The following is a 72,089-nucleotide window of genomic DNA, read 5'->3' on the forward strand; positions in this document are numbered from 1 at the left end:
GCATACAATTATCACCCACCTGAGTTGGTCTTGCCCAGAGTCGAACCTGAGACCTTCAGATCACACACTGATCATAGCAGCAAGCGCTCAACCCACTCAGCTATCATACAAGCTTAAAACTTAAGGATGCTGTTGTGTACGTGGTACACGAAGCGCGCATGCGCGGCCCAGCGGGCCGGCGCATGCGCGCTAGTTAATAAAGGCGGTGCCTCGGCAGTTCGCGCCGGAGCGCCGGAACAAGCAGACGTCTCCGGCGTGTGTTCTTGCGCGCCGCCTACGCGCGCTGGTGTCCCGACCCAGGGAGGCCCGCACACCACCACAGGGCTTCCCCCAGGGCACAACACTGGCGACGAGGAGGTACAGTCTGCTTCCGTGCCCCGACAACCTCGGAGAGACGGAAAGTCTTCCGTATTACGGACCCGCGGAGCGCCGGCGGCCATCTTCTTTTCACTCGCTCCCCCCTTCACACGTGGCGGCAGTGGTTGCGGCCCGAAAGGGTGCTCGTGCGCCACTCGCCAGCTGTGTTGAAGGACACAGACAATTTTTGGAAAGCCCACAGTCCTGCAGGCGCAGGGCTGTGGCAATTAAGAAGAAAGAAGTGGGTTTTTACACCCCAACACTGCCACGAGACCAGGACAAGCCGCCCTTCTCTCAAGACAGACAACTGTGAGTACGTGGCGCAGAAATGGGTGAAGAGGCTGACGATGAGGGTGCCGCCGCCCCAATCCCCCGCAGAGCTCGCAACTCCCTAGCCCCCATGCCGGAATTCGATACTACTGGCCCCCCTTCCAAGCTGGGCCCGAAGTGGCTATTGTGGGTCAAAAGAATAGATATGTTCTTCAGGGCATCTGGAGTGGACGATGATGACACCAAAATTGCGACCATGATCTACTCGGCAGGCGCAGAAGTCCACAAGATCTACGACTTCCTCGTCATCCCCGTGGTCACGTATGACGCAGTCAAGCAGGCACTCATAGACCATTTTCTCCCCATGGCTAACGTGGATTTTGATAGGTTTGTCATGGGCGCTGAAAGACAACTGGACGACGAGCCCCTAGACAAATTTTGCGCCCGCCTGAGACACCTGGCGACCTCCTGCAGATGGGTCAATGAGGAAGAAATGGTCCGCAACCAATTACTGCAGGGGTGCAGCTCCGGAAAACTTCGAAGGCAGGTATTGAGAGAACCTGGCCTGACCCTCCAGCAAATTTTGGACCTGGGTAGAGCACATGAGCTGGCGGAAGCCAGAGGTGCGAAAATGGACGCTGCCACGCGACCAAGGAATGACGAGGATGCATTTGCAGTGGGACGGTCAGCAGCGGGAAGGTCAAGATGGGCGCCGAGAAGGCCCGATACCACGCCCACGCCAGGCAACGCCCCATCATGCTCATACTGTGGGTATGACCTCCCCCACAGTGGTGACTGCCCGGCAAAGTCGAGAACATGCGCCCGGTGTGGCACACCGGGGCACTATGCCAGGATGTGCCGAGCCGCCTCCCCCGTTGCAGCAGGAAGGGGACCGGAGAGAGTTGGACGAGGAGGCGCTCGCAGAGTGAGAGGCATCTCTTCGATCGATCAGGGCCTGCAGGACCTGGACATCGCGGAAGAAGAAGAGGAGGAGGAAGATGTTTTCTTCATCTCCAGCATCGCAAAAGGTCCTGGCACGAGGCGCCAACCCACATGCACTGTCAACATTGATGACGTTCCCACCCCCATTCTCATCGACACTGGGGCTTCGGTCTGCGTGCTAGCCACCAAACATTATGAAGCCCTGCCTGGCCCACCGGAACTGTCAGCGTCCATGGCACGAATATATGCATTCGGGGGGGAAACACCCCTACCCATCCAAGGTGTGTTCGTTGCCCCGGTTTCTCATGGACAAAACACCATCAAAGCAAGGTTCTTTGTCACCAGCGTCAGCCCACATTCCCTGTTGAGCTGTGCGGCGTCGGAAGCACTCGACATTGTCCATTTCACGTTTGGGGTATACCACGCCGATCTGAAAAGCATGCTACACAGGTTTGAAACTCTCTTCAAGGGCATTGGTAAACTGAACGCAGAGCCCATTCGCCTACACATCGACAAGTCCGTGAGGCCGACAGCCCTCAAACACCGCCGGATTCCTTTTCACTTAAGAGCCCAAGTGGAGGAGGAGCTGCAACAGCTAGTCGACCGGGACATCATTGAAAGAGTGGAAGGCCCCACCCCTTGGGTTTCGCCCATCGTAGTAGCCCCAAAGCCGAAACAGCCGGGGGCAGTACGCATCTGCGTGGACATGAGGCTCCCAAATGCCGCCATCAAAAGGGAGCGTCACCTCACACCCACTCTAGACGACATCGTCGGAGAACTTCAAGGCGCCAAAGTCTTCTCCAAACTGGACCTCAGGTCTGGGTACCACCAGTTGGAACTGCACCCCGAGTCGAGGTACATTACGACATTCACTACTCACGAGGGGTTGTACCAGTACAAGAGACTTAACTTTGGAATCTCGTCCGCGGCAGAGGTCTTCCAGAATGCCATCAGAGGAGCCCTGTCCGGACTGAAGGGTGTCATTAACATGTCCGACGACATCTTAGTCTCCGCCAGGTCGGAAAGTGAACACCTTAAACGGCTAGAGAACACGTTTGAGAGACTACAGGCGGTAGGCCTAACCCTGCACCAAGAAAAGTGCGAATTCCTCAAAGACCGGCTAGAATTCTTTGGGTTCACCTTCCATGCGGGGGGCATATCCCCGGACCCTGGAAAAGTGAAGGACATAAGGGATGCGCCTCCACCCACATCACCGGCGGAGGTTCGGAGCTTCTTGGGGATGGTCAACTACTGTGGCCGCTTCATCAAAGACCTGGCCTCTCTGTCCGAACCACTGAGGGCACTTACGAGAAATGACGTGGCTTGGCAGTGGACTGAGATTGAACAACGATCCTTCAATGCCATCAAGGAAGCCCTGTCAGAGCAGGAGACAATGGCCTACTTCAACCCCAGCCGGGAATCGGAGGTTGTGGTCGATGCCAGCCCGGTGGGACTGGGGGCAGTCCTCATGCAAGCAGACGAACTAGGGGTCATGAGGCCCATAGCATATGCCAGCAAAGCCCTCACCGACACCTAAAGGCGGTACTCCCAGATAGAAAGGGAAGCCCTTGCCATCCTGTGGGGGTGCAAACACTTTAGAATTTACATCCTCGGCAAACCCGTCGTCGTGGTTACGGACCATAAACCCCTGATTCCTATCCTGTCCGGAACGTCTTCCAGGCCGCCTCCCCGCATCGAAAGATGGATGCTGTCCCTCATTGAATACGGCGTCAAGCTAGTATACCGACCAGGCACTCATAACCCCGCCGACTACCTTTCTCGCCACCCAGGCACGGGGAACGCCCAGAGTCCCGTAGAGATGACAGACGCTGGGGACGCCGTGCATCTCGTCATCGAATCAGCCCTGCCAGTAGCCTTGTCGAGGGAGGACATTGCGGACGACTCGAACTCTGACGAGGCGTTCCTAAGAGTGAAAAGGGCGGTGGCCACAGGAGAGTGGCGGGACATCCTCCTAAACAATGCCAGGAGGAACCCGGAGGTACCAAGGGACCTACAACTGCTGTGGAAAGTTCGACACGAGCTCTCGGTGTCCATGGACGGCCTGTTGCTGCGAGGGAACCAGATTGTGATCCCCAGGTCGTTGGTCATGAGAGTCCTCCAGTTGGCCCACACAGGGCACCAAGGCATGGCGAGGATGAAGGCGCGCCTCAGGCTGAAGGTCTGGTTCCCCGATCTGGAACACAGGGTAGCCGAATTTGTGAGGACCTGCATCCCCTGCCAGGCCACGAGTCCTGGGGAGAGGGGTCCACCCATTCAGGCCATGGAACGGAGCGACGTGCCATGGGGAACAGTGCACGCAGATTTCGGCTCGACCGGAAGAGGTCTATATTTCTTGGTGGTCACAGACCAGTGGTCGAGGTACCCGGAAGTGGAACTCGTGGAATCCACCGCCAGTGATCACACCATCCTGGCCATGGACAAAATCTTCACCACCCATGGGTTCCCACTTGAGATCTGCTCAGATAATGGAGCGCCGTTCCAATGGCAGCGGTTTGCCAGATACTGCGCGGAACGAGGTATCAAGCACCGGAAGGTGACCCCGCTGTGGCCAAGGGCCAATGGAGAGGTTGAGCGTTTCATGCGGACGCTTAACAAAATTTTTTGTATTTCTGTCAATGGAGGGGAGGACCTGCGACACAACCTAATCGACTTTCTCCGTGAGTACCGGTCCACCCCACATCGGTCCAGCGGAATCGCACCCGCCGAGGCGCTGTTCAGGCGAATACCCAGAGGGCTGATACCCGAAGCGGGAGACCGACGCCCAGGAGTGATCGATAGCGCACAGGTGACAGCAGACAGAGCCGCGGGAAACGAGAGCGAAACAACAAGGCGGAGGCTGCCGGGAAAAGAGATAGCAGTAGGAGACACCGTCCTAGTCCGGAACAGGAAACCGGAAGGAAAACTCTCGATGACTTACGAAACCCAACCAATGGGAGTAACTCATGTCAAAGGTTCAATGGTCACAGCTGCGAACGCGCGAGGAACGGTGACCAGAAACGTGTCCTTCTTCAAGCGCATAGGACCCGTGGCAGCGGAGGAAGAAACCGATCCTGACCAAGGACAAGCAGCAGAGGCGCCGCAGGAAGGCGGTGAACCGCCAGAAGACCCTGGGGGACCAGAGAACCTCGAGAGAGGCTCGCCCAGGTACCCGCGCAGAGAAGGGCGCCGCCCTCCGCAAAGGTTCCAAGACTTCATCATGGACTCGGCAGCCTGAGTAACGAAGTCTGTTAAGTACCATTTGTTTTGAGCCATGTTGGCTCCCCATGTTTAATGTGTTTGTTGTTTGAGGGGGAAAAGGAGGGATGTTGTGTACATGGTACATGAAGCGCGCATGCGCGGCCCAGCGGGCCGGCGCATGCGCGCTAGTTAATAAAGGCGGTGCCTCGGCAGTTCGCGCCGGAGCGCCGGAACAAGCAGACGTCTCCGGCGTGTGTTCTTGCGCGCCGCCTACGCGCGCTGGTGTCCCGACCCAGGGAGGCCCGCACACCACCACAGGGCTTCCCCCAGGGCACAACAGATGCCACAACTGAATTTCTTCTTTTCTGACTTGAGAAACACTCTGCTTAGGTATGGTTCTGGCTGCCAACTTTGGCTATAAACAGCAGCACTGGACCCACCCTAGCGCAGTCAGCACGTTTGCTAGGGTGCAATCGCGGTTCAATCTTTCGTTGGGTGCGCATGTTGCCAAGTAGGACCAGTTGGCGCAGCTTCACGTTTCATTACTTTGCCGGGTCAAGCCCTTTCTCGCAGGCGATATGTTTAGATGCACTGTTCCGGAACGTGCGTCGCCGCACGTGGAAGAACGTAGCGCATTGCTTGCTGGAATTTCACGAGCTTCTCCCAGGCCTCTGAAATCAGATCATCATGTTGCAGCCAAACTCGTATTAGCGGCCAGAAAATCCAACAATGCAAGACCTATCTTGGAGACCCTGGCTCCCTCCTGGAATCACAGGTTTGTTTTAACTTGGGTGCCTTGCTTAGAAGGCGGTTTACCGTTATTGGCCATCCAAGCATACACTTTTGGTGGGAGGTAGTAGACAACCAAAGGTTTTGAAGAACAAGACCCGTAAGCAGAGCTCATCCTGTTCCAACACTCGTCTATAGAAGAGCTTGGGTGTTTCCTTTCCTGTGTAGCATATCATTTTCTCCTTTGTGTTTGTATTGTTTTAATTATACTTTGTCTCTGTTGTGCATTTGCACTTTCATAGGATGTTGCAGGTGATGAATGGTTGTGTTCCCTGGCTTACTCTCAATGACTTTTCATGCTTTTGTACATAATTTAATATTAAAAGTCAAAAGGCAGCTGATCTGAATGTGGTGGTCGATGTTATTGAACAGGCAGGTATGTGTACATACCCACATCTTGTTGTCTGCCTTACTACCCAGAGTGCTTTGTCGCTACCCGTGGCTCTATAAATACCCTAAGTATGTTTTGAATGCACCTGGTGTATATAACCTAATGGAGAGAACACTCGCATCTGTTCTGTGAAGAGAAAAAAAATAGAATAAGCCATCACCCAAAATGAAGGTGTGCGTGTGCACGTGGGCTAGGGGGATTCACTGGGGGAGGTAAAATGTAGGGAATGCGTATTCTGGGGGAATTAATGTGCACTATGACACATGCAGATCTTTTCAGAGGTGAGGAGCACATTGGCAAACTGGTATTTAAAGAACTTGCAAGAACAATTAATAGGGAAATAAAAATTGCAAGCTGACCTATATCGAAAAATGTTTGCCAAATACAAAGAGTTACCTAAGAAAAAAATCATAATATTTGAAAGGCTGGAAAAACTAGAAGCAGATCATCTCCTTCGCTCTTTATCTTGCCGGCAGTTTTGATTGGTCACTGGTGTTTTTGTATACTGAGGCTGAGCCTCATTACTCCAATTCTTTTTCTTGAAAGTGCAATCACGGCTTGGGTTGCTTCTTGATCTGTGTTATCTTGCCACACTAGAGCTGGTATCACAGAATCAGTGATGTTACAGTCCGCAGGTAGCGCTCAAAAGGATTTGCAGTAATCATAGGTTCTTGATCAGTGGGTTTGCATTCTTATCCAGTCCTTGGCAGAAATTCCTGTTTAGCTGTGCTAGATGTTCATCCAACATCTCGATGCCCAGCGTCATTTGAAGGTCTGCGGTTCTTGTAAAAATTCCGTTTGTTTCTGCACAGGTGCTCCATGCCACGGAGTGTATTTAAGAGCGGGTCTGATAATCGCCTTGTAGACGTTGACTTTATTACAGAAAGGCATGGACCTTGTCCTCAATGGTGGTACAGTGGTCCCAACTTGCTCAAAGCTTTCTGTGGAGTATTTTCAATGTGGCTCCTCTAGCTGAGCTTGTTGTCCAGGGTACTCCTAGGTAGCGGCAGCTGCTCTCCCACTTGATGGTCCCTCAGTTGAGGCTTATGTGTGGGTGCACCTTAATGTTCTTTTTGCTGAACAATGTAGCAGAAGTCTTGCTGGAGTTCAGTGCAATATGCCAGTCACCGTACCATGTCGACAGGTTGTCCAAAGATGCTTGAAGGTTTTTTGCCACATCATTTTCTCAGAAAGATTTTGAGATGACTTCTACATCATCTGCATACAGTGCAGGGTCTGTTTTGTGGAGATTTTGTGGAGATCCGTGTGAATGTCGTTAGTAAAGATTTTGAAATAGAATATCCAAGGATTGATCCCTGTTGCACGCCTGCTCAGAGAGGGTGTATTTTTGAGAGCTCTGCCTGCATGGCCACGTCGAAAGAGTGGTTGTCAAGTAGCTTGCGATCAAGTTCACCAAATAGCTTGGAAATCCTAGATTAATAGTTTTCTGCAGTAGTCCTTTATGCCATACTTGATCTAATTATCGCCCAATTTCCATTACTCCCTTTCTTGGCAAACTCCTGGAAAAGTTGGCCATCTCTCAGCTTAACCTTCATTCCAATTCTGTTTGCTGTCTCCATGACCACCAGTCTGGCTTCAGAGCTGCCAGAAGCACGGAAACTGCTCTCCTGAACACCCGTGAAGATCTGCTCTCCAACATTGACTCTAACATTCCCTCTGTCCTCATCCTCCTCGATCTCTCTTCTGCCTTCGACACGGTCAACCATACCATCCTGCTTAACCGTCTCTGTGAAAACCTGGGTATCACTGATCAGGCTCTGGCCTGGCTGTCCTCTTTCCTCTCATATCGACCCTCCCAGGTCCAACTTGGGTCCTTCCTTTCATCTATCTTCCTCTCTACCTGTGGTGTTCCCCAGGGGTCTAACCTCTCGCCCTGGCTTTTCAACCAATACCTGGCAACTCTCGCCCACTGCATTGCCACTTTCTGCTCAAATTTCCAGTGCTACGCTGAAGATACTCAACTCATTTTCAGGCTGCCCTCTGCCACCTCCTCTCCCTCTCTCATCTCTGATTGCCTAACTGCCATTCAAGATTGGTGTGCCGCAAATGATCTTTGTCTGAATGCCAGCAAGACGGAGATCCTCCTCATCGGCACACCTTCACCATCCTTTCCCCTCACTCTCTGGCCGGCCTACCTTGGCCCTCCTCCTACCCCCACCTGCGAGGCTAAGAACCTCGGGGTCATCTTTGACTCCACCCTTTCCTTCTCTGCCCACATCTCTGAGGTCTCTAAAAAGTCAAATTTCTGACTGCACCTCCTCAGAGGTACTCTGCCTTTCCTCTCCTTCCCCCAGAAGCTCATGGTATCCCAAGCTCTGGTTCTCTCTAGCTTGGACTATTGTAACAGCCTCTTTCTAAATCTACCTGCCTCTACTCTCCGCCCTCTGCAACTAATCCAGAACAGGACTGCAAGACTTGTCCTTGGCCTCAAGCCCTGGGATCGTATCTCTCCAGCTCTGAAATCTCTCCACTGTCTCCCAGTGGATGCAAGGATTACATTCAAAACCCTCTGCATTGTCCATAAGGCTTTCTGGGGCCTGTGTCCAAAATACCTTCAGCTATCCCGCCACAAATACCTCCCCTCTCGGGCTCTTCGCTCCTCTACCTCCAACTCCCTCAGGGTCAGTCGTTTTTCAAAGAAACAAGCTGGGGGTAGATCTCTCTCTTCGGCTGGGGCCTCCCTGTGGAACAGCCTCCCTGCCACTCTAAAACTTGAGGAGAACCATCTCCGGTTCTGGAAGCACCTCAAGACCTTCCTCTTTTCTTCTGCCTTCGCTCCCCCTCTCCCCTGCTGATCTGTTCTCTCTTGGCACCATGCACCTGGTCACCCTCTGTCCTTCGGGCCCAGGTACCTGCTCACCCTGCCACCCTCCTGCACTGCCTCCGGGCCACCCCTTGCACTGGGGTCTGTATCTGTACCCATAGAGCCCCCCCTTTTTCTTCCTGTACTTATGAGACCTACCCTGTCTGCTGCCTTAAACCTAACACTTGCAAATTGCTGACTGCATTACCACTGTTTGTTGCCTTTATTATTTATTTATTGTTATTTATCTGTTTTCTCCTCTGCTTCGCACTTTCCACTTCTCCCCCCTTCAATGCACTTTTCCCCTCCCCCCTCGCCCATGCGCGTTCTCAATGTCTCTGGGCCTAGTAAGATCACTGTTTTGTTCTCCCCTGTTCCCCTCCCTTGCCTTGTCGTGCTCTGAAACACTTGTGTATGAGCGCGATAGAAATAAACTATCAATCATTCAATCAAAGGGATTGACCACGCCCAAGAAGACAATTCTCGTACATTTGTGGATGTTGAATCCATGGATGATTTTGTCCACCACTTTCAGTAGTTGTTTGATTGCATGCTCTTTACGAAATCCAAACTGTTTTTTTCGAAGATGATTTCTTTCAGAGGCAAAGTTGCTATGGCGGGCGAGAATGGCCCTTTCCAAGAGCTTAGACAGTGTGGAGAGCAGGCCAATGAGGTGGCAGTTTTTAGGGACTCTCAGCGGTTTTCCAGGCTTTGGGAACACAATGACTTTGGCTTCTTTTCACGATTTAGAGAAGTGCTGAAGTCCCTTGCAAGCATTGAAGATTACTGCAAGCAGGGCTGGACTGGGAACTAAAAGAGGCCCTGGAAATAATTACTGGGGACCAAAAGAGGCCCTGGAAATAAAGCTCAAAGTGGCCCCATATGATGCATTTTCAGCAAGCCCAATGCTTTTCCTATGAGACATTTTGAAAATACCACAGAAAAGAGGCCCAGGGTGCAGAGGCCCACCGGAAATCTCCAGAGTTCCCTATAGGCCAGTCCACCCCTGACTGCAAGGCATTCCATTGCTGCAGGCAAAAGCGACTTGATGGGCAGGTTGGGTATTCCAGCGCCCCCTGTTGCTTTGTCATTTGGCACTTTCTGTGCAAGTCCTGTTAACTCAGAGCATGTGCATTCCTCAATGCTCTCAATGCCCATCTTGAGCGTTCTGCTGGTTTTGTTTGGCATAAAGGAAGCCTTGAGTGTATCCATTAGCACCCCCACCTTGCCTTTGTTGCTGCATGCAAGGTATGTCCAGCCCTGAATAGATTGCTTTGGTGCCTTCTTTCCTGTCACACGTCCAGTCATCCTCCACACAGTTGTTAGATTCTTTCAGGTTGGTTGTTGCAGCCTCACATTTCTCAGCATTGTGCTGCCTGATTTAGAAGCCTTGTGAGCAGGTTGTATTTCTGTAGGAAAGCAGGTGTGCAGTGCTTCAGACACTGGCATTGAGCCCGATTCTTCTTAGCTAACAATTGACTGCTTGACTCTCGGTAAGTCATATATGGTGCAGCGTTTCTGCTTTGGGACACTGTGTTTAATTGTCTCTTGGACTATAGCCTTAATTCCTCTACAGCTTTGGCAATGTCTCCCTTGGTGCTCAAGGGGCCCGAGATTGTGATGTTGTTGAGCACTTCTTTATATAGGCTCCAGTCTGACCTACAAAAGTCATACCTCACAGCCTGTTTGTAGTTTACCATCTCGTCACCCACAGTGATCATTACTGGGTGGTTTTCAGAGGTCAGCTCGGCCAGCGTGTCCAGTTCTAGAGATTGTTAATGGTTTTTCAGTAGTACAATATCCAGCACAACAGGGTTGTGGCTGGATGTGGTTAGGTAGTGTGTGGGGTATGTAGAACCCTCTACTATGCAGTCGTCATCCCTGGGGTGTACCAGTAGATTTTGTCCCCTGGAGTTGGCTTTCCTTGACTTTCAGCAACAGTGCTTAGTGTTCAGGCCCCTGCAATAATGGTTGGTACTGCTGAGTCAAGCAAAGCATCCAAGTCTCCCATATGCATCGTTGGTTTAGGAGGGCAGTACATTGCAGTAAATCAGGGTAGTCCCCATGCAGTCTTGACCTGTACTCCAGTGGCTTTGATGGTCGTAAGGAGTGCCAGTGCTAGCTTGTGATGGTGATCTCCATACTCAGTATTACAGTAGTCTCTCTTCCTCTGGTTCCTGTTGGTTGGTCAGTCCGGTTCACCATGTGGTTTGCCTGCTCCAGCTAGTGGCATTCTTTCAGATGGGTCTCAAATAGTAGAGCCACACACATGTTCCTTGATTCAATGAGAAGTTTGTCCATTTTCTTTTAAATACCATTTGCATTCCACTTCACGATTGAGCAACTGCGTTTAAATACTACCATGTCGGTTGGTTTCCGCTCCCTTGAATAGGCTCGGGATGGGCCTTGCCATCCCTGTATCTATGGGGTGAATATCCATCTCTGCAATAGCATTTGCAATCTTTACAATGATGTCCTGCGAGTTGCTCTGCCTAGTGTTTCCATGTATGGGCATCCGGTTGGTTGCCAGAAGGGTGCCCATGGTCAGTAACCTCAGGACATCTACGTAGATTTGTCTGTGATTCTTATCATTGGGGTCCTTACTGGATCCATAGACGGGTGTGGTGCAGTTGTCCTCTGGGTCACCTCAGTAGGGTCCTGGTACAGGGCAGTCGGTGACCTCTTCTGTGTTGGTTGTGGATGCTGAGGTTTCTGTTTTTGCTGCTGCTCATTCTTCACCTTAGCAAGATATGGGCATCCACAGTAAGTAGCTGGTTGTGGGTCCTTGCTGTTTGCACCAGTTGCCTGGTTCTTCATTTTGCCACAAGGGCTGTCCTTTGAGGTGTGGCTCTCCCCACAATGCACACAGAGTGCCTTATGGTGGCAGAAGGCTGAGGTGTGTCCAACGCATTGGCATTAAAAAACATAGAAAGTCCTCTTCTGCCCTTGGGTGCTTTAGTAGTTACAACGTAGCTACAGAGTCTGCTGATACTGGTAAGGTTGGCTGGTCATCCTTCGGGGGTTGCTGCCAGCATAGCAAAAAACAGTGGGTACTACCTCGTCTTGTCCACTGGGGATGTTAGCTCACAAAGGTTTTGACTGGTAGTCCATATTATGCTTGTTCCTGTGAGGTATTCTCCACAGAGGCATTTGCCGGCAATCCACAGATGACAAACCTCTGGGAACTCACTCTCATCATATGGAAGGTGCAGTATTCAACATTCTGCCAATCATTTAATAATGATTGATGTTAATGTAATCATATCATTGAGGTCAGGGAGGGTAGGCCCGATTGTCCAGGCTTCCCTCTGCCCTTATTGTCTGGTAATATTGCAAACTATATATTCCCCACACAGAATAACTGGAAACACTAAATAATTGACTAAGAGACAAAGAAACCACAACTTGATAATGCTTAAAAAAGGCTGCAACCAGTCCTATATTGAACATTAGTACCCGGCGAGGGTCAATCAGAATGTAACAAACATTCTAATTGGCCCTTGCCAAGGCTTTACTCGACTGGGAATCCCTCGGCCGGCATTCCTTGCCAAAGCCGCATCTGGACAAAGGCCTTGGGATAAGGACTCAGCCACTCTCTGCAGCTCTCAGCTGCCGGTGCCTAACAACCGTGAATCTCCTTGCAAGCGTACAAAGGTAAGAGAATCATGCTAGGAGGGACATCCAGCACTCCCATTCCTACCCCTGTCATCTGCAGAACACCCCCCGTCTCTTGCTGTGAGAGCTATGTGCTTAGGAGCACGATGAGGCGGTCCACCCACTAATGTAAAATACCCATCGGTCACCTTCAGAAACGCATGCTGTGAGCGAGGATTCCCACAGTGCCCGGCGTTAGCCATTCCTTCACAGACTTCCAGCGTCACCTTATATATACAGTCCCCACCCACAGCACCTGCTATCCCTCTAAACACCAAAGATGCCTGCTGCAGGGCAGGAATACCATCTCTGACAATTGGGTCTAATTGGAAAACGCCTACCCATATATCGCCGCCTGCTGCCTGTCTAGGATATAGTGCTAACAGTATGGTTGCACCTCGTGAACTAAGGAGTCCCTGGGGAACCACCATCCAGGCAACCATTGTGCAGCCTTGCCAACCTTCTGCTTCTTATGTGTCGTCACATCCAGTGAGAATGAATGTTGATGTCTTTCCCCTCATGCAAGCTACTGTACTGAATGTGCCTCATGATATACCGGATCGAACTAAATACATTACCCATAGTCCCTGTCCCATTCATGAAGGACCTAAGCCGTTGATACAAAATACTGAGTCACCCTTACCTTATAACCACCCACTTACTGTACCTATTTCCAATATCATGAATGCTGCTGCTCTCTGGAATCATAATACGGCCCAACATGTTATGCCTCTACCTAGCTCATTGGACATAGATATGCCTTCAGGTGAAATTGTTAATGATATACTAATGAGGCCTACCACTGCGCCTGTACTTAAATTATTGGAAACTGATATGCCTGTACCTGAATTGGTTAATGATGTATTGCTAAAGCCTACTACTGCGCCCCATGATTTGCCTGCACTTAAATCACTGGAAACTGATTTGCCTGTACCTGAAGTTGCTAATGATGCACTGCTGGAGCCCATGCACAAGACCGTTGATCTGCCTAAATCCTTAAAAATGGAACTGCGTGTACAAGAAACTGATATTGATGACCTATCAGCGCCTAGCCTTGTCCACCTTGAGCACACTGAGCACGCCATATTGGGAACAGATAGGTCGGTGCCTAACATCGATCTGCCTGGCCCTAACACCAACAGATCTATACCTAATCTCACCCACAGGCCTCTACCTCCTGCTCCACTAACCTGTGCCTTGATTAATGCCTGTTCCATCCGGGCCCACACTCTAGACATCCACGATCTGATCACGAGATGCAACATTGACTTACTGTTTGTTCATTAGGGAAACATGGCTCACTCTAGCGTCCGGCCCGGCTCTTGCCATTCCACCAGGGTACACTATTTGTAGACAAGATCACTTACAACAGAAAGGGGGAGGCGTAGCCCTTATTGACAGAGAATGTATCCCTATAAGTAAGGTGGAAGAGGAATTTGGCCACAATAGTGATTATCTTTACTTGAAAGTCAATGTGTCCCCTAACTGCACTATCACCCCCCATATTGCATATCGACCCACAAGGCCAATATCAGACTTCCAAGAGGCTCAGATCCACACATTATCCCACAACCTGAAAAAGCCTTCCCAATTGATTCTCCTATGAGATCTTAACCTAGGCCTCAATGACCCCAATGACTCCCCGGTGGCTTCCATGAACAAAGCCATGTCCACCCTAGGGTTCATCCATGCTATCACGGAACCAACACACAATAAAGGCCGTACCCTTGACTGGGTCGCTCACCACAGCTGTTCGCTTGGGGTAAAGGACATCTCTCCTATCCCTTGGTCTGACCACCACGTCATTCTATTCGACCTACTCACCATGAAAGGACTGAGTCAAATGCAGACTCCTCTCCCCTCATCCCTCACAAGAAGTGCCCGCTTGTTCTCTAAAGAGAAGCTCACCCCCTACCTCCAGCTACCTGCCCTTCAGGCACCACTCTCTAGTGACCCAGAAGTTCTGGCCACGGTATTCAAAACCATCATCACGCAAGCAGTGGACGCCATTGCTCCACTAACCCAACGAAAAGCGAAGTGTGCTAAATACTCTAATGCGTGTTTCTCCCAAGAGCTTCTTGCCCTTCGCGCCAAGAAAAGGACTGCTCTTTCCCACTGGAAAGTGAACCCCAATGACCCTGCTAAAAGAGCATTTCAGAAATACAAAAGAGCCATTATCAAGGCAAAAGCCACCTCTTTCAACACAAGAATAGAGAATGCAAAATCGGGGACCAAAGAGATGTTTGCCATCTTCTGGGGGGAGTTAGAAACACCCCCCCCCCCACACCTACTATTCAGAAATATGAAGACTGGTTTAACAAGGTGCAATTAGCAATGCTGGATAAACTGGACTCTCTGCAAGACAAAATCCTTGCGAATTAACGTGCACTCAGTCACAAATCTCATAATTACAAAGTAGGACCACCAGTGACTCTCCCACTTTCGCATTCAAGGAAATGAGTGAACAGGAAGTTAGCAACCTCCTTAAGTCCATCAAACCTTCGCCCTGTAAAGATGATTCCTGTCTGGCTCAGCTCATTAAAGACTGTGCTCCCACCCTAACCCCATTCTTCACAGCCTTCATTAATGCCTCCTTCCAGGCTGGCTATGTCCCTACTGGTCTCAAGGAAGCATGGGTACGCCCCTCCTCAAGAAACTCTCTCTTGACCCCAGTATCCCCAGGAACTACAGATCCATCACGACGGTCCCGTTCCTGTTACAAATCTTGGACAAAGCAGCTTATCTGCAGGTCCAGAAATTCCTCGGGGCAAACAACTTGCTCGGCCTTCGGTAATCAGGATTCTGCCCAGGTCACGGCACCGAAACGGCACTATTGGATTTAAAAAATCAACTGGACAACTTCAGAGATGCTGGCAAACCCGCTCTTCTCCTGCTCCTTGATTTATCCGCAGCATTTGACATTGTGGATCATAAGACTTTAAGTCACCATCTCTCTTCTGTCGCCAACTTCACCCCCAATGCCATTGCTTGGATCACCTCGTCCCTCCAAGGAAGGGTTATGAAAGTCTTCTGAGACTCAGCCTGTGCACATCCAAGTAACATTAAATGTGGAGTTCCTCAGGGATCTTGTATATCCCAAACTGTCTATAACATTTTTACAAGGCCTCTGTTCCATATTTTGGACACCTTGGGCATCACATACACAAATTATGCTGATGACACTCAGGTCATTATCCCCCTGACTGGTGACTATGAGGCTGACATAGCTACCCTTAAGTCCATTTACTCCACAATCCAAACCTGGATGGCAGAAAACTGGTTATGCCTTAATGGTGAAGAAAAAAAAACTTCTGCTGGTTGAATCTCCGATGACCCTTAAAAAACTGGATACACAATACAGTTCCTTCACGATTGACAACCTACCAATCCCTTTATCGTAAACTGTCAAGACCTTGGGGGTCTACCTGGACTCTGACTGCTCCATGAACAGGCAGGTCAACACCATAGCGTCATCATCAGCATACCACGCTAAAATGATTAATGCAGCTAGATCCTTTCTGTCGGAACAGAACTGTCTCACAATTGCAAGAGCAATTATTGCATCTCACCTGGATTACTGTAATGCCCTCGTGGTAGGGACATCTGCAAAAACATTACTAAGCTCCAGACCGTACAGTAATAATGTCTTAAGGGCTGCCACTAGCACATCCAAGAGAGAACACATCTCTGAAACTAGAAAGCAGGTGCACTGGCTCCCCATTAAAGAAAGGATTATCTTTTAAACACTCACTCTGACACACAAATGTGTACACAAACTAGGACCTGTATACCTTGCTCAGAGAGTTGTCAAACCAACCTCAGCCAGACCAACAAGATCTGTCTACTGTCTACGCTAACAGGATCTCCATGCCCAAATCACAGAGGATGCAGCTGGTGGTTCCAGCTTCCCAGTCCTAGCAGAATCGCACTGGAACGCTCTTCCACCTCACACGAGGTGTATAAAGTCCCACATTGCCTTCAGGAAAGCACTGAAAACAATGCTGTTTAACTAAACTAACTCTAGAGGCCAACATAACGTCCTCTCTACCTTCAGGGAATGTAGAATGTACCTGAACAATATTCTGAAAATTGTAACCATATATGCGTGTCATTCATCATATTGTAATCTCGACCTCTTGTGAGAGGAATTTGTCCGTATTGTTCGTATGAAAGCTCAAATGTAACCAGGAGCAACTAACGTGAATGTAACTGTATCAATGTAACTTCTTGCCGTTAAGACAATTTCATGCAATAGCGCCTCAATAAATTGTTCCGGCCGGGGGTGTGGCAACCCCTCAGCCAATGAGGAGGCTCGAAATGGGGCCAACCCCGCTCAAGCCTCCACACGGCTCAGGTTAAGTGTTTTTTTTTTTACTCTCCCCCTCCCCTGCAAACAATTCATAATAATTCTGTTATAGGGTGCAACAAAGTGCCCTGCAATAGACACATGAGGTGCATCCAAATTAGACTTGGGTTAACAGGCCAAAGTAAAGAGTGCATAACCTAATGACAACACTGCCAATTCAATTTCATAAACAGAACATTCATATGTGAGCAGAAGTCGAATATATTACTTCATAGCTTCAATATTATCAACGGTCGTGCATGAGGGCTCTCGTCGACGAGGGCTCCTATCTGGTTATCTGGTGACGGTACTTCTCCCATCAACTGTCGTAGACGAGGGCTCTCGTGGACGAGGGCTGCTATTGGGTTATCCGATGACGGAACTTCTCCCATCGACGGTCGTGGATGAGAGCTCTCGTGGATGAAGGCTCCTATTGGGTTATCCGATGATGGAAATTCTCCCGTCGATGGCGGTGGACGAGGGCTCTCGTGTACAAGGGCTTCCAGAGGTTGTCGTGGACAAGGGATTTTCCATAAGTGGGGAGTTAGCCGTGGATGGGGACTCCTCCCGTTGACAAAGACAACTCCGTAGACAAAGACCGTTGATCCCTCATCGACAAGGCACCCGTTGATGGCAATTTAGCCACAACGATTGCCTCGTGGACGCTGACATTTGTATTGTAGAGGACCTCATGGATGATATGTCCATGTGGACGATTTGTCCGTGGACGATGGCTTGGTATCGACGTCGATGACGGGGTCTTACCTCTCACTTCTGATGCTTTCCAAACAGAGAAGAGGCTCTTAGGATGTCCTGGTCGGTTCATAGGGTGTCCTCCACTCCTTCTTACCCCTTCTTTTTCATTTTGCAGGTGCTGCTGTGCCCCTTTCCACTGATGCTGCTCTTCTCTTTGAAGCATGCTTCTCAAGGTCCTCCTTCCCGCTGATGAAGCTCTTCTTGTTGAAGCTTGCTTCTCAGGGGTTCTGAGGGACCTGACAGGACTGTTTAGACAGACTGTTCACCCTCAGACAAATGGCACTTACTCCCCAGATGAAGGAGTCTCCTGTGACTGCCCAGTAGAGTCTTCTGTGTGAAGGTTTGACAAATGTGTAAGGGCACTATTAGCTGGAGTCTTTATGGCCCTGTGGGGCCAGACGCAGGATATTACCTCAGCGATGTCCAGATGAAGGCAAAGGGTTCCTGGGCTGCAAAACACAGAGTGTGTAGGGGAGAGGAAACTCTATCCATTAGTAAAAAAAATGGTTTTAAAACACATTTGAAAAGACTGAATAATAAGGCAAAGCCCAGGAAAGTTGTGGATTATTCCCTAGTCACTAAACTGCAGTGTAAAATCTGAAGATGGCTGCCTGGGGTGGAGTTTAAGCCCTGCCACCTCATTGGTGACGGTCATAAGGGACCAAAATGAGGTGGAGGGACTACATATGTGGGTGCATGTACAGGCATAATGGGAAAACCGTATTGATTTTTCCTACGGGAAACATTTATGTTTATTCACTTTATTTATATTCATTTTAAAATTACTGAAGATTCCCAGTCTGACGATGGGGAATATTCAAGTATGTGAATCTATGAAAGATCCAATGCTGGAGAAATAATGCTTTCTTTTGATACAGACATGTATTGTCCTCCATACAGGTGTACTTTGTCTAGGTACTGTGGCAGATCATTATGTCTTGCATTAGATTATGAGCTCTGTTTGAACCCCATATAAAGCTCTTTTTTTAGACAATACATTTGGAAAAGGTGCTATATCATGCAAGCTGTCCATCTGACCAACGGCACTTGTGAAAGATGTTGTAGAATCGCTAAACTGCCCCCAGCAGGTTGCTGTCTAAGAGACATTTTTGTATGGATAGGGCTGTTGTCTCTAACTTCTGACAATGCCACTCAGTGCCACATGTTGAACGGTTGACATTTATGAAAATTAAAAGTTACTCCATTGTGGAACACTATGGTACAACATCTAGCCCAAGCTAACACTCCAGCTCTGATGATCACAATGGTTTGTTATCCAGTGCCTGTCAAACACTGACAGTGGAGTGGGGTTGTTTTAAGGTGCATGTGGCTGAGAAATAGATAGCTGTAGTATTGAACGAGACTGAAAGGTCCTGACCAGTTGCTCTCATACACCTGCTCTTGACTATAGTGTGAGTAATGGTTTTGAATACTTTTACTGTCTCATGATAACACCACTTTAAAATGTTCTCATGTTCTCCCACAGGGCCCAGCCACCCATGAAGGTTCTCAGGTTTTTTTCAAAGGGCATAGACAACCCTTAAGGTTCTCGGTTTCTTCCACAGGACACACAAGCACGCTGCTTAAAGAAAATATTGACTTGTTCAAATTGGTTAGGAAGATGAAACTTAGAGTATTTTTTGAGTCTATTGATGAGCCGTAGGAAAGTGATATTCCGAAGTTTCTAGAAATTAGACCAAAAATTAAATTTTACCCGCCAATACAGAACTCTTCCATGGTGGTATTTTAGAAGAAGACACTTGTACATTTGAGTAAAGTCAAGTATGTTAGCAGAGGGAATAGCAACTTTACACACAGAGAAAGGCATGTGTTGAAGAATTGTTGGGCAACAAGGACATTATCTTTAAACCTGATGACAAAGTGGGTGTACTAGTGTTAATGAATAAGGCAGACTGTGTGAGAGAAGTAAAGAGGCACTTGAGTGAAGATATTTGAAGATCTCATACGATCCCACTGAAGGGGTGAGGCAGGTTATTAAGGACGTTTTGTATGAGGCTGAACTTAATGGCCTTATTTTGCATCATACTAAGTCTTTTCCTAATATGTTACATCCAATGATGCCTTTTGATGTACATTTTGCCAAAGATCCAGAAGAGTCTTGGGAATCCTCCTGGTAGACTGATAATTGCAGCTACGGAAAGCCTCTTGCAATATTTGGACAAAGTAATTCAACCTCTTGTACATACCTTAGGGATACAGACATTTTCTAACTAAATTACAGGAGGTTTATTTTGTTCCGGATCAAGATATCTTATTAAGATGGACATTACAAGCCATTACACGAATATTGTGCATGAGATTGGTTTAGAAGGGTCTTTTTATTAACTCTTTTGAAGATTGTTTTGTCTAATAATTTTTGGAAATGTGGTGAAAGGGTCTTTTTGCAAAATTCAGGAACCTCTATGGGGGACGCAATGGCACCTAGCTATGCCAATACATTCATGTTATATCTAGAGACAGAGACCTACGTTCGATACATTGATGACATTTTTGGTGTGTGGAAGGGATCGCTACAGGTGTTAAATAATTTTTTTGAATGTATGGATCATGTGCAACCTCACATTAAATTTACTGTGGCTTATAGCTATACCAGAATTTATTTTCTGGATATTGAGGTATATTGTAAGAAAGGTGAGCTTAAAATGAAGTTTTTTTTTTTTCGAAACCCACCCATAGGAACAATCTGCTTCTTGCAACCAGTTCTCTCCAATGAGAACACTTGAAAGTGTGCCCCTTAGCCAATTTGTAAGGCACAGGTGTATTATTTTGAATCTTGATGAATATATGGAACAGACTAGCAAATTGAAAAAGAATGTGTGAGTAGGAAATACAAACCAGAGCTGATTGAATCAATTTAACAGCAAGTTGAACAAACTTCACGTGACTCTCTGTTAGCGGTGACAGCTATCAGGACTGACCCAACATTAGTGTATATTACCACATACCCATTGTAGAGTCAACAAATTGAACAGATTGTGAAGACAAATTGGTAAATCTTGAAATGAGATCCCGCTTTGGATAGAATGTTCGCAAATCCTCCAGTTTTCGCTTATAGGAAGTGTCATGCTCTTTGGAATTATTCAGTGAAGGCCGTTCATGTGCAAGGTGAACAGGACAGGAAAAGAGACTCAGGGACATGCCCAGGCAATAACTGCCAACATTGCAGCAATGTAATTAAGGGAAGGTGATTATTCACCCATATTCAGGCAAGAATATTTTAATGAAACATCCATGTCCTTGCGATGCAAAGAATGTTGTTTATGGCTTAAAATTTCCACGTGGACGTTTTTATGTGGGCATTACAACACATAAGGCGAGAATGCGTTGGACTGAACATAAGTCCAACGTAAGAATGATGAATCTGTAGCATCACATTTTCTTGAGGCGAAACATAATGTTACCCAGGTGCAATTTGTGATTTTGGAACAAGTGTCTGTACCAAGGAGAGGAGGGTATTTGAGCACAGAATTATTACAGAGGGAGATGTTCTAGATCGAATTGCATCAGTCGATTTCGCCCAGAGGTATCAATGGTGAATGGGATCTATCAAGCTTTATATACATTTATTTATTTAATGTATTTATTGGTGTCTTCATCAAAAATAAACCTTTCACACATATGACAAATGTAAAATCTCATCTGACATTTACAATTTAGTTTTTTTTTCCTTAAAAAGAGAAAAATAAATAACATTGATTTATAAAAGACAGTTCCATTTAACATTTCATGATTCTGAAATATCAACCAAGCACAGTGCATAGAACCAAGTTAAAACCAAGCACATGATTACTTAATTATCTACAATGAAGACATCCAGACCCTTAAAAACATTGCCAGAAATGTAATCAGTGCTATAATCAATTAAACTCTTTCTCCACGCCTGAACACAATCCACCATTCTTCTGGAGTGATTATAACCATGTAAGAGGTGGAGTGTTGTTTTAGGTATTAAACCTGTGCAAAAGAGCAACACATGTTGCAACGTTTCACTGCTATTCTCGTTGCTACAGAACCTACATGTCAAATCCTCACCCCTCCACAATCTCCTAGAAATTAGAATTTCCTTAGTAGGCTATGTTAAAACGAAACCTTAGGAATTGAGACCTGTGGTGGGAACGTGGACATTTCTGTAAGTACTTAGGAAGAGTATTATAGGATTGTAAATCCTCGCAAAGGTTTTGATGTAGCTTAAGTTGTGATATTTGCTCTGATGTTTCCAACTAGTCGATATGCCATATCTTAGTTTTGACAGCCACCGGGGTTAACAAGAGCATTTCTTCAGAGGTATTCAGTTCCTCGATTAGCAAGCGACATGCCGATCTCCACAGTGCAAGGTGTTGGTGAGATCACTGTAAGCCAGAGGTCTGGGGGTCTCTAAGTGCTCACTTGTTCAGCTCCCAAGAGACCAACAACCCTTCCCTCAGAACAAACAGAGGACTCAGCCATGGGCAATTTACAACTGTTGTTTATTACAAAACCCGACAGGGATCATACAGGACATTCGCAAATCTCCAGAGTCACAATTCCAAAAAACATGTCACCCGTTCTGATGCAAAATGGTGTCAGCACCTGGCTCCCCCAAAAACCTATCAGACGTTCTAATTGAGTGCTCAGGGTGGTAGACAATATGGATTGCCTCTATACATTCTACTCGATTGGTCCTTCAATGTCAGGTAGCCGGCCTGTAGCTTACCAAAGAAACTATCTATTACATTGTTGCAGGGTCGCAGGATCACCATTGCCCCTTGTCCCTTGCCATCCACCCCTGGATTTCTGTCCCATGATTGGCTTGAACTGGTCTCCTCAGGCCTGGGACCGAGTTCCGTTCTCAGCACTCTGTGCACCTCTTCAAGGTCATGTGGAATGACTATGTGTTCCCAATGTATCTGGTGGCAACACCACGTTTGCCTATAAGAGTGCTCTCCACGTTACAACATTGTTAACTTGTTCATGTTTCACTTCTCATCTGGGTTGCTGAGAACTGGTCGTCTTCCCACCACGGTGAATGACTAATGTCTAGCTTGTCCGTATCATGTTGTTGAGGACCACAAAATCAAGCCCTTCTGGTCTGCAATTATGAGGATTTATTCTGTTTTTCTGAAGATGGCTCCTTGTCTTCTTTAGTTTGGAATGTGCTGCTTTTCTCTGACCTTGGCTGCAAGCCCTGGCCTCCCCACTTTGTGCAGCCTAGTTCTGCTTTTCTCTCATCTCTCGTCCTGCAGTTTGAGGAATTACGTGATTAACATTATACCTATACTATGATTTCTGCAAACTCATATCTTACTATATTTCCTATGGGTTAGTCCTATTTGGTCCTGCCAGACTCCTTTTGTGATCCTGTAGTTATATAAGGTTAGTTGACATAAGCATCTGCAAACTTGCTCTCCATCTCTTCTGTAGAGGAGCAGCCGAATCCCTCTGCAGGAAGTCCCCGCCCACCCGTCTATAAGCAGGAAGCTAGAAGTCACGCCATGCATGGCACTGGTGACTGTGCCGATTCCGCGTAGAGTCTTTGAAAAGAGGTATCCACTAAGAAAATACCATCTGATGTATCCCCGAAGAGATTACAATCTCCTAGAAAAGATCCTTGAAGGAATCTAAAGATAAAAGAAAGAGAAGTTGATGACATCACACAAGAGATGAGTGTGACGCACTGAGAAGAGTGGCTGAAGAAGAGGATGTATAGTCCTTCTAGAATCTAATGACGAAGTAAAGAATCGAGTAACCTTTCACATGCGGAAAGAAGATTGCATGTGTGAAAAGCACTGCAGAAAATGCAAGCCATTTAATAACTACAGATGCAGCAACGCAAGTAGACTAAGTAATCATAGAAGATAGCTATACGTAGTGAATAGACTGCAGGCGAAGCCGCCATTGTATAGAATCTGGACGTCAGTGTCAAAACTTTAGTAAGCTGAAAAGCCCATGGGGAAGATGGATGAAAACTGTGTTGCAGCAAGAAAGCAGCTGGAAATTGTGGAACGACAGAGAATGCTGTCTGGCCTGGTGTCAAAGGCTGGAGCAGCCAAGAACTGGTTATCTATTCTTGTAGACAGTGAACATGAGAAGCCGAATCATATCCTGTCAAGGTGCAACGAAAGAACACCATGCCTGCCAAGTTCATTAATTTCAGACAATTAAATGCTTTAAATTGGGCTGAATCATGGTCTCCTATCACGTGAGCCAAGGATGGAAATATGATTTCCAGAAGCATGCTCACACTCCCTTATATTCTCAGAGGCAAGGGTACATTGCAAGTCCAAGTTCAAAGGCAGTCCGCATGGCTGAAGGCATGGGTAATGAGAGATGTTGGGCTAATTGGGTGGGGAGACATGGTCAAGTCCACCCACTGACACGTGGGCTGCTAGCTTAAGTGCTGCTAGTGAGCCAAATGTTCCAGAAGGGCACACGCATGCCAACCAATTGTAGAAGGCCATATAACTAAGAGCCTTATAGTTTGATAGCCAATGTTATATTGTGTGTCTAATAACTGTTGAAGATGACTTGCACTAGGGGTGGGCATAAGTTGTCCACCTAACTATAGAGACCTAATCACAACCTGTTCCCATATAGAAAGTATACTTAGAGTTTCCCCTTAAGCCAACCACAACCATTCATATGTTTTTCTTGTCTGCCACCTAGTATGACGTCACGTATGATGAGTTTTTACTATATAAGTGTAATTCTTTATGCTGTGCATCGTCCATTGAAACTCCCCGTTTTAGACAATTCATAATAAAACAGAAGAAAAAGACTTTGGGCCTCAGTATAAGTTTGCCGGTCCGGTAGGAATGGTGCCAGTAAGCTACCGGCATCGTTGCTACCGGACCGGCAAACTACGAGATGTGCTCGCGGGTGCCTTTCAGGTCCGACCTGGCGGGCAGAGCGGCATCTAGGAGCACAACTCGTCGGATGCACCGCCATCATTCATGAATGGTGCCAGTGCACCCGACCTCCCAATTCCCATTGAGCCTTAAAAGGCTCAATGGGAATGGGGAGTAATGAATACCAGCACCCGGCAATGGGGACGGACCAACCCAATGGGGAATGCCCCTGTACGTCCCCATTGATGGGTGCCCGTAATTTCACGTGTTTGGCGGCAGCTGTGCCGGTTTTACCGGCATGGCTACCGCCAAACTCGTAATGAGGCCCTTTGCCTTCTTCCTGAGTTGGTTTATTTGGTGTATGAGTTACTCTGCATCCCATCTACTGCACAATCTACTACCTATTTAAGGGCCATAAGCTTGTGTGGTAGCAGAGGATGGTTAAAGACCCATCGACTAAATAACTCCAGTATTTTGGATGATCAGACATCCTGCGCCATTGAGCCGGAAGATTGCTGGGTTTCCTGTGGAGAGCGGCTGAATAGAAATCTTGCAAGATGAACCGAGATGGTGGGCAGGGTACCTCTTTGACGAAATCCCTACCTGGTTTCCACAGGAGCTCTGTGGACCTAAGGTGAAGTGGTCAGTTGGAGGAGGAGACGATACCGAAGGCCTCGAGCCAACCACGCGAATGGTGAGTAGACTGAGGGAAATGGAAAACTAAGGGGACGTGGTTGTGGTAATTTTAAAAGTAACAAAAGTAATGAGAGTAACAGGAAATATTGTGTAGCGATAAAGAGAGATAGCACCCAGAAGCCTGACCCAAGGGGGTCTAGAAGAGGTAGTCTCACACCCCACCGGGGGTTACTAGGCTATGTATGAACAGGTTCATATAAGGAGACAAGCTAAACTCTGTGATCAGAGTATTTGATTAGCGGCAGAGAGAAAAAAGGGTGATCACCGAGAAATGTATATGCAAAGTCGACTAGTCTGTGTATTTTTGTGAAGAAAAGGTGTCAAAGAGTGATATATGTTGTAAAGGAATTAAAATAAGGTCGAGAAGTCATACTATCTGTCTTGGGAAGTGGTTGGTACCAATCCAGAATTAGACAGAGATCATTGAAAAACAAAGGTTCTGAGCAGCGGTTGTTGGAGCGCTCATATTTGTTGTTTTTGGTGAAGGTACTTTATAAAGTCTGGTAAGTATTGACAGTCAATTGAGACTTGTCACAATGGGAGACAATCCTCTGATGCATTTATTTAAGGCACTGCCAAAGCATATGCCCAAGCTCAAACAGTATAGTGCGGAATGGGTGAAAGGCACGGCAGATAAGATTTTTATGCCATAGCTGTAAAGGGGGATCATTGTCAAAAGCAGTACTGCAACACATGACCACACACTTGCACACTGCGTACACGGGAAAGCAATTGGGAAAAGGCTATCTATTTTAGAGCTCAGGAAGAGAGGGAAGATACGCCACCCGAAGAGTGGATGCTTAACCAGTGTAAGGAGGAAGGTCTCGAGCCCTCAACTCCCCTTACCTCACCTGAAGTGAAAGACGCTAATTCAGAAGAAGTAGGGTTGTATCCTTTAGAGGAATTGAAAGCGGCGACAGCTATAGTAATCTGATATACGAACTGCCTGCTTATAGTAGTGATGATAGTCCAGAGGAAAGTAAGAGAAAAGAGGAGATATTTAAGATCATACAAAACAAGGAAGAGAAAAGTGAGCGATCTAATATATGGACAGAAATAGAACGAGAGATTAAGAGATGGAAAGGAGAGAAGGATAAAGCTTACATGGTAACGCTTGTGCAGATCGAATGGATGGGAGGACAGATATTACTCAAGCTAGATGTGAAAAGTATTGAGGAAGTAAGGCAAAGAGAAGATCAGGACGAACAAGATAGAAAAGACAGGGAACGAGAAAAAAGATTTAAGGAAGAAGAGCTTAAGTGAAAAAGCAAGGAGCGATGAGAACAGATGTATAGGAAGGGGCAAAGAAAGTATGACAACAGGCAGAGAGCAATAGACGATAGAGACAGATGAGAAAGGAAGAGAGAAGAGGAGGAAGCGCAGACATCAGGAGATAAAAGAATACAGAGACAAAGAGAAGAGGAAGAAAAAGAGCAGGGGAAAGGAGAGAAGAACAAAGGCAAGAGGAGGAAAGAATTAGAAGGGAGGCGAGAAAATAAAGAGAACTAGATGAAGAGTTAGAACGTAAGAGGAGACAACGGGAGCTTGCTATTAACCGCATTCAAAAGACGTTCATGGGGCAAAGCCCAGCAATACAATGGGACAGAATGGAATAGTTCCTTCCGTTAAAGGGAGCAATGCCAGGGGCATCTAGAGTAGCACTAGATGAAGAGAACTTTGAAATAGGAAGTATCGGAGACAGATTTGATAAGGCCTATAAAGAATTAAAGGAAAGTAGCAAATCGGAAAGCCAAGGGAAGGGGGATCAATCCTTAGTATTTCAATTACGAGACGAAGGAGAAAATACATTTAGCCTCGAACACAGAGCCTTATCCTTAAGCAGACTGAACTTAAATAACGGTGAAGGGGACGAGAGTCACACTAGCTGGGGACTAGACATGTCAGACGAGGATAGAGAATCCTTCCATGGGGAAGAGGGAGGAGGCGCATGTGCCCCAGACGGAAGCCTGCAGATGGACAATGAAGTAAAATGGTCCGATCTAGAGCAACCTAAGGAAAGGATGCCAGATCCCATACGTACCCAGAGCATCCCAGAGTACGATTGTATACTGAGAGAGGGGCGAATCACTGCCATATGTGAGCAGGTTAAGATCACTACCAGTGAGGAGACGGTCAGGGACCATTGTCCCTGCCATGGATAGACGATTGATGCCGATTAAGGATTAGGGTTTACGCAGTTTCCCTTATTGGAAGAAGGGGGAGCAAGACTGCAATATATTCCATAACCACAGATGGATAAGGATAATTTAAGATGCAAACGCCTGAGTTTGACATTGGGCGTGGGAAATGGATTTATGAATTAGAAAAAATGCCAGGTGGAAATACCTTGGTAATAGGGCACATTAAGGGTCTCCTAGCAGCCATTCTTGGGGAAAGAGCTGACGACATATGGAGGAGAGCAGGCTACTCAAGTGTGACAGCGCAGAACACAGCGTATGATAGAGCACCGTTTAATAATTGCCGAGCAGATGTTTGGAGGGCTCAAAGGGTACAGTACCCCGACACGTCAGACATGGGTGCAATCATGACACGTAAAATGAAAGAAGATGAAGACCCTATTGCTTACATTCAGGATATTTAAGAGCGCTGGACTCTTGAAACAAGGGGACTGTGGGGAAAAATGGTGGCGTTATTTTACCACATTTCATGTCAAGGGATGTCCGAGCAAGTGCAAAGGCAAATGAAAAAGCAAGTGGGGATGGACGCTGAGCCATGTGCTGAAATACAGTTGAATATAGTGCATCACTGTCGGCTTTTGCAGGAGAAAAATAAGAAGAAAGATGAGGCTAGGAGAATTGAGGAAGCTAAACTAGTTCAGAAGAAATTGTGAATATATGCCATAGAAGGGGCGGTTTTGACAAGCGGAGAAGGGCTGGGAATACAGCAAGCTGTTGGTACATCGCAGGTGAATAAGCAGCACCCAATGGACCAAGTAGGGAACAAGTTCATGCCACGAGGTAGAGGCATGGGCTATAAAGGAAGGAGTGATTTCCAAAGCAATCAAAGTGGGTTTCAAAATACACAGAATAAGAATCAGAATGCGCAAGGAGGTTTCAACCAAGAGGGTGCTTGTCAGACGGGTTCCTCCTGTATGTTGGACTTGCGGGATGACAGGGCACGTTGCACGCGTATGTGGGAGCCACGGAAATGTACAGAATGACCAATTGTCAAGAGGAGGGGAAGCTTATCCTACACCATATAGCACACAAAATAGGCAAGGGTTTGCCCAAGATCAGACAGTGGGCCTCATTACGACCCGGGCGGTAAGTGAACAATGATGCCGGTAAAGGATTACCAGCATTGCTTACCGCTCTGGCCGATCATGACACGAGTATCCGCGATTAGCGGCAGCATAATTAACGGTGTCGTAAATAGCGCCCGGAGCGCGGGCACACAATCATCCATGCCGCAAATTCCGGCATGGCGCAAAAAGGGGAACATCACAAGTTTGGCGGACATGGAAACAATGCCCTACTGAAGCCCGAAAAGTACCTTACCGGCATGGAGCTAATTCCGGCATCACGGACCACCCGTAAACGGCCATGTGCAGTGTTCCCAACTACCACAGGTGCACACAATCAGCACAGGTGGAGGCAATACAGACTGGGCCAGCACAAAAGGAGCACACCCAACCCCTTCCCACACCCAGTCACACTCCACAATGATTCCAATATTACTAGCAATGCTGGGGCTGGAGGATATGATTGCTGTGGAACTGCTGCAACAACAACAACAACTACTGGCAGCACAGAGGAGATGCAGGAGGAGAATGAGGGCGAGGCAGGGCCAGCATGCCCCACCAGTGCAGCCAGTGCCACCACGCAGGCAGCCCCCAATGCCTCGCATCCGAGCCAGTCCATTCAACCTAACCCCCGAGCAGATCCACACCCTGTACCGTCTGGACCGGGACACCATCACCACCATTGTGGATATGATAAATGACGACATTGTCAGCCTGATTGAATCATGCACGGCCATCCCACCCCTACTGAAGGTAGTGTCTGTGCTCCACTTCCTGGCCACAGGCACCTACCAGCACACAGTGGGGCACATGCATGGCATATCACAACCATTATTCTCACGTACGCTGAACTAAGTGCTTGATGCCCTCCTGAAGCACACAGGCGACCACATTTACTTACCACGGTCTGCCCAGGAGATCTCAAACACAAAAGTTGGTTTCCATTCACTGGCCAGTATCCCTGGTTGCATTGGCGCCATCGACTGCACCCATGTGGAATTGGTGGTCCCACATGCCATGGAGGTAGCGTACCGCAACCGTAAGATATACCACTCAATCAACGTGCAAACGGTATGTGACTCAAACAAGATCATCACACATTGCTGCGCCCAATACCCCGGATCAACCCATGATTCAATGGTCCTGCGGAACTCCACAATACCACGCTACATGGAGCGACATGCAGGGCAGAGATCCTGGCTTCTCGGTGAGTCGCATGTTAGGCCCATGGAAATGTGATGTGGATAGGTGATTGGGGTAGAGATGCATACTTCACCTGGCAAAGATGGGGGGAGGAGGTAGAGATGCATACTTCACCTGGCTGCGAGTGCCTGAGAGGATGGACCATGCTCATACCCCAAAGCAGCCCAGACTGGACCTGACACCTGACCACATAATGAAAGATGAAAGCTGCCCTAACATATAAATGATGCAGTGTCACAGCCATTCCATAGCCATCTACATGTGCACTGTACCTAATCAGACTGTAACCACATCAACACAATGCAGCTACAAGCAACTACTGTGACCAATACACAGCACCAAATACCATAAACTGAAAGGTCAGTCCCCCATTACTGCATACATAGGAGTCAAATGAGGCCCAAATACATTAATGCACCACTACACTGACACAGAAACCCAACAAAAGTGCATTACACCATTTGTTTTGCATAGTGACATCATCATGAGGCTGACATCAACGGTGCCAGGATGAAAGCATACAAATTACTGCACATCAGCCAGATCATTGAAACAACCGGCGTGGACTAACACAGTGCATGAGCACTTACAATGAACTGGACCCCCCAGCCCACTAGTCAATGGCACGCACACCAGTTCATAGGAGGAATACACACATAGCAGTCACATCGTGTGTCTCAATTAATGCTGGGGAATGTGGTTGCAATCAGGAAATCAATGCATGCTATGGTGTCATTGATCAAGGTCACATATGATGTGATGACTTACACTTATGCCTTGTTGCCCACCTGCAGGTGATGCAGGCTATCCCTTTAGGAGGTGGCTCCTTACCCCAGTCCAGAACCCACAGAACAGGCACGAGGAGGACTACAATTGTGCACATACACGTACCTGTGTGGTGATTGAGCAGACATTTGGCCTCTTGAAGGCACGGTTTCGCTGCCTCAGCAGGTCTGGTGGGGCACTCCTGAACCGCCATGAGAAGGTGGCCAAGATCGTCATGGCATGTGTCATGCTACACAATATGTGCATCAGACGGAATGTGCCCCTGCCCCCTGATGCAGAACTGCAACCACCTGACGATGAGGATGAGGAGGGTAGGGATGGGGCAGCACCTCAGGGAGGCAGTGATGCACAGGAGGGACGTGACATGCATCAGACACTGATCAACCAATGTTTCTAGCACACATGGACGTGGAGTGTCACATGGATGTGGCACTCGGGGCACTGGGTGTGTCAGGGACATGGACAATGTAGACTATTCACCAATAAAGCACACATACGCAATAAGCAATGTCCACACATGTGAATCATGAGTCACCAAAATGTGTATTAAACAACCATAAAAAAGTGAACAAGCCCTCCACCCCACACACCCTCTCCCCCCTCCCCCCTCTACTCCCCCACACACCCTCTCCCCCTCCCCCCTCAACTCCCCCACACACCCTCTCCCTCCTCCCCCCTCAACTCCCCACACACCCTCTCCCCCCACCCCCTCAACTCCCCCAGACACCTTCTCCCCCCTCCCCCCTCAACTCCCCCAGTCACCCTCTCCCACCTCCCCCCTCAACTCCCTAATACACCCTCTTCCACCTCTCCCCTCAACTCCCCCACAGACCCTCTCCCCCTCCCCCTTGACTTCCCAACACATGGTGTTCAGTAGCGCGCACCAGTAGCCCACTTGGCACCAGTATGCATGGCTGTGCCTACTGCCCTCCCCCTCCTCCAGCACCAGGTGCCCCCTTGTCCAATCTGCGCAGGTTCCTGCTAGACCGACGCACAGGGCTGGTCCAGGTAGAGCTGGCATTTGATGATGGTCCAGATTGTCCTGGGAAGTGTGGTGGATGCATGTCCCGCATTGCTGCCACCATTCCGAGAGGACCTGGTGCACTGCTGCAAGTTCCGCACAAATGTCCTTTGAGGTGGACTCGATGGCTGTTTTTAGGGATGCAGCACAATCCCTGATGTCATCCCTTGCACGGGTGCATTCAGTAATATGCTGCGTCAAGAGCGCTGTGAGTTCCTCCTGGCGCCTCTGTATGGCCATGATCCCCTCTTGGGTGGTTGTCACTGGGATGGAAGTGTGAGGCGTTTCCACCATGATTTGGTCATCAAGGACAGTTGGCGTGGGGCTGAAACCTGCCAGCCATGAATCTCCAGGTGACAGCCCGTGCATGCTGCCGTCCACCATGCTGCATGGAGATAGGTGTGGAGAGTGGAGGGGGCCTGTGGCGGGTGTTGCACCTTGCAGCTGTACCTCACCCTCGTCGTCCGATATGGCTGCTATGGCAGCTGTCTCACTGACTGCGCTGCTGCCAGCCGATGGTGTGCCCTCTGCCAATGCCTCCTGGGTGATGTTGGCTGGTGTGGGTGTTGTTGTGGGGGCCGTGGTGCACATTGGTGCTGTGGCCTCTGTGGTTTTCAAGGCCTTCCGAGGTGGTGCATGTTGGCCTCTGCCCCATGAAGTTGAGGGGCGGTGTTCACCCTCCTCGGCCCTGGACTTCTTCTGTGGTGTGGTACCGGTGTCCTCATCACTGCTGTCAGAATGTGTGCCTGTGGGGGACCAAAGGAGGGAGAGGGTTAGTGATGGGTCTACGGGCATCGGGCATGCATTGGGGTGGCTGCATTAATATGGAATGGTAGATGATTTACATTGGGGGTAATGACATATGTGTTGCCTCACTCTTGGGTGGGTGATGCATAGAGGCGTCTGGGTTGCAACACATATGGGGGGCAATATGCATGTGGACAAGGTGATGCTCTGCACTGCCTGTAGGCAGTCTTGTACTTATGTGTCTGGTGGACCCTGCTCTACATCATTGCACTGTCAGTTCAGGTGGACATCATCGTGGTGGTATTAGCATTGTTTCATTTGAGACACCTACCTGCATTGGCTGATCACGGGGCTCCTCGCTCCATGTCCCCGACTCCCTCTATTGCCTCGGTGCCTATGGTGGAGGCACATATCTCCTCCCAAGGTTGCAGTTTTATTGGGGACTCCGCACCTCCGCCTGTCGCCATCCCAATGTTGCGGTTGGCGGACAGTATGCTCCGCACACGTAGACGTAGGTCATCCCAGCGCTTACAGCATTGTTTGTGTGTGTGGGGTGTGGTGCCAACGGCACTGACTCTCTGGGCGACCTCTACCCAAATCTGCTTTTTGCGCTGCAGTGCTGGATTGGACATGTCATTTGAGAACACCACATCTGAATGTTCCTGCAGTGTCTCAGCTAACATAGTGAGCTCCTCTCTGGAGAAGTGCTCCTTGCGCAGGCGATTTCCCGTTTTTTTCAGTGCTTTTGGCCTTTTAAATTGCAACAGGTAGTGGTGGAGGTGTGTTGGAGTTCTTGGGGGGTCAGATGGCTCCTGGTTGTGGTGGATGGCAATGGATTGTGTTTTTAAAGATGGCCGCCGTGCTCCTTCCTGTTCCTGTGCGATGATGCAACTTCCGGTTTCGCATATTTACGGTGACCGCTAATAGCGGTCACTGCTATTAGAGGTGACCGCTAATGCAGATGGCATGGATGCCGGAGGTGCTATTTCCACTACAGACGGTGGCGCAATGGGGGATTTTTCGGATTTTAGCGCCATGGCGGTGAGGTCATTACCGGCATAGCGCAAAGCTCGTGCCCGCAAACTCGCAATGGGCCACTTTTAGCGGTCTATTGCCAGAACGGACACAGTAATTGCACCATGCCGGTAATGACCGGTATTTAGCGCCCACGTCGTAATGAGGCCCAGTGTATCAGACACAAGCGCTGCGAATGCAACAGACACAGCAACCAGAGCAAGCACAAATAAATCCACTGCAAAGGCAGTCGCAGCATGCCCCATGCAGACACAACAGTATGCAAAAACGGGACAATTATTAACACCTAGAATAGGTGGTGTCACTGTGGTGGGAGGAAATCCTTTTACAGATACAGTAGTATGCATGTATCCACAATAGGACAGCTCACAGGGAGACTTGATGTGTTTAGTACTATCAGTGCCACCAGACCCCCAAGAGGAACCAAGGGTTGAAGTGATGGTAGGAGCACATCTTTTTCTTTTCTAGTAGACACTGGGGCTACTTGTTCATGTATACGAGAGGGAAAATATCCAATGTTGGGAATTGCCATGAATGCTCAAGGGTTCTCTGGAGCTACGAGTCGAGTTCCTTTTACTGACGAATTACCAGTCTCTATAGGAGAGTGTGACATGTATGTTCCATTGTTATATTCACGACAGATACCAGTTGATATTTTGGGAAGAGATTTGATGACAAAACTTAATATGACGATTTCCGTTACTGACAAAGGGATAAATAGTGTGTTCCACACCTGGAATACACTACATGAATGTGGGTACATTTATATTGGCATTTACAGGGCGAGTGGCTCTGTGAGGCGTACCAATAGAATTTTTTCTTTATGGGGTGAGCATTCTGTTGATATGGCTACCTGGCTTAGTGGGAAGAACTATGAGGATACCCGATAAATTCTTGTTTAGACCGCAGATACCTATGGACAAAGAGGGGGGACAGACTATCCCTCTATAATTAGAAGCAGCCATAGTACATAGGGAAATGGTGATGCTTGAAGGAACAGATGATGAGGGTAGTTCATGGAGGACAGTGAAAGCGTTCAAAGAAGTGTGCAGGTTGACTGACATTACTGATGATGATATTTTTAGAGATGATGAAGTAGTGTTCTTTATGAGCATTACATACTGTATAAGGATAGAGAGAGGGGTATGGACTACAGGCTCTTATGAGGTAGGCCTATTGAAGGGAATAGGGGATGTTAAAACTGAAGCCAGGAGTGATTTTACCTTGAGCAAGACAGTAACCCATGTCTCAAGAGGCTGATTAGGATATATTTAAAACTATCTCTGCACTAATGGAACAGGGTATTCTGGTGCCATCAGAATCATCCTGCAACACTGCGGTGTATCCTGTGAAAAAATTAAAGGGAGGGTCTTGGAGATTAATACAAGATATGAGACCGAATAACCAGACTGTAGAGGCAGAGTCTCCTTTAGTTCCTAACCTGGCGATGATACTATGCAGTATCCCAGTGGAAGCAAGATATTTCACAGGGATTGATTTGAAAAATGTGTTTTTCTCAATCCCCTTGCACAAGGACTCACAAAACCTGACTTAATTTATGTTCTGCCAGACTCGTCTGAAACATACTAGGCTTCCCCAAGGGTATTGTGAGTGTCCATCAATCTTTAACAGGTAGGCAATATTGATTTGAAATGTGCTGTGATACAGTACGTAGATGACATTTTAATTTGTAGCACTACAGAATATGAGTGCAGACAAGACTCGATTCAGTTGATGACTATTCTAGCAGACAATGGATACAAGGTAGACAAAGAAAAGCTACCGTATTGTCAGGAAGAAGTGTTATACATAAGACAGTTGATTTCATATTAGGGAACGAAGGTGACACATGAGAGGGCTGAGGCGATTATGAAAAACGCAAAGCCGCACACCGTGAAACAGATGCAGCAATTTTTGGGGCTATGTAGATATGTTAGAGCCTGGTTGTTTGACTATAGTTCATACACAAGGACCCTTTTGCAGGCTTTAAAGAAAGCACAGGTGAACAAGGGAGAAAATAGAATGGACTGAAGAAAGGGAGGAATGATTTGAGGAGTTGAAAAAAGCAATTTGCACAGCTCCTGTTCTGGGAATCGCCAATTATGCTGAGGAGTTTTTTTTATTCTCGCATATGAATGGGACAGTCATGACAGCAGTGCTTACACAGAGGACTACATTAGGGTACAAACCTCTGGCATATTACAGTGGGATTTTAGATACAGTTATGAAAGGACACTTTCCATGCGAACAGTCATTGGCAGCGCCACGTTCACGATTGAGAAGTCTACAAGTATTGTAATGGGATGCTCTATGATTCTTTTTGTAGAACATGCTTTGTTTGCTATTTTGGAGAATCCTAAAGGTACATTGACATCCCAGAGAGCTTCTGCTTGTGAAGAAATGATTTTGAATCCAACAATCAAAATTGTAAGATGTAAAATAGTGAATCCTGCCACATTTGGAGCTGAGCCAGTAGCAGAGAGTGATCATGTGGATGACTGTGCAAATTATGTTGACATTTATGATGATATACCATGCGTAAAAGAAACTGCATTGTCAGGGGGAACCTCTTCATTGATGGTTCTTCAAAAATGGATCAAACATGTGGTGAGAGACATTCTGGCGCAGCTGTAGTAAGGCATAGAACGAATGAGGAATTTGAGGTTGTAGCAAGTGCAAGGCTACCATCTCATTTCTCAGCACAAGCAGCAGAATTAGTGGCACGTATTGCTGTGCTCAAAATAATCATGAAGGGCAGGAAGTGATGAAGTACAGTGACACTGCCTATGTGACATCAACCGTGCATGCAGGGCTAGCACATTGGAAAAGGAGGGGCTACCTCTGAGCGGATGGCACTCCAGGGCAGCACGCATCCTTATTGGAGAGGCTTATTAAGGCACTACAACTCCCAGTAGCTACAGCGATAGTTAAATGCGCAGTGCATACTAAGCGAACAGACTTTATCTCTTGCGGGAACAAAGCCACAGACGTAGAAGTCAAAAGGGTTGTGTACTCTCCAGATATTTCAGGTTTTGATACTTCGAGTGTAAAGGAGAAGGTAGTCACAGTTATGATAATGCAAGAAGGGTTTAATCATTTGCCAAAGACCCAATTCATGTAGATTCAAAGAAGTGCACCACAGGAAGAGCAGGAATTATGGAAATAAAGGGGGTGTTCGTTTTCCCCCACAGAAGCCTCATGGAGACAGGATAGCACTGCAGAACCAGTAATGCCAGTGTTGTTATTAAAGATTGCGCTAGAACAGTTGCATTACCCCGCACATGTGACAAGAGAGAGTCTTGCTGCTACAATTGCAGAAGACTGGTTCATTCCAAATCTGTTAGAGCATGTTGCATTCCATGTAGTGAATTGCATTGTATTTCAGAAGTTTACTGCTGGGCATACACTGATAACAATTATAGGAGTTACTCCTCAACTGAATGATCCTTTTCACCATTTACATATTGACTATGTTGATATGCTGCAGGTGTGTAATGGATGCAGGTATCTGATAGGGGTGGTGTGTCCATTCTCCAGGTTGATCGAAGTAGGTCCGTGTACACACCATGATGCCACTTGCGGAGCAAAGGTTTTAGTACATGACGTCTTTCCAAGATGGGGTGTGTGTGAAGTACCGAGATCCGATAATGGCCCACATTTTGTCAATTAAGTGTTTCAACGGATAGGACTATTGTTGAGCATTAAGCACAAGTTTTGTTCTGCTTATCACCTGCAAACGAACGGAATATGTGATGGACTCAATGGCCTCCTTAAGAAAAGGATCACCAAGCTCAAGCTAGCGTTGAAGAAGGGATGGCTATATTGCTTGCCCTTAGCTTTATATTCCCTAAGGAATAAGCCTGGGTCAGACCACCACCTCACACCCCACAAACTAGTAACAGGGAGGCAAATGAGAATGCCTCTTACACCTCCATTTAGGAGTAGAAGTGATGCCCAGAGTACTGTGAAATTTCTAGGTGATGAAATGCATGATTATTTGACATGTATGACCTCTAGCATCTCTCTCATTTCATATCAACTCAAGTGCCAGGGGGGTCGATCTCAGAAGACAGATTAAAACCATTCAGCAACCGGATCTTCTGAATTACTATCTCCACCTAGACTATTTGTTGGCGACACCCTGCTAATAAGAAACGTCACTAGGAAGTGGCACAGGCTGAGATTTAATGCCCCGTTTTGTGTTGAATTGTTACTCCCTCAGCAGTAAAAGTCCAAGGCACTCAACTGTCAATCCAGAAGCAAGACAAGAAGAAGAAGTTCAGTGTGTGCAGACTTCAATCGATGACAAAGATGAAGAATGATATGGATAATAGTTGATAAATGCAGACGTGCATTTGGACTGTGACTCACCTTGGACACTCCTTATAGAAATTATAGCAGGTGTGCAACCCATGCAGAGAGTCACAGGAATCATTTGAAAATGGACTTTAGAATAACATTGATGTATCACAGACATGCCCAATCTTGAGTACGAGTTTGACGACTGGAAACGAAAACAATTTCCATACTCATTTCTAACTGAGTTTCTATTTGGTTGAATCTATGGTATTATCAGACAGAGATGCCCACAGACTTTACTTGCTGTTTTTGTATTTATTCTGCTATTATCCTGCTCTTGTCAGATGAAACGTGGATATTCAAACATTTTTACAGGATCCTAAAAATGGCCCTGTGATCAGAAGGCTACTTGTAGCAATAGTCGAGGAAATATTGCAGCTGCCAGATTTATTGCAGTTACCTGATTATAAGTGTTTTTCCATAACAATTGCAGTAAAATGCGGAATGTTGAAAATGGCAAGATTTCGGGGAATGAGCAAACCCAACCAGTTCCAGAATGCCACAAGTGGTGTGAGTTAATATTCTGGTGTATTTTATATGCATGTTCGATTTCTATCTTTGTCTTCCTGTTTCTCCTGGTTCACACTCTCTATTTCATTGATCCAGATAAAACAGATGTCCATTTGATCCTCCCTACTCCAGGAACTATTGTAGATTTGCCCATTACTGATGAGCCAAAACCCCTTGTGTTGTCTTCCCATGGTAAAGCTGCTTTAGAGTTGTTTCCATGGCTGCAACCATTCTGTTGGGGAGACACAAGAGAAATGCAGAGGAAGATGACATGTGGTATGAGCACATGAAAAAGGTGGGAGAGAGAACATCTAAGGAGGGTTGCTATGTTTACACTCTCATACCTTATGCCATGAATACCACACACACTTTAATCTCTCGAGAAATTCCACAACACAATGCCAGATGTCTCGTTTATCTTGGAGCATGTATAACCAGAGGACAGTTTCAAGGAAGTCGGGCGGCTCTGTGATGGGGAGCAAGATGGTTGTTTCCATTTCAGGACGATTATATCAAGACTACACAGATGGAAAATGAACCTGCATGGAAAAGCAAAATGCTCACGTATCCGGCGACAGGACAGGAAGAGGTAGTCATCAAAGAAATGAAGAGACTGAACTGTCCTGATAAAACAGAAATACCTTGGATGCCTGGATGATGGGAACGATCTCAACTGTTAATCTATGGACGAGTGAAATCTAAGAAGGGATGGGAAGAAGGGCTGATGTCCTGTACAGCTCACTTAGTAAAGAATGAATATATACGAGAAGTATAGAAAGTGGATGATGAATGTTCGAAGTCGTGGGCCTAGTATACCATATGACTAAAGTGGGTCGAAGATGAATCAGGCCCAATTATGGTGATTCCATTGCCGAATGCAACATTATGCTTCCGAAGAGAAGGAAGAATTTGTTTGGGAAATAACAGCAGCTGTAAGACTACAGTTGACGTTACTAGAATGAAGGAAGGAAGAGCAGTCCTGATGGATCATTATTGGGCTTGTGGGTCCAGAGCCTACATGAAGCTGCCCAAGGACTGGGGAGAGTTGTGTTCCTTAGTGCTTGTCCATGTTCCAGCGTTAGTGATTCCACGGAGTGACCTGAACATTGGTGAACTTCCATAAGCGGATGCCCATTTGAGAAGGAGAAGAGCGCTCAAATTTATCAATCGAACAAGGAGGGAGGACTAGTTCTCAGCAAAATCAATAGAAGCCTTTGATGCTATTCCATATGAGCACAAGTTGTTTAGCCAGACTTCTGCAATATTCATGACTATCTTTATGCCAGGAATCCAGACGATGGCCAATGCAAAGTGGTTGCACTGCAGGTCCGCTGGGAGCTCCTGCAGACGATCAACACTACCATAAAGGGATTCAATGCTATTAAAGAAGAATTTGAGGGCCATACGACTGATGACCCTATCTAGAATAGATATATCATGAACATGATCACGGCGATGGATGGAGTAGTTTGCGCCAAAATCGGGCAGTCATGTTGCACATTCATACCTTTTTACGCACTTATTTTGACATGAAACGACTGACATAACGTGATTTTGAGTTTCTTCCTTTCTTTCTTTTTCTTTTTCTAACGCTTGGGAACACAGAGAGGAGACTGTGGATTGTAAGGTATCGATACAGTAGAAAATGAATTACAAAAATGTACCACATGTTTAGCAGAGTTTGAATTAATAACATGACGCCATGTTTGTTTCTTTCTCCCCTTTTCTCTTCTTCCACTTACAAATGGATATACATGGTATGTACTTTGAATATACACAATTTATGCATGGACTATTTCATATACTTTGAAACACACTTGGAAATGTATATAACAGTTGATTATCTGTTATCATTTGTGCACATACAGTTGTGGTTTAGGCCCTGAAGAAGGAGTTAGACTCTGAAACGCATAGGCAAACAACCATAACCACGTTCAGTCTCAACAGATGGTTCTAGACACATATGTTTGTTTGAACAAAATATGAAGAATTGAATAATTTCATAAGAAAAATAAACACAATAAATTGTGAAGGAACAATGTACAAGATGTTGAAGAAATTCTTATTAAATTGAGTGAAGGTGTATTACGAATTAGATTTGAGAAACATAAAGCTCAGGTTGAGCCACAGTGAGAGCACCGAACTTAGCTGGGTTATTTATCCAGCTTCAATTTTTGCACAAGTTCACAACGTTTAGGTCCAGGTGTCAAAGGACCAACACGTAGTCTGGTCGCTCCACAAAAGAAAGACCATATATTGTATGCAATGAATTGAATACAACGTGAAACTATGAGTAGTGCCCACCTTTCACCATTTTTTGGCACATTCATACATTCTCACGATGACGAGAATGGGACCTTGACAGAGGCCATAACGTTGCTGATGAAACTGCACAATGAGATGGAAGATGAGAAAGAGGACATTGCAGATGACAGCTGGTTTGCATCTATCTTTTCATGGGTTCCACAATGGATGGCAAACATGTTCAAGTTTCTTGGAGCAATGTTAATGATGATAATGTTTGGATTCTGTGTGATTAGGATCATAATTACACAGTGCAAGAAGACAGAAAAGAAGGCAGTAGGAATGAAAATCATGATCGATGTTGAATCAGGGTTTGGACCCAAGGAGTTGACAGATGAAGATATCAGAAAATATATAGAGCCCAGCATCTTAGCCCCAGAGGGAACAAAGTTCCTGCATCCAAGAAATCACAAGAAATATGTTGGACGATGGGTCTATTGTAATCCGAATGGACAGTTCAGCTACATGACCTGGAGTGTAGATGACCATGTAAAATCAGCAGGATCCCTTAAGGGAGTAGTGAGAATTTGGACCCCGAAAAAGCACTTCTTCAAGAGAAGAAATACAAATTTGAAGATTAATAAAGGAGTGGTCGAAGGAATCAACCAGAGGGGGGAGTGTAGAGGAGCAGCCGAATGCCTCTGCAGGAAGGCCCACCCCCCTCCCGCCTATATGCTGGAAGACAGAAATTGTGCCATGCATGGCACAAGTGATTGCGCCTATTCCACGGAGAGTCTTTGAAAAGAGGTATCCACTAAGAAAAACCTATCTGAAATATCCCTGAAGAGATGACAATCTCTTGGAAAAGATCCCCGGAGGAATATGAAGATAAAAGAAAGAGAAGTAGGTTACATCACACAGGAGATGAGCATGATGCACTGAGAAGAGTGGCTGAAGAAGAGGATGTACAGACCTTATAGAATCTGATGACGAAGTAAAGAATCGAGTAACCTTTCACATGCAGAACGAAGATTGAATGTGTGAAAAGCACTGCAGACAATGCAAGCCATTTAATAACTGTACAGATGCAGCAACGCAAGTAGACTTAGTAATCATAGAGGCTAGCTATACATAGTGTAAAGACTGCAGGCAAAGCTGCCACTGTATAGAATCTGGACATCTGTGTCACAACTTTAGTAAGCTTAAAAGCCCATGGAGAAGATGGCTGAAAACTGTGTTGCAGCAAGAAAGCAGCTGGATATCGTGGAAAGACCGAGAAGGCTATCTTACCTGCTGTCAAAGACTGGGGCAGCCAAGAACCAGTTATCTATTCTTGTAGACAGTGAACGTGAGAAGAAGAATCATATCTTGTCAAGGTGCAACGAAAGAACACCGTGCCTGACAAATCATCCATTTCAGAAAATTAAATGCTGTAAATTGGGCTGAATTATGGTCTCCTATCATGTGAGCCAAGGATGGACATAGGATTAAGGATGCTCCCACTTCCTTATATTCTCATAGGCAAGGATACATTGCAAGGCCACGTTCAAAGGCAGTCTGCATGGCAGAAGGCATGGGTGATGAGAGATGTTAGGCCAATTGGGTGGAGAGACATGGCCAAGTCCACCCACTGACACCTAGGGTGCTGGCTTACGTGCCAACCAATTGTAGAAGGCCATATAATGAAGAGCCTTATAGTTTGATAGCCAATGATATATTGTGTGTCTAAAAACTGTTGGCGATGACTTGCACTAGGGGTGGGCATAAATTGTCCACCTGACTATAGAGACCAATCACAACCTGTTCCCGTATAGAAAGTATACTTAGATATTCCCTTTAATCCAACCACAACCCCTCGTAGTTTTGTCTTGTTTGCCACATAGTATGACATCACGTATGACAGGTTTTTACTTTATAAGTGTAATTTATCATGAAATGCATTGAGTTGTGTAGAGTTTGAGCGGAATAAAATGATGCTGTGTGGCGTCTGTTGATATCCGTTGTAACTCCCTGTTTTAGACAATTGATAATAGGATGGAAGAAAAAGACTTTGCCTTCTTCCTGAGTTAGTTTATTTGGTGTACGAGTTACTCTGCATCCCATCTACTGCACGATCTGCTACCTATTTAAAGGCCTTAAGCTCACTTTGTTGCCTTGCGTTCAGCATTTCTGCACTTGGCTAATGAGAAAAATAATAAAAGCTTTGACATTATGTATATGTACCCGTCCTCAATCGAAAGAACTGTGTAAGCATGTTCTTCATGTATATGAGTGTGTGTTTGTGTGAAACTTTGCATGGTTGCCAGTGTACTTCATGACTAACGTGGCTATGCCGTTGTGTCACTAACATCAGCACAGTGGTTTCTCTGCATTTAGTCAACATCATTCGTCATGGCATTTAGATCCATGACCACTGTTGAAGCACCTGTATTCATAAAGGCATTCACTGGATAAGGTTGGAATGGCTGTTTAAGGGAATACCTCTCTGCATATGTGTCAGTCACTGGTGCTCCTGGGGGTTGTCCGAATAATGAGTGACTTTGTGTGTTCTTGACTCTTTGGGCTGTCATGTTCATGGGGATGAGAGTGGGCATTCCTGGGACCCTCTCTTCATTCTCCCCTCTGCTCGACATGTCGACCAATCCTCCATACTTCATCACTCTTGCCCTTGCTAGCCATATCTTCGCTACTCCTCCAAGATGTCCATAGTAGTTTGCATGTCATATAGCTGCACTCTCCTTCTGGGTTGCACCAGGCTGTGCTTCCTCCTTCTAGTTGTGGGTAAGATTGGGTCAAATATGCTATGAAAACATGATAGTACACATTAGGAGTACGTGCTCGGAATCTGTTGGATCTTCTGATAAATTGGACACATTGGCTTTGGAAAGTATCAGATTGAGGATCAGGGGGCAGCATGGAAGAAATGCAGTAGAAACAGTTGCACTTTCATGATGAATGTGCGCAGAAAGGAAAATAACAAACAGGCAGGGTACCCTCACTCTGGATGTGCAGGAAGTCCTTGCCCTAACTCTGCTGCCCAGGAGCGAGTCACCATTGGGTGTCCTTTGCTCAGCACTGCTGCTTCCAAATTGTCTCTTTGATCTTCTTGTTGAGGATCATTGGCCCTGTCGATATCTTTGCCAGGTGAGGCCACAGCTTTGTAGGGCTTGATGTGATTCCAGAAGCTCTTTCCAATTGGCTTGACCGCTCTTTTAGTCACTGCTTCCACTGTATGGAGACCCGTGAACTTGGGTGCGCCCCACCGTCTAGTGAAGTTCCTAAGGAGAACCTGGTGGCTGCTTAAGTAAGCCCTCTTGGTTTTCAATCCCTTTGTTCTCCTCACCAGCTTCAGGCCCATCCTGGTGTGGTTGTATCTGACGAGAAACCTAAGAGTCACTAGCAATAAAGGAAGTCACATATTCACAAATTCCCTGAGCCAACACATTTGCTACACTCTCAGTATCCTTCACTGCTCTAGTGGGAGGAGTCTGGGGAAGTCACATGTGCTGTCCTGTTACCACTTTGTGTGGGGGTAAGTGATAGTCAGACCCGGGCATGTTGCGCAGTACAAACAGGCTAAAGATAGGCAATGCAACCAATTCTTATTCAGACTCTTCTTAGTCTTGGCTTTGGCTTCTTTAAGCACGCCATTGAGGCCTTCAAACACCCTGTTAGCTAATGGGTGATAAGCACAGGAGAATTTGTGTTGGATTTCCAGGAAAGTTGTAATGTGCTGCAACATCCCATTGGCGAAGTAAGGGACATTGTCAAACCACAGCCCCACTGTGATAATACTTCCCAGACCAGGAATTTTGCTGCTCTAAATGTATCAGGATGAGAACAAGGACCAGCTTTGATCCAATGTGAAAATGGACACACAACCACTATAATTTAGTGGTACCCTTGGCAGACTTGGATCATGTCGACATAGTCAATGTGGAGATGTTGTAATGGACCAACTGGGCAAGGTATGGCTCCTATCACTAACCTTAATTTATGACTTGCAGTAAACTCTTTACATGTCAAGTAATTACTCATGAATTCGGCCACGTATTCTGGCAAATAAGGACAAAACCATGTTTCTCCAATATGGGCAGCAAGCACCTCCTTCCCTGTATGGGTTGGATAATGTGGCTGTGTCAGTGCTGTGCGCACTAATGCGAGTGGCATAACCACTTTCCCTGTATTGTTCTGCCGCCATAGAGAGTCTGTTGAAGATACTGTACATCCCTGTCACACGCTGAAGGAACTGGCATGTGTGGAGCAAGTGGCGCCTGGGCGGTCATTGATTTCCCCAACATGTTCCTCACGTTGTTGGTGTGATGGTCTAGCTTCCTGCAGCCTTGCGGCCATAGGAAGCTTTTTCCGTCCGCCGAACCCGGAAGCCTACGCGTTGCAACCCATTCACGTTAGGGTTCGGGTGATACACTGGAGTAATTTCTCCCTCGCTCTGTTTGTGCTTACCTGTTCCTGTTGTTTTCCTTCTTGCTGGCTTCCTGGCTCCTCGCATTTCTTTGTATCCTTTTTTACCAGCGCATTCTTCTTTTCTTTGTCAGCCTTCCCCTCTTTGACTTACATTATTATTTTTTCTTCCATCCCTGTTTATTGTCTTTTTCTTTCGTTTGTGATATTTTGGCTTTCTTTCTCTTTGTCCTGCAGTATTGTTAGGCCCCTTTTCTCCCTACCTTTGTCCGGCTGTTTAGCCCTCCCGTTGTGAATCAGCTCGGCTGGCCTTGGACTGCTATCCACTCCGGTCACCACCATCTTCACTGGAAGTTACAGCCTCCGGAAACCTTTTCTACCATTGCCCAGAGAGGGGTTTTTTATGCCACAAGGCCTTTTCCCCTAATTGCTTGTTCCAGAAGAGGCCCCCCCCAGACCTCTCTGCCCTAAATTCAGGGTGGCTTCCTTCTGGGGCAGACCTTATCTGAAAAAAGGCTCAGTGGAAGAAGAGATTTGGGCCCGATTCTCATCTTGGCACAGTGAGCGTGCTAAATAGCACAACTCACTGCGCCATTTCTTGATGCCCAGGCACCACTGCTATTCTCATGTGAGCCTGGTCGTCTTCGCTGTAATCTGCCTGTAATCCGCCTGTTTCTAATGGAAACAAGAGGATTGCAGACTCTCAGCAGCATTTTCGTTAAATAATGAGGGAATTGTTATTTAACGAAAATGCTGCCGATACACCAAAGTGAGCAGCTTCAACATTGCAGGATGTAGAAGCTGCTTACTTTGGTGTAAATGAAAGTGTTCATATACACCCGTGCGGTGTACATGAACACTTTCATTTACACCAAAGCCAGCAGCTTCAACATTGCAGAATGTAACGTTGAAGCTGCTCGCATTGGTTTAAATAAAAGTGTTCTTATACACCGTGCGGTGTATAGGAACACTTTCATTTAAAGCGAGAAGCTTCAACGTTGCATCCTGCAATGTTGAAGCTGCTCGCTTTGGTGTACATGAAAGTGTTCATATACAACACGGGTGTATATGGACACTTCCATTTACACCAAACAAGGCTTCTTGTGGCACTCCTCCAGTTTAACGGCACCAAAAGGGTACCGTATATGTGCGCTAGTTTAGTGCACATATAAAACTGGAGGAGTGCCACAAGAATGGGCTTCCAAAAAGTCAGTTTTCAAATTTGGCGGTTGCTAGGTTGGTTTCCAACCCATCCTAGCAACCGCCACATGTATTCCGAAAGTGGCGCATTCCTTCCGACTTCGGAAGAATGCGGCACCTTCAGAATAGGTCTTAAGTACCAAAAAGGTTGTTAACCCTTTTAACGTCCTTTTAGGTACTTAACACCTTGATGGGAATCGGGGCCTCGGTCGCCAAGTGGACACCGAAATCACAGGTGAGAAGGAGGGTGAGTGGAGTGACCAAGAACAGGGGAACCCTACAATTGACCGTGATAATCTCCTCCTGAGCCAAGTTCCTTTTCCTCCCAGGGTGCAGTTCCCTGCAGCTCCATAATTTGTGTTTCTGGTAATATGTTATACCCCTCTTTGAGTATCATTGTTCTTGCATAATCGCATGCGTGTGATGAATCTTTCAGTTCTAAGATGTCCCCAAAATAGGCGGCGCACTTTCCCTCAGCATCTGCTGAATTGTTTTCCCTTGAGATAGGATCCTCCCCTTTTGTGTGTGCTTGACATTTCACAATTGCTAATGGCTCTGAGAGATCTATTACCTCTACCAGTCTGCCCAATAGGAGTGCGTGCTGTACTGGTGACCCATCAGCACATCTAAATTCCCTCATCATCCAACGTGACAGCCCAGAATGTACTGTGGATGCACGCAAGCTGAATCTAAATTAATGATCACTCCTTTCCACCTGCTGAACTCCAATGCCAACATTAAGGCCACTAATTCTGCAACTTGTGCTGAATAATGTGATAGCAGTCGTGTGCTTGTCACTACCTCACTTGTCCCGTCCTCTCTCAGTCTCACTACTGCTGTCCCAGTATGTATTTCTCTACTCGTCTGGTCAATTGTCGAAGACCCATCAATAAAAAGCACATCTCCCCCCTCGAGTGCATCCTCCTGTACCTTGCGAGTGTCACTGAATTCTTCTAGGTTTGCTGTGCAGTCGTGTGCATAATCAGCCTCTTCTACAGCAACAGCGACGAAAGTAGCTGGGTTGACAGGTCTGCATCTCACTATTTTGAGAGCTGGGTTGGATAGTAACACTTCACACCCCAAGGCTCTTTGTGTTGTCAGTGTGCTTTTCGGTCTTTCCAGTATTGAGAAGAGAGCATGCTCCACAGAAAGAGTGGTAAGTATCCCATGGTAATACTCGCTGATTTGTCCACTGCAAATTTGGCTGCATCCAAAGCCTGTTCGTATGGATAGTGTCCTCTCATTACTGGGTCTAATTTCCCACTGTTGAAGGTTAATGGCTTATGCCCCAAGCTGGTCTTCTCTACTGCTGTCATCACTACTCTGTCGGAGTGTGAGAACAAAGGTAATTCCTTTTGATAGTCTGGGATCCCTAACACTGGAACTATGCATATTGCTTCCTTCAGCTTGTTAAAGGCCCCAGTCATTTTTGTCGTCCATCGTACTATCTTCTCCCCTTTCTGTGCTTCCTTCAGTGCACTCAAAGGCCTGGTCAAAGTGCTGCAGTCAAAGACCCATGCCCTGGAATAATTACATAAACCCAGGAACTGCTGCATTTCTCTGTTGTGGGTTTTGCTGTCCTGCGTATTGCCTCTGCTCTTTCTGGCTTCACTCGTCGGCCACTTTGAGAGATCATCTGTCCGAAGTATAAAACTTCTGTCTGACAATATTGTAGCTTGATCTTGTCCACTTTGTATCCCTTGTCTGCTAACACTGTCAGCACCTGTACAGAATAATTTCTACACTGTTCTTCTGTCTTGCTGAAAATCAATATGTCATCTACGTACTGTATAACCGTGCTCTCCATGGTACATTGCCTAGGTCCATCCGAAGGACCCCATTGAATATGGAAGGTGATTCACAGTACCCTTGAGGAAGTTTTGTATGTTTCCACTTCTTATTTCTATATAGAAAATAAGTTAAGTCTTGTGAGTGTGGGTGTAATGGTATAGAGAAGAAGGCATTCTTCAAATCTATGTTGGCTCAAAGACGCCGACATATAGGCACACACCCGCTGACTCTGCCCGCTACCCTCTACACAGTCCAGGCACCAGCAGCACCAACCAACTACCTGTAAATCTATGCATGTAATGTACCTGCCTTTAGATATCGCAACCTGATTGTGCCAACATGTAACCAAACGGCACTTGCACACACATTTTTCATGTAACCAAGCTTTGAATATCCTTATGCCTTGCGCCTGAATACCCTCGGGTCTAGAGCGCACTACAAATAATAAACTAAACTAAACTAAACTAAACTATGACCATGAAGTAGGCGGCTTCCATGGGGATGCTGCACAAAATTGTCGCTGGATTCGCAATGAAAGGATACTCTGCTTCTACAATATGGTTAAGAGGGTGCAAGTCCTGTATAAAATACCATGACTCCCCTGTCGCCTTTTTGACAGGGTACACAGCCGTATTGCATGGTGATTCTGATGGCACTAGGATGCCCTGCTTCACTAGTGGTGCAATGGTTTCATAAATACCTTTGTCTGCCTCCCTTGAAAGTTTGTATTGTTTAACTCATGGTAAAAAGGTTCCTGGTTTTAGCTTCATCTTCACTGCTCCTATCTCTTTCAGAAGCCCCACATCATAGGGATTTGTGGTCCATACGATGCTGGGTATCTTGGCCAACTCCTCCTCGAGAAAAGTTGGTGGTGCTTTCAGCATCATCGCCATTCTCTGTGGTACCTCTCTGTAATGTATTTTCACCCAGTATGTGATGCTCACTTTGAACACCATCTCATGATCCGATCTGTTGTCTCTGAATAATTCTTCATCTGTGACTGTGGTCAACCTGTACCCCTCGGCTATGATGATCACTACTCGCCATGGTGGCCTGCCTGTGTCATCTGACCCGTGCACTGTTATACAGTTGTCTCCCACAATAAGGGCTTCTAATTCTAGTGGCACTAGTGTCCCTTCTTCCTCATCTAATGGTATCTTTGGTCTGAATAAGTACTTGTTTCGAAGACACCACATCTTCCCCTGACTCCCTGGAAGCCATGCAATTATGATTTCAGTCCCATATTGGAACAGCTCCTCGTCCACTGGCACCCTTTCTGTACCCTTTGTCCACAGTAAGCTTGAATGATTTACCGCACATTTAAAAGGTGTATCCCTGATGTGGAACACATTATCCGCTTGTTGGTGAATGAGATGGTCATGTTGAGACTGCTCATGGTGTCTCTCCCCAGTATATTTACAGGTGTCTGTCAGGAGTAGAGTAGGGGCAAGGATAGGTCATGCTCCACTATAGAAAGTGCAATATTGTCTGTAAAAGGAACCACTTCTGTCGCCCCAGAGAATCCTTGAGCATTCATGGCATCGCCTGACTACTATATTTTCCTTCCTGGATGCAGGATTTAGTCGCCCCTACAAGAAAGGAAAAAGTCATGTCATCTATCGTCACCCCTTTGCGTGGTTCCTCCCCAGGGTTGGGTGTGATCGATAAGATGGAAAACATCAAATCCGTCTGTGGGCTGTCATATTGTGGATATAAGAACATCCCATTCCCCAGGAATGGGTTGCTTCCCACTATGGTGACCTCCCCAGTTTCCTAATGGCAGTCATTGTCATGGAATCTGTGTGTGCCATCGTTCCGTCATTTGGCTGTGTGTTGTTCTGCATCTGCAGTATGTATGCGTGTTGCATGTTGCCCTGCATCTGTGGCATCTGTGACATCTGTGGTGCTTGCGAATACTGCTGCATATGCGCTTGCATTTGCAGTGCCTATGTCATGGGCTGGTATGTCTGTGAGTATGCATCCGGTGCCCTTTCTTGTTGTGGTGTCTGGTCCTGCATGTAATATTTATCCTGTTCCCCCTGGTATGCTGGCTGGTATTGCATTCCCCCATTCTGTTACTACATTCCCCTGCTTCTGAACACCCTTGAAATATGCCCTATCTGTCTGCACACCCAACACTTGGGTGGCTCTCTCCCCTGCCCTTGGAATCCCCCTGGAAATCCTCCTGGGCCCTGCTGCATCTGCTGTCCATATTCTCGAAACCCCCCTGGAATTCCCCCCTGGCTCTGCTACACCTGGTGCTTGTACACGTATCCCTAGGTGCCACCCTCTTCCTCAAAACCCATGCTGCATATTCCCCTACCCCATGTATCCTCCCCTCCATGGGCAGTGGTGCGTGCTGCATCTTTGATGCCCCTTGTCTTCCTGTGCTTGTCAATACTGCCCTTTCCATGGCATATTTGGATATCTTCCTTTGTACTAACTTCGCTTCCACTTGCTTCCTCTCCTCATGCTTTTTCCTTGCATTCTCTTGCAGTAGCCTTCAATCGTGTACTGTATCTTGAGCTGTATTTCGGACAAAGTCTCTGCCTCCATCCCCACTAACGTCTTGAGTTGCTTTTGCACCTGCTCTGGCAACCCTTGGCATAATATGTGGTAGAATAATGCTACTGTTTTGTCCCACGTTTCTCGCATTTCAAGGCGCCAAAGCTCTTGAATCGTCTGAATATAGTGTAAGGGGTCTACGTCTTTCCTCATTTTGGGTGCCATAATCGCACTAATGTTTGACGCATATCGAGGTACTGTGTCCTTAGCATCTGCCATAAGGCTGCTCTGCAGTTAGAGAATGGCGCGCCATAATGCGCGGTGTCCTGGGTGGTTACTCCTGGGTACCTCGCTCTTTTCCATATGTCATCAGCGGCTTCCCCGAGGATTGCCACTAGTAATCCCTTTATGTCCCCCACTGCTAATTTCTATCCCGCTGTCATTCTTTCCATTTCATATATCCATTTCCTGCACTGCGGTTAATGAGGGTAGCCTACATCTCAAGTTTTCATTATCTATGTGTTTCCATGAGATATATTGAGGTTGGCCCCCTAACTTTTCCAATAGGGGCAACTTTGTGATCCTGATCTCCCCATTTGTTCCTCGTGTCAGCCGGATCTGTCTATCTGGTCTGTCGGCATCTTTAACGTCAGTGCATGCCTTCACGGGCTCCCCCTTCTATTTCCCTGGAAGATCCCTAAGTCAACACATGCATGGGAGCAAGTTTTCCAGACTGTGTGATGGATCCGGTCCGTTGTGATCGATTGTCTTTGACATCCCTGAATCCCGCAGTGTCCTTTCCTACTTCCCAGGTCACACTCCTATCTGCGCTTTTCTCCATCCATTCATGCTTAGGTCGCCCTCTTCCTTCATCCTCACTTTCATCTGTGTCTCTGTCTGAGTTGGTGTCCATATCAATGCAAAATGTTTCAGCAAAGGTCAGCCTCCTAGAGGCTGTGTCTGTGCTGGACATCCCTCCAAAGTCAATCAGATCTTCACTATCCCTCTGCCTCACGGACCCCATGTCTACCATGTCTGCTAGAGTGGCAGTCCTGTCCTGTTTGGTCATGCTGTCTGGCACAGTTCGCCTACCTCCTCCCATTTTGTCATCTCCCGAGCCCATCACCTACTTTGTTCTTATGTCTCTTATTGTGCGCTTCTCCTACTCGTTGCGTTTGCGCTCTCTTACGAGTCACTCTATTTCTCAATTTCTCTGTTCCATCTTTACTAAAACTTGCTTTGCCTTCTCGTCCTCTTCTCTTCGCCTCTCTATCTCTTCGAGCTCTCTCCTCTTTCTCTCTCGCTGCTCTTTCTCTTTCTCTCTTTGCTTGTCTATATGCACTCTCTCGCATTTCTCCTCTTCTTCCATTTCCTTTAATTCTACTTCTATCAATATTCTCAGCTCAGTCTCTTGCTTTGCTGCTCCCCTTAAGCCCCTCCATTTCTTTGATCGCCCTCGCTGCTTCTCCCATTGTCTTCCCATCTAACTTCAGGAACATCTGCCGTCCAACCCATTTGTTCAAGGCTATCCCCTCTAGCCTTTCCTTGGTACTTGTCTGCGACTCGCCTCATGCTCCTTTTCCATCATCTGCCTGTCCAGCCACCTTCTGACCCTCCTCCTTGATATATGGTGGAGGTTTAAATGTTGGATTTGTGTACCCCTCTTCTGGCTGTAGCTCCCATATAAGGTATAAGCCCTGCTCATCTTCTGTATCCTCTTCACTCGCAGAAGAAGGTGGGGAAGCCGAGGACGTGAACGCTGGCCCCAGTTTCTCCTGTTGGTTCAGCATCCATTGATGCCTCGCTACTTCCACTTTGTCCTTCCGGAACATCTGCCAAAGCTCAAATATCGCCATACAGTAATTTCTTCCCCTTAAATGTGCCCTGTAAGTGTGTCAGTAGTGGTACCTGCACATTTTTGGATAAACGTCTGCATTGTGGCCATGGTTTAATCAGTCTAAGCTCTGCACTTTTCGTCCATTCTGCTCTATATTTACAAATCGTGTCCTTATAGCATGGAAGGGTCTTACACAAGTGTTGTATGGGCGTGCCCCCCACCTTCCCTTGATACATTGCTTTTATACTTGCTTGACCTCAAGTCGAGGCTTTTGACACTCCGTTATTACACAAGCACAATGAAATAACAGTTCTTAATATTATTCTCGAGTCTCTCTGGCCCCAAAACAACCTGTCAGGTGTGCTCTGCGCACCGCCCTTCTGCAGCTCTCCGCCTCTTCAGGCAAACCAACCAGTCTTGTGCATGCACCTTCCGCACACCACCATTGAACCCCCTTCTCTGTCAATTTCAACTCTCTCAATACCAACTTCTATAGCTCCTTGTGTTCTCTAAATCCTCTGCACAGACCTAATAGGGGACTTCATCAACTCACTAAACAAGGTAGTGCTAAAGATAACTTACAGCGCACACAATGCTAATGTCCCATTACAGAAAAAGTTACACAACCCCACCATGAACCCACAGCTGTCTTCCTGCCTCCTAACAGGGGATAACAATATTTCTTGTGTTCGATCTGTACCTACACCATTGTCTTGTAGATAAAACATCTCTGCAAGACTTAACCAGAAGAACACCTTCCGCAATCTAGGCCAGCTCCCTTTGCTGAACCTTACACGGGGATACCATCATCAATGACCCAAGCTAAAATGCCCAATCCACAGGGAATCCAATATTCACATTACCTCTGTCATCCGTGCCTTTAAGCCAATAGCCTAGATTATTAACCTTATCCCTTAAAACTGAATGTGCCCTAACCAAAACCAAAAACAGACATCTACCTCTGCTCCTTTCCCTACTATGCTCCACAATAATCGACACTACTAGACAATACTCAACAATACTTCAAAAATGTCCAACAATGCTCAATACCAACCTTGCACGCCCGTTACTTTGCCACTCCCACAGTTGCTGTATGGCTGAATCAATACCTACACTTCATGATCCACTGACACTTTTCGGCTACCGGGTTCCCAAAGCTGCCATGCCACCTTTCTGGTCTGCTGGACTCCTCACGGATAACGGGCAGGATATTTGCAAGCTGGCTCCTGACAGCCTTTGTATGGGGGTGCACCACCCCATCATCTCGGGTCCCGCAAGGTGCCGTGCAGCCCTCCAGGTGTTGCGGTGGGAGAGGCGGCTGTATGCTGAACGGCATAGTCAACCATCCATAAGCATCTGCAAGCTTGCTCTGCATCTCTTTGTTGCCTTGCGTTCAGTGTTTCTGCACTTGGCTAATGAGACAATAATACAAGCTTTGACAGTATGTATATGTATTCACCCTCTATCTACAGAACTGTGTAAGCATGCTCTTCATTTATACGAGTGCGTGTTTGTGTGAAGCTGTGCATGGTTATGAGTCTACTTCATGACTAACGTGGCTATGCCGTACTGTCACTAATGACATCAGCAGTGTGATTTCTCTGCATTTAGTCAACGTCATTCATCATGGCCTTTGGATCCATGACCACCTTTGAAGCACTTGTATCCATAAAGACATTTACTGGATAAGGTTGGAATGGCTGTCGGATGCTTCTGGGGGTTGTCTGAAAGAATGAGTGACTTTGTGCGTTCTTGGCTATTCGGGCTGTCATGTTCATGGGGGTGGGGGGGGGCATTCCTGGGACCCTCTCTTCAGTGGATAGGGTCACTGGAATTATTCAGAGCCTCCTTAATAATTGAGAAACCTCTCACAGGAGTCTCTCCAATACTCTTTCTATATAGGGACAATGATTTCTATTTTGACATTGCTTTCAATGAAATGAGGCCTAACTCATATCCTACTAATTGGATAGGAGTTCCCTTCGGAAGTTTGAGGACCTTTCTCCAGAAAAGGCCTTCTAAAGTTTGCCATATGTTATATGAGGTTGACATTTCTTTTCAGTGTCATAAGTTAGATTAGATAGCAGCTAAAAGAACCATAGCTAATCTCCCAAACTTGTTTTTATATGAGTAACCCCTGAGAAGCTTTAGCTTTCAATTGGCTGACTCTAGGTGAGTAATGCAGTCTAATGTTCAAGAACATGCCAAAATACGAGAAGCATGCCACATTTTTAAGGGGCTCATGATTTAAGCACCAAACTAAGTGATTCACTCGCCTCCCAATAGCTGGTTGAAGTATCAATGCCGTTGATTTTGTCACATTCACCTTTATCTTGTTTTGATCCACATAGGACTATAGGGCGTCCAATTGCTGCTGCAGTGCTATGGGGATCTGGCCTAGAAGGACAAGATCATCCGCATATAAGAGGTGTCCCAATGCCCTTCCGCCCAATCTTGGGGGGAAGCCTCTTGCTCCCCCCAAGGTTTCCGCCATATTGGATATAAACAAGAAGAATAGGGCCAGGGCAAGAGGGCAGCCCTGTTTGAGACACTGTTGAGTCACGATTGGACGAGACAAACGTCCCACCCCATCCAACCTTGCTCTTACTCTAAGGAAGGTCTTCGAGTAGAGTGCTCAAATTGCCTGCACCAGGTCGAGCGGACAGCCCCATCTTGTCAGCTTAGCCATATTAGTTCCCTATCCACTGAGTCGAAGGCCTATTCTAAATTGATGAACACTAGATATGTTTTGCCCTTGTTGACCATCGCTCTAGCCTTCAACATGTTCAGCAAAAACACATTTGGGCCCACCTCTTTCACGAAAACTGTCCAGATGACTTCACGACAACCAGACAGCCTCTCCAAAAGGATGGAGGCAAACAGCTCTCCCATCACATCAAGAAGGGCGATAGGGCGTAGTTCTTAGGCTATGCCCTGTCACCCTGTCAAGTGCAAATTGCCCACGTCGTGTAGCCGAAGAGTTCTTCCTCCTGATGGAACCCTCTGGCTCCAGGAATAGACAGCCAGAGCGATCAATCAGAGGAAAGAAAGGATGCCAGATGAGACCCAGACGACCCAGATGAAGACACGTGCCGCAGGAGTTGTTATCGATGAAGTCAGGGTGGTACGAGTGGCCGAGGACCGGCGTTGGATCTGCAAGAGAGGGGTTAACACAACAAAGAAAGTATAACCAACCGCCCTTCTGACCAGATCCAACACAACAGTTTAAGAATGCAATACGTGTTGGTCAAATTCCAATAACAACCCCCTTCCCATGCGAGACTATGGCTTACCGTGTTTTTATCCTGATCAACGCCGGGAAGAGTCAAGTGGCAAAAAGGAAGGGAAGCAAATCCGAAGTCCACAATCCAGAATCCAAGAAAAGCCCAACCACCTATCCCGCTGGCACGAGGACGCCTAATACACACTTGTTAGTGTACGTAGCAAGGAAATCCAAGTATCAAGTTTGAACAATCCAAAAAGTTCGAGTTCCAAAGTTCCACAATCCAAAAGTTCGAAAAGTTCCAAAGTTCAACAATCCCAAAATTACCCAGACGCAATCCAGGTGAGAGAGGATCCAGAAGACAAACGAAGAGTAACCAAAACAAATGGGCGAAGGGAAAGATGTCCGTGAGCAGTCCGAGGTCGAAGCACAATGCAGGCAGCAAACAAGAACAAGGCAGTCCAGAATCAAAGCCAGGTAACGGTCCGGGTCTAGGAAACGAGGCAATCAGGAACACAGGAGGGAAAGGGGGGGCGGGGCTACTGCAACAGGGGTTCAAGGGAACAGGATACAATGCACAAGGTACGAAGGGCCACCAATTCTCAATCAGAAGCACCGATACGAAGTGAAGGCGGTGCCTAAAAAGGAGAGGTCACATGACAGCGTTTCCGCAGCTTCCAGCGTCGGCCGTAGGAAACGCTGAGAGGACGCCAGCGTTGCCATGCCAACTTCCAGGCACCTGGTTGCAGCGTTCTTAAAGGGCTATGCAGCCGTTTCTTAGCCCTGCTTGCACGCCTGTACATGACAGTATCCTCCCTCAAAGGGGGTCTCACCCCCCGAGCAGACCAGAAACGAGACAAAAGGGTCGGAGCATGGACGTTCACCGCAGGTTCCCTAGTACGGTCTTCGGGTCCATAGCCCTTCCAATCGACCAGATAGAGACGCCTGCCCCTTCAAACCTTGGTATCCAAGATCGCACCCACCTCGAATTCATCAAAACCGCGCACCTTAATCGGCGGAGGATGAGCGTGTAGTCTGGTAGATGGGTGGCATGGTTTCACTAGAGAGACATGGAATACCGGATGTACCTTCCATTTAGTAGGAAGGGCCAATCGGAGGGCAGCAGGGTTATTAACCTGCAGAATGTTGTAGGGACCCACAAACCGAGGTAACAAGGCTCGTCGACCAGGCAAGCGTAGGTTCTTTGTGGACAGCCAGACCTTCATCCCCGGTCGGCAGCTAGGAGCCGGGGAGCGATGTGCATCTGCAGAAGACTTAGTATGTGACTGGGCCTGTAGTAGCTGATCCTTGACCATAGCGTGGGTATCTGATAGATTCCTAAGACAACCAGAGGCAGCCGGATTGTGTAACGGCCAATCAGCAATAATGGGCAAAGAACGGGGGTGTTGGCCATACAAGGCAAAGAATGGGGATACACCTGTCGCCGTGCGCAGAGAGTTGTTGTAGGCGAACTCCGCCAGTGGTAGAACGGAAACCCACGTATCTTGGCGTTGGAGGGTAAGACATTGTAGATACTGCTTCATAGTGGCATTCAGCCTCTCAGTTTGCCCATCAGTTTGTGGATGGTATGCACTGGAGTACCTGCCGTCTATACCCAGCGTCGTTGTCAATGCTCTCCAAAAGCGAGAAGTGAACTGTGATTCCCGGTCAGTAACGAGAATGGAGGGCAGACCAAATCTTCGGTAGACGTTCTTCAAGAACAGCTCTGCCAAAACAGGAGCAGTAGGAATCCCCTGGCAGGGTACAAACAAGGCTGATTTTGTGAAGTAGTCCACGACCACCCATATAGTGTCGTAGCCGTCGACTACTGGAAGCTCTACTACGAAGTCCATAGAAACCATAAACCAAAGTCTATCTGGTATAGGCATGGGTTGTAGTAGGCCCACAGGTTTGCCCGGTTGATGTTTGCACTGCGCACAAGTGGCACAAGAGACAATGGCCCTCATTACGACCCTGGCGGAAAGGGGAAAACGATGGCGGAAATGCAATACCGCCATCGAAAAGCGCTCGGTGCGACTATGACCCGTCACCGCAAAGTACGAAGCCATTAGCGACACCGTAGTGAACGCCAACGCTAACTGCACTAAGCACGCGCGCGCGCACCATGCCAAACCGCAAACACCACCATGGTGCAACGGTACGGCAATTCCGACCCTAGCGGACATGTACCTAACGCCATCAGGCATGGCGGAATGGACCATTCCGCCATGGCTAGAAATACGGCATCGTGAACCAACCGTAAATGGCCCACTGAGTGCCTGTACTCCACTCCCTGGCCACATTGCACAACTCCTGGCAGGCGCAATGTACTCACACCATGCAACCAGTGAAATCTACAATTCACCCATGCATGCCAACGTAGAAATGCATGCAGGTGTTCGAAGCGCCCCGTGAGTGGGCATCCATGTACGGCATTTCACCATAGCCGTACTGATGCAGCACAGGCATGTGAAGGTACAAGACATCAAAATGGAAATCAAGAACACATGACACAAAACAACAGTAGTCCCCCATCGCTTGCCACCAGCGCAAGGCAACATCCAAAACAGCATCCTGAGGGGGATTGCACCAGACCTGTACTCTTGCCAGTAAACAAACCAACCATCAGCAGAAGCATGTACCACACAAGTTGGCAGAGTGACTGAGCAGCCAGGCACATCCCAAGAGGGGCCGATGGGAGCTGCAGGGCACAGATGGCATGAATACAGAAGCTATTCCAATGGACATGACCCCAGTCCCCCTCCAACAAACGCACGCAAACACAGGCACCTGTGACCAGCCACATTCTGAACATCCCATCATACCATCAATCGACCTGGCTGACAGGCACCAGTCGGCCAAAAGCCAATCCCCCGCCCCTGAACAGCACATCATGTAAACAGTCACAATGGCAGCCCCTATCCGTGACCACACTGTGCTACGTAGGCAAAAGCGGCCAGTACTGTACCACACAACTCAACTCAGAAGGCGGAACACAATGCAGATCATCTCGCAATACATACCGCCACAAATCGAAAATCGCCACATCACCTGCAAAGAATAACGCAACACGCCAAATATCGGAATACAATTTAAATGCACATCCAAATGACAAAGGCCTCACAGCAATTTGTAAAATAACACCAAAACATCCATCATCACCGAGGGCTGCATCTGCAATAATTGACCAGCTTCCACTTGTGTGACGCCCTGTACCATCATGGCACACAGGGCCAACATCAACGTTCCAAAAGGCAACATGGAAGCGGCAAGAACCGCAGGTCCGTCCCATGAGGCAGGCACTAGTCCAGCTGAAAGGCCGAAATGTTGCACCTAGCCACCAGAACAGCGTAAGGGCATGTGGCCCATTGGCGATCGTCCCATAAGATCGTAATGCTGCTCCACTGATTCACCCGAAGCTGCAGGTGTCGAGAGTAAAAACCATCTGGAGGAGTGGCGTACAGATGGCATCTGCAATAGGGCAGGAGATACCTGTCACCAAAATGAAACACAAATTAACCGATTGCACTACATGACACATGATGCATCACTATCTTCATTCAACACACCAAATCCACACCCATATGCATGCTAGCCCACTCCAAAGGAATATACACACCCCTAAATCAGTATCGATACATAACGAAACCAATCGAGGTTAATACACCATTGGCAACGTCGGTTACTGTGCATGCGTCCGTCAAGATAGAACCCATGACATGGGATTAGTAACGTGCCTAGACACAAGTGTATGAAGGCGCGTCGAGACAGGGAGGATCCGACAAGGGCAGATAGACGTAAGTCCCACTATGGCAGCCTTGCATCACATAGCGCAGGGGAAGGGGATTGAATCAAAAAACACATGTACATGGCAGACCCTAAATGGAATCATCTGTCCATGCATCCATTCATCATTCCCTCATCCCGCAATGAAAACGCATGAACATTCACTCACATAATATGTGAAACTTCCATCGCGTCTGTGCGTAATGCAGTCTGCAAAAACCACTGTGCTCCTGGCCGGATCTGTAGTGTCGTGAAGCTAGATGGACTTGGGAACGTCCTGCCTTATCGTCCACTACGCTATTGCGCATCCCATTCAATTCATGTCATTCATTGCTTGCTCGTTATGGGCCCTGTCCCAAGGACATTCAACAATAGAACGTTACATTTCCAGGCAGACCTGTGGGCGTCTCCTCACCGCTACTTCGCAACCAAAAATCCTGGCCTTCGAATTCCTCACTTGCAACATTACGTCGAAAAGGCTTCTGTGAACGCTTGCATTCACAATTACATCAATGTAGTGCGGCTGTGTGTCATAATGCTAACTGGCTGCAATCACAAATGGGACGCCACGCCCGTCGGTGAAGTACGATACTGTGCTGCATGAGGGTCGGCCATCGATCGAGCCCTACATACCACTGACTCTTCACAGGTATGTAAGCGGCTGCAATCATAGCATGTGTAACAATGGGAGCATAGCATGAAAATCAGTCAAAGTACATCACACTGCCATCGGGATTTGATACATGATTCCAATCCCAAGATGCCATGCGGCCAAATGCAGCCTTACGTGCGGGACGTGCTCGGCCAGAAGGGATTGCATCTGCCACAGATTCATTCAATCAGCACAGGTGGAGGCCATACAGGCCGACAGCACATATATAGCAGACCCAAACCCCTCCCACAACCACTCCCACTCCAAAATGCTACCGGCAGGACTAGCGATGTTGGGCCTGGGGCACCAGATAGCACTGCAAGTGCTACAACTACAAGAAGACGACGAACAACAACAGGTACAACAACCGGGCGCACAGGGGAGACGGAGGAGAAGGAGGAGGAGGAGGGCAAGGCAGGGTCAGCAAGGCCCACAAGCACTGCCACTACCACCACGCAGGCGGCCCGCAATCCCACGCCTCCGAGCTGATCCGTTCAACCTCACTGCTGAGCAGATCCACACCCTCTACCGTTTGGACCGGGACACCATAATCGCCATTGTGGACATGACACATGCTGACCTCGTGAGCATGATAGATAGCCCAACCGCCATCCCACCCCTACTGAAGGTGGTGTCTGTACTCCACTTCCTGGCCACAGGCACCTACCAGCACACAGTGGGACAGTTGCATGGCATTTCACAGCCACTGTTCTCACGGACACTCTCCCAAGTGCACGATGCCCTCCTGAAGCACGCCGACGACCACATCACACTACCACGCACGTACCAGGAGATTACCAACGCAAAGGTGGGATTCCATGCACTTGGCGGCATCCCGGGTTGCATTGGTGCCATCGACTGCACCCATGTTGAATTGGTTGTCCCACATGCCATGGAGGTCCAGTACCGCAACCGGAAACAATTTCATTCAATCAATGTGCAAATGGTGTGTGACTCCAACAAGATCTTTACGCATTGTTGTGCCAGATTTCCAGGATCTACCCATGATTCTATGGTCCTGAGGAACACAAGAATACCACGCTACATGGAGCGACACGCAGGGCACAGATCCTGGCTACTCGGTGAGTCTCATTCCATGCATGACATCGTGGCCCATTTGATGCGTCAATGACCTTGCAGGAGGGGGGGGGGGCTACTTAGCACTATCATTCCACTGACACCCTTTATTCGTCCCATACAGGTGATGCCGGGTATCCACTGAAGAGATGGCTCCTTACACCAATCCGGAACCCACAGAACCAGCATGAGGAGGACTACAACCATGCCCACTCACGTAGCCGTGTGGTCATTGAACAGGCATTCGGCCTACTGAAGGCTCGTTTCCGCAGCCTCAGCAGGTCTGGCGGGGCACTCATGTACAGCCATGAGAGGGTTTCTAAGATGGTCATGGCATGTGTCATGCTGCACAACATGTGCATACGTAGGAATGTGCCCATGCCCCCTGACGCTGTACTGCATGCACCTGAAGATGATGATGATGAGGGTGGGGATGTGGAGGGACGCCAGGGAGTCCATGAGGCACAGGATGCACGTGCAATCCGACAGAGCATCATAGATGCATGCTTCTAGCAACCACGCATGGTGCCTATTACACGGAAAGGGGACCTGTGGCACTGTGTGTGTGTAGTACAGGCACATAGTGGACTGTACGCCTATGAAGGCCTCGTACGCAAATATCAATGTCCACACATGTCATTGGATGATAATGAAGTGCTGTATTGTTAATGTGATTTGATTCATACACCCTATGGACCCGCCACCCAGTGAAGCCCAACACACCCCCTCCACCCTACTTCCTCCCCCCCCAACACCAGTGTCCAGATATGCATGCTGCCCGTGGGTAGACGCTATTGCAAGCCCCCTCTACGGGTATCAGGGGCACCCCTGCCCGTGGAGCGCAGGTTCCTGCCAGATCTGCGTTGGGGGCTGCCCTGGACGGAACTTGCCACGGATGACGTCTCTGCCTGCTCGCGTCCATGCATGTCTCTGAGGGTTTGTGAGAGCTCCGAGAGCACACGGCGCACAGCAGCAAGTTCAGCACAAACGTCTTTGGACGTCGCATGCAGTTCCCCCCTCAGGCTCTCGGTGCTTCTCTCCATTTGTGCTCTCAGGCTCTCGGTGCTTCTCTCCATTTCTCCCCTGAGGCTCTCACTACTTTTCTCTATTTGTGCCCTGAGTGTCTCGGTGGATGTTTCCATGGCTGCCCTGGAACCCCCGCATTCATTTGCATGGTCCTTGAGTAGCGTGGACGCTTCCTGCTGTTGCTCGATCAGCAGGTCGAGGGACTGTTGCCTCTGCTGGGCCATGGACATTTGCGGTGGTGTGACAGGGGGGCTGCTCAACACATGTTGCCTTGGCACAGGACTTGTGGGGGTTGGCCAGTCGTCGTCTTCAGGGTGCCCCTGCGTGGTTTCGTCATGGTGTAGGGGATGGAACATGCAGGGGGATTGGGAAAGGTCATGGATGGTACCTACGTCGCCAGCACTGTTTTCCGTGTCGGAGCATGCTGGCATGACAGCTGTGTCACCTATGGTGCTGCTACCACCAGAGGCAGTGCCATCAGATACGTTCTTTGGGGGGACCTGTGGTGCTGGGGTTGTGGACTTGCTGGCTGCTGGGGTGCCTGTTGCAGTCCCCTCCAGTGTGCTGGCACTTGATTCCTGCTGCTGCCGTGTCTTGATCCTTGCACCTGAGGTGGAGGCTCTTGGGACGTTGGTCCTGGCCCTCTTTGCAGGCGTGCTGGTAGGGGTGTCCTGCAGCTCGTCGTTGGTATCGGACCCTGTGGTGGAGTAAAGAGGGGCGAGCGTTAGTTATGGGTCTGTCGGATTTGGAATGGCAACGTGTCAAATGCATTGGGGTGGTACATGAGGCTGATATGGGACTGGGCCTTGGAGGTGGTCTCATTTTCGTGTGGATTGAGGATGCATTCATTTGGCTGCCTGCAGTTAGGGGGTGCATGCTGCACATGTAGGGGTTGTTTATGGCATCTTGATTAATTTGTTTATTCATTCTGACTTTTAGAGGGCGCTGTCAGGGCAAAGTATGTATTGCACTATGGGGTCACATGGTACTGCACATGTTCGTGGTTTGTGGATTTCGCATTGTTTCTCTTGGCAAACCTACCTGATTCTCCGGATGTCGGCACTCCTTTCTCCATCCCTCCGACTCCCTCTATGCTCTCCATTCCTATGGTGGAGGCGCAGATCTCCTCCCAGGGGGTCAACTTGATGGGCGACTCTGATCCCCCCCCGGTAGCTGTGGCGATGTTCCTGTTCGCAGAAAGTATGCTGCGTACGCGGATCCGCAGGTCGTCCCACCGCTTGCGACATTGCTGTGGCGTGCGGGGTGTTGTCCCCACCGCACTTACGCGCTGTGCCACAAGGGCCCATATGGCCTTCTTGTTGGCAAGGGCCGTCCTGGTCATTTGACTGGAGAAGACGACGGCGGCATTTTCCTGCAGGGTCTCGGTCAGCACGGTCAGTTCCTCTCGGGAGAAGTGGACCTGCCGCTTGCGATCACACGCTTTCTTGGCTACCTTTCCCATATTTATTTTTTGAACTGGGGTTGCTAACGGGTTGGGATGTGTGTCAGGGTCGGATTTTTAATGGTTGTGTTGGGATTCGGATTTTATAGTTGTGCGGCGTGCTGTTTCCCGTTCCGGCCACATGCTTTTACTTCCGTTTCCGTATATTTACGGTGCCCGTAATTTGCGGTGCCCGCTCATTACGGTGCCCGCTCATTACGGTGACCGCTAAGATGGGTGGCGGTATTGCACCTGGTGCAGCGTACGGCGGCGGTAAGGGCCGTTTTGGGGTCATTTCCGCCATCGCAGCCTTTCGGATTCCGCCATGGCGTAATGCTCGTGCCCGATGGGTCGTAATTAGCCGCACTTTGCTCCTTCGTGCAATGGCGGAAACGCTATTTACGCTGTTGCGGTCCGGTCAGTCAATTTCCGCAAGGGTCGTAATGAGGGCCAATGTATTCCCTAACGTCGTGTGACATGGAGGGCCACCAGCACCACCTTCTCAAAAGGTCGATAGTTTTCCCAGTACCTGGATGTGCAGCTACCGCTGAATCGTGACACCATTGTATGGCTATGTGTCTTGTGTCGGAGTCAGGTACATACATTTTACCCTTTTTATAAGGCAATGAATGGATGATCTCCAATCCCAGGCTAGCAATTTCGGAGGGAGTGGTTCTCACCCACTCTTGGATCCTTGTTTTCAGAGAGGGGCGCAAGGTACACCCACACACCACTTGATTAGGTAATAGAAGGGCGCCCTTGAGCTCAGATGGTTCAGGAACTCCATGGATACGGGAGAGAGCATCCGCCTTCGAGTTCAGAGACCCAGGGCGATGGGTAATGGTGAAGTTGAACATGGCAAAAGATTCATGCCACCTGGCATGTCGTGCCGTGGTACACTTCACTGATTGCAGCGCCAAGAGATTTCGGTGATCAGTAAACACTTGAACCGGTTCGGAGGACCCCAAAAGATGATGGGCCTCATTACGAATCAGGCGTTAAGGGGTTAACGGCGCCGTAAGCCGACCCTTAACGCCTGATTCCGAGGTCCCTTTGCGCCATGGTGAGTTTAACGCCTGCTTTTTGCAGGCATTAAAATCCATGGCGCTAAGGGACCATGGTGCTAATTACGCCACCGTAATTTACGGTGGCGTAATTAGAGCCTTCCCCACTCCCATTATGCCCTATGGGGCAAAAATGGGAATGGGGAAGGGTAAAATGGGAAATGGGGATTTATCGCCCCACTCACCTTGGAATGGGGCGGTAAATCCGCCATCCACCATGGTGTAAACATAGTTTACACCATGGTGGTAAGGGTACGACCCAGGCGGTAACTTACCACCTGGGTCGTAATGAGGCCCGATGTCTCCATACCATAAAGTCGTCCCTCACTGCTAACAATTCCCGTTCTTTGATCGTATAGTTCCTCTCATAAGAGGTGAGTTTTCTGGAGTGATACGCAACAGGATGTAAACCAGTGGACTCTGGGCAAAGTTGGGACAGGATGGCTCCCAGTGCAACATCTGATGCATCTACTTCTACAATGAAAGGCAAAGACGGATCCGGATGTTGAAGGACGGGAGCAGTGGTAAAAGCAGACTTTAAGGTCTCAAAAGCCCGTTGAGCGTCCTCGTTCCATTTAAACAAGCATTTGGTGCTGGTTAGTTTGGTAAGTGGAGAGGCAATGGCTGAGAAGTCTTGGATAAACCGCCGATAGAAATTTGCAAAACCTAGAAAGGATTGCAGGGCTTTCAAGGTACTAGGACAAGGCCACTCCAATATCGCGGTAACCTTAGACTGGCTCATCTGCACTCCCCGGCTAGTGATATCATAGCCTAGGAACTCCACCTCGGTTTCATGGAACCTGCATTTGTCCAACTTGGCATACAAGTGGTTCTCCCGTAAACGTTGCAAAACGTTAGAGACATGGACGACGTGAGTGTCAACTGAAGGAGAGTAGATCAGGATGTCGTCTAGATAAACGATTACATATTGGTCTAGCATGTCATGAAATACGTCGTTGATAAAGTATTGGAAGGTCGCTGGAGCGTTACACAGGCCAAAGGGCCTAACGCAGTATTCGAAGAGGCCATATTTGGTTTTGAAGGCAGTCTTCCATTTGTCGCCTTCGCGAATCCGTACGAGATTGTAGGCCCCCCTCAAATCCAGTTTAGTGAACACCTTAGCTGCACCCAATTTGTCCAATAAGACTGAAATCAGAGGTATCGGATATTGATTCCTGATCGTGACGGCATTCAAAGCACGGTAATCGATGCAGGGACGCAGGTCCCCCTCCTTTTTAGGGACAAAGAACATGGGGCAGGCAGCAGGTGAACGGGAAGGACGAATAAAGCCAGTACTCAAGGATTTGTCAATATATTCCTTCAAAATCACGTCCTCCTTAGGGGTTAGGGAATATATCCGCCCAGACGGAATCTTGGCTCCAGGAATCAGTTCAATGGGGCAATCATAGGGCCTGTGTGGCGGAAGTACCTCAGCCCCACGTGCGTCAAATACGTCCTGATATTCCCTGTACACCATTGGAAGGACAGTGTTGACTACTGCCCCCACAGTACGGGTAGTTTCAGCGAGAGCATGACTTGGACTGGTGGTCTCTGAACTGATAGTTAGGCACTTATTTTCACAGTATTCCGAGAGAAAACATACCTCCCCAGAATGCCAATCCACAGAGGGATTATGCAATTTTAACCATGGTAAACCAAGAATGAATTTGAACTGCGGTGCCGCAATGAGGTCAAAATATATGCTCTCTTGATGACCGCAGTCTGTGATCATGGTGAGATCAGTGGTCCGCTCCGTCACTAACCCAGAGACCAAGGAAGAGCCATCCACCGAATTCACCACTTCAGGACAAGTCTTATGCACAACCGGCAGACCCAAATCCCGGGCATAAGCGGCATCCACGTAGTTCCCCGTGGCTCCTGAGTCCAAGACCATCATCACGGCCCATTTCTCAGAACCGGGGAACGACAGGGAAACAGACAGACAATAAGGACTGCAAACTGTGGGATCTATCGAAGAACCACCCGGCATCTGGACCCCTTCAGTCACCGGGTTTTGGCGTTTCCCTGTTTCTTAGTGGGTTTTTTGGTACATTCTCAGAGTAAGTGGTCTGATCCTCCGCAGTAGAAACATAGGCCGTTCTTCTTCCGGTGTTCCCTAACTTCTGCCGACAAAGGAGTTCTAAGTGCCCCAATCTGCATGGGTTCCGTGGACCCAGTGGCAGGTAAAGGAATGGAGATAGCAACAGGAGGAGCCGTTCTCTTTTCACCCCTCCGTGCTGCTTGTCGGGAATCGATTTGGAGAACCAAATCCAATAATTCCGAAAAAGCTGTAGGGATTACCGGGACAGTGGCCAGTGTATCTTTTAGGGAGTCGGATAGCCCCTTATAGAAGAGAGGGGCCTTCTTTTCTTCGGGCCAACCGGTTTCTGCCACCAGCTGATTGAACTTGGCTAGATAAGACAAGAGAGGCGAACTGCCTTGTTGGAGACCGAGCAGTTCCAAATCAGTTGCTTGTGTGGCGTAACGTGTGTCGAACACACGACTCATAGCCTCAATTAGGGCATCACAATTGTAAAGAAGATTGCTGCCATCTTCCAACAACGGATTGGCCCAAGCAGCTGCGGTACCCCCTAAATGGGATAACAGAAACGCTGCCTTGGTAGTGGAATCCGGAAAAGAGGCAGGACGGCACAGAAAATGCAGCCTACATTGGTTCAAAAAGGTCCTATACGTCTTTGGGTCTCCATTGAACCGTTCCGGCGGAGCCAAAGGGAACTGGGCAGTCATATAAACTGGTCCAGCACCCTGTTGGGGAGGAACAGCACCTGCCCCAGAGACACTAGCCAAAGGAGGCGCAGCTGCCCCAAGGGGTTGAAACCCTGCTTGCAACTCATCAATGCATCGCTGAATGAGCCGCATTCATGTCATTGCGTAAATCGGCCACCAATTGTAAAATATTGGTCAACGTCTCATTGGCATCCATATTAAGGGCTTCTGATTATGTCAAGTGCAAGTTGCCCACGTCGTGTAGCCGAAGAGTTCTTCCTCCTGATGGAACCCTCTGGCTCCAGGAATAGACAGCCAGAGCGATCAATCAGAGAAAAGAAAGGATGCCAGATGAGACCCAGACGACCCAGATGAAGACACGTGCCGCAGGAGTTGTTATCGGTGAAGTCAGGGTGGTACGAGTGGCTGAGGACCGGCGTTGGATCTGCAAGTGAGGGGTTAACACAACACAGAAAGTATAACCAACCGCCCTTCTGACCAGATCCAACACAACAGTTTAAGAATGCAATACGTGTTGGTCAAATTCCAATAACAACCCCCTTCCCATGCGAGACTATGGCTTAGCGTGTTTTTATCCTGATCAACGCCGGGAAGAGTCAGGTGGCAAAAAGGAAGGGAAGCAAATCCGAAGTCCACAATCCAGAATCCAAGAAAAGCCCAACCACCTATCCCGCCGGCACGAGGACGCCTAATACACACTTGTTAGTGTACTTAGCAAGGAAATCCAAGTATCAAGTTTGAACAATCCAAAATGTTCGAGTTCCAAAGTTCCACAATCCAAAAGTTCAAAAAAAGTTCCAAAGTTCAACAATCCCAAAATTACCCAGACGCAATCCAGGTGAGAGAGGATCCAGAAGACAAACGAAGAGTAACCAAAACAAATGGGCGAAGGCAAAGATGTCCTTGAGCAGTCCGAGGTCGAAGCACGATGCAGGCAGCAAACAAGAAGAAGGCAGTCCAGAATCAAAGCCAGGTAACGGTCCGGGTCGAGGAAACGAGGCAATCAGGAGCACAGGAGGGAAGGGGGGGGTACTGCAACAGGGGTTCAAGGGAACAGGATACAATGCACAAGGTACGAAGCGCCACCAATTCTCAATCAGAAGCACCGATACGAAGTGAAGGCGGTGCCTAAAAAGGAGAGGTCACATGACAGCGGTCCGCGGCTTCCAGCGTCGGCCGTAGGAACCGCTGAGAGGACGCCAACGTTGCCATGCCAAGTTCCAGGCACCTGGTTGCAGCGTTCTTAAAGGGCTATGCAGCCGTATCTTAGCCCTGCTCGCACGCCTGTACATGACACACCCTTCTTGAAGATCAGAACCACTATCGAAGATCTCCATGACAATAGGATTTCTCTTCGCTTCACAATCTGGCTGAATAAAACCAAGAGAAAGTCGGCCCATAAAATGGGGTCAGCCTTTAGCATGATGTTTGAAAGCCCGTACGGGCCAGGAGATCATGAATTATTAATCGTGTGGATTAGGGTGATGATATCCTCCATTTCAAATGTCATACGCATTCAATTATTGCATATACCGAGTCACAGACCCGAGTTTGATCATGTGTGTCAAATAGAGTTGAGAAGTGCTTCACCCATAATTCCTCTGAAAAGGCATTAAGTAGTAGAGCAGATTGGGGAGTTCCTGTAGAATGAATTAGTTGTCAAATGTCTTCAGTATTTGTTTTACAGAGTTTAGACAACATATTTTCGGCATCATTTTGGAACATCATCCCCTTATGGGATCTAAACCAGTTTGTATATGTTTGCTTACACCTTTTAACCAGGCCGCTAGTGTCTGTCCAAATTCGGACTTTATTTTCCTTAAATCAGATCTCAGCTTTCTTTTTTCCAAAAAAGGTCTTTGTCATACTTGTGCTTATGGGTGAAGTCCTTCTTGTTACCTCTATTATTCGAGACCAAAAACTCTGCAAGCATTCTCAATAGTGTTCTGCCAGTATTCACCCCTATAATCTCTTATTCCTACCAGGTGTAACCTGGTAATCTTTGACAAGGTAATCTTTAACTGGTTGCGTCCTTGGGTAAGTTCAAGTCTTTCCTCATAAATGTCATCATGGATGTACTGTAAGACCGCCATGACATCTTTAAGATATTTTGATCACTAATGAGCAAGGTGAGTACCTCGAGGGTGAGAACCTTTAGGAAAAAGTTATCACAGAAAGAAATGTAATCAATGGTCGCCCATTGTTCACCTCTATTCCACGTTGGTTAACCCAGGAAGTCACCTCTAGTCTGCCTACTTAAGCAATTAAAGTTTCTATGACCTAATTCCCTTGATCATAAGGCCCCCCTCCTTTCTGCCAAAGAGAATATCGGATCGTCCTCAGCTCTTATCTCAGCTTTTCCATTTAAGTATGATATGATATGTTGGTCTTGGGAGGATAGCTCAGTGGCAACCTGCTCGCCTTGGAAGCAAAACGACACGGAGCAACACAGGTTCTATCCCCGGGTCCGCACTTAGAAACCTCTGAGTATTAAGCGCATTATAAATAACCTATCATATCATATATTTAAATCACCACATATAATCACATTTGGGTCACACGCCAATTTACCACATTTGTCCAATCCGTCAATGACCATGTCTACATAGACTTGGTCTTTGATGCCCCCTGGATTCCAATATAAAGTGGCAGTTATAAAGTGCAGAACATCATTTTGGGGCCCTGCGTTCTATTGTAACAACATAATTTGAATAAAAGTCTTTGGGTTGTATAATAACAAAACCTCCATTCGCAACCCACTCCGCAATGCGTCAAAAGGCTGGATGCCAGTCTGCCCTTCTGGCCCTTTGTAGCCGATTTAAGGTCGGTTGTGTAGCCATCAAAGACTGGCACTGTACTTAACCACTTTTCCCAGAAGCATATTATATCATAAGCCCCATATCAAATTCTCCCCTTGTGAACAGGTGTTTGAAACCTGTTGTGTTACATAAGGCCAATGTAAGGTCCTCCGTTTCTCCTGGTGTCTAGAGCTAATCTTTTCTTTTGTTTAGAAACAAGGCCTTTGCTAACAATGCCCATGAGTACTCACTGTCCAAGATTTTCATAAACTCTGTTTGATTTACTACTTTTCTTGTAGAACCCTCATTCGTGCCCACTATCATTTTAAAGGGCGGTCTCGTACTTGAAGTATTGTTGTTTTTGTTGTGGAATGAAGCTCAACCCTCCTTTAACCAGGTTTCTTGCAGAATATTCTGATTGATTGTATTCGGAATTGAGCCAGGCTTATGTTTAGAGGTTTTATTGTTCTCAGGCCTATTGAAAGTCAAGGGGGCTTCGAGCAAAACCTCCCTTAAGTCAAAGCCTAAGGGCAGGAATGCCAGACCCCTTCCAAAATAATTTCTTTCACCAAGTTAGAGCATCGATGTGGCAATACTCTGTCCAAATAGAATTCACTTAAAAATTCAACTGTCTCTATATCCTTTGAACAGATTGCTCTTAGTTTTAGTATATGATGGAAGAGTCTCAGTATGTTTCCTCGATTTAATGTCAAGGCCTCCTGTGAATCAACTACCCTTTCCAACCAGATGCATCTGCCAGGTGCATTAAACGTATTGTGTTTGCGCACTTGAGTGGTAGTTGCTAAGGATGTAGGACTGATTAGGACTTTGGTAGTACCATTTGCGATATCCAGTCAAATTCTCGAAAACACATTTTCGAAATGCCATTTTGTGGAGAAAAAAAATGCAGAAATAAAAATCAGAATTTTTATTTTTATTTTATGTTATATTTTGGTTCGTTCGTAAAAAAAAAGTGTCAAAAATAAAAAAAAAGGGTTTCGGGGCGAACCGCCCCAATTAAAAAATAAAATTAAAAAAAAACATTCGAAACATTTTTTTTTGGCATTTTGGTGTCAAAAAAATGGTATTTCGAAAATGTAACATTTGAACAAGTCACTATAAACCCCTTTTGCACCAGACGACCTCTTGATCATGGAGAGTTGCCTTTCTTCTAGAGTTTGAAACCCTAAAGAGCTGCTAAATCTAGGCCCCTCTGGTAAGCATTCTTTCGGCAGGCTTCCCCCTAGTTAGTGTAAAGAAGCTATGTTTCTCCGATCTTTCGATTCATTACACGGTTCGTCCTCTCACTATGTGTTAACTGTTGTAACATCCATTGAATATGTTGATAAGTTCAACAATAGATTCATTTTTACTGCCTGGGGGTTATGGCTTTGATTCAGTGTTTATTCCTCCTGCACGCTCTGCCCAGGCACAACCTGACTGCGCTCTACAAATTTTGTAGATCTTAATATGTTCTTCTATGCAGGTTTTGTGCTCAGAGAAATGATCAGGCCCCTTAGGAACTTTATTTAGTCATTTGATGTTCTTCTTATTTTACTAGAACTTGCGTTTTTTCGTAATTTTTGTGACTTTCGTTGATGTAATTTCGCCCGTTGCCTTCTTTTATTTTTCCTCTAGAAAATAGAATATTTCCTCAATGAAAATGCCTCACTGCCTGAAATGTTTAAGAGCTTGCACTCCATCTACTGCGTTGGTACATCACAGAAGGGGAGTTCCTGTAGGGCGTCATTGTATGAATCCACAAACACTATGTTTGTTTCTTCTGTTTCAATCGTTGCGTTAGGTACAATGTTTTTTGAGGAGCGTTCTCGTTGAGTAGAACTTGTTCACCTTCTCTTTCTGAGTTAGTTAATGTACTAGTTGGGATGTTGTTAGGCAAGCAATCCAACACAGATCGCAATCTCAGTCCTCTTCTGTCCTGACCATTGTTAATTAATGGGTCCAGCATTCTTTGAAGCATTTGTAGAGTCTGCTCAGAGTTTTTATCCAGAGTTCCTTGGACTGCCGAAACGAAGCCTTCAGTGAAGATTAGTTTAGAGTATTACATAGCAAGTAAGGTAAATTGATCTTTATGCTTCTCATTAAGAGACTTTTATAGCTTCAAAAAAGGCACTAAGGCGATGGTCAAGGCTGACATCGTACCTACGTTAATCCCGCAGCTCAATGGGCCCTTCTTCTGATTAGCAAGTGAGAATCTTTGTGGCCTTGATCTTAGGTTTCTGTTTTTAGCAGGAGAAGAACCAAAATCTGAAGAGTCTGAGCTG

This window comes from Ambystoma mexicanum, chromosome 1q (genome assembly GCF_040938575.1).
Source record: "Ambystoma mexicanum isolate Mex_15411 chromosome 1q, UKY_AmexF1_1, whole genome shotgun sequence".
Lineage (NCBI taxonomy): Eukaryota > Metazoa > Chordata > Amphibia > Caudata > Ambystomatidae > Ambystoma > Ambystoma mexicanum.